Source organism: Protomyctophum parallelum (genome assembly GCF_964188405.1).
Source record: "Protomyctophum parallelum genome assembly, chromosome: 14".
NCBI classification, from domain to species: domain Eukaryota; kingdom Metazoa; phylum Chordata; class Actinopteri; order Myctophiformes; family Myctophidae; genus Protomyctophum; species Protomyctophum parallelum.
This window is the reverse complement of record NC_139709.1, coordinates 35,838,661-35,910,161: the sequence shown is the minus strand read 5'-3', so window position 1 is coordinate 35,910,161 and position 71,501 is coordinate 35,838,661. Positions and strand designations below refer to the sequence as shown.

The 71,501-nt window shown below is 42.3% G+C and overlaps 7 protein-coding genes across 9 annotated transcripts in view; 4 read left to right on the top strand and 3 right to left on the bottom strand.

Moving 5' to 3' along the window:
* Window positions 1-609, bottom strand: part of LOC310870526 (extracellular calcium-sensing receptor-like) — a gene marked incomplete at both ends in the record, with an annotated part of 12,770 nt that extends 12,161 nt beyond the window's left edge. Inside the window, one exon of the mRNA XM_083781762.1 lies at window positions 565-609. Coding sequence (XP_083637888.1) covers window positions 565-609 — 45 coding nt within the window. The remainder of the gene's footprint in view (window positions 1-564) is intronic.
* The window catches only part of LOC310871284 (tripartite motif-containing protein 16-like), a gene marked incomplete at both ends in the record, with an annotated part of 503,649 nt that extends 489,759 nt beyond the window's left edge, over window positions 1-13,890 (bottom strand). The window contains 3 exons of the mRNA XM_083782769.1: window positions 12,188-12,409; window positions 13,284-13,390; window positions 13,833-13,890. Coding sequence (XP_083638895.1) covers window positions 12,188-12,409; window positions 13,284-13,390; window positions 13,833-13,890 — 387 coding nt within the window. The remainder of the gene's footprint in view (window positions 1-12,187; window positions 12,410-13,283; window positions 13,391-13,832) is intronic.
* On the top strand, window positions 3,384-9,460 carry LOC310870949 (extracellular calcium-sensing receptor-like; the record flags this gene model as incomplete). Its single annotated transcript, XM_083782343.1, has 9 exons — window positions 3,384-3,526; window positions 3,674-3,968; window positions 4,858-4,944; window positions 5,227-5,496; window positions 5,843-6,049; window positions 6,126-6,401; window positions 6,768-6,995; window positions 7,088-7,211; window positions 8,547-9,460. Exons 1-9 carry the CDS (start codon window positions 3,417-3,419, stop codon window positions 9,458-9,460), a joined length of 2,511 nt encoding a protein of 836 aa, XP_083638469.1. The 5' UTR covers window positions 3,384-3,416.
* A 2,546-nt stretch (window positions 13,891-16,436) lies between the features above and the next one.
* LOC310870948 (tripartite motif-containing protein 16-like) lies at window positions 16,437-18,564 on the top strand. The gene has a single exon (XM_083782342.1). The coding sequence runs from the start codon at window positions 16,481-16,483 to the stop codon at window positions 18,341-18,343; it is 1,863 nt and encodes a 620-aa protein (XP_083638468.1). The 5' UTR covers window positions 16,437-16,480; the 3' UTR covers window positions 18,344-18,564.
* A 16,661-nt stretch (window positions 18,565-35,225) lies between these two features.
* Window positions 35,226-42,970, bottom strand: LOC310870951 (uncharacterized protein). 3 transcript variants are annotated; one of them, XM_083782345.1, is made up of 5 exons: window positions 42,467-42,970; window positions 41,082-41,191; window positions 37,640-37,757; window positions 36,832-37,223; window positions 35,226-36,525 (listed from the first exon to the last, which is right to left on the bottom strand). In XM_083782345.1, the coding sequence occupies exons 1-5, from the start codon at window positions 42,795-42,797 to the stop codon at window positions 36,064-36,066; spliced, it is 1,413 nt and encodes a 470-aa protein (XP_083638471.1). In that variant the 5' UTR covers window positions 42,798-42,970; the 3' UTR covers window positions 35,226-36,063. The 3 variants fall into 3 exon arrangements, with proteins under 3 accessions (XP_083638471.1, XP_083638472.1, XP_083638473.1); XM_083782346.1 differs by having other exon boundaries at window positions 36,832-37,217; XM_083782347.1 differs by having other exon boundaries at window positions 37,640-37,706.
* Window positions 42,971-44,159: 1,189 nt separating this feature from the next.
* LOC310870954 (uncharacterized protein) lies at window positions 44,160-55,186 on the top strand. The gene is made up of 6 exons (XM_083782351.1): window positions 44,160-44,604; window positions 46,380-46,646; window positions 47,660-47,723; window positions 51,460-51,687; window positions 54,261-54,401; window positions 54,805-55,186. Exons 1-6 carry the CDS (start codon window positions 44,506-44,508, stop codon window positions 55,137-55,139), a joined length of 1,134 nt encoding a protein of 377 aa, XP_083638477.1. The 5' UTR covers window positions 44,160-44,505; the 3' UTR covers window positions 55,140-55,186.
* A 3,984-nt stretch (window positions 55,187-59,170) lies between these two features.
* Window positions 59,171-69,261, top strand: LOC310870952 (uncharacterized protein). The gene is made up of 6 exons (XM_083782348.1): window positions 59,171-59,364; window positions 60,500-60,755; window positions 61,633-61,733; window positions 62,346-62,436; window positions 63,798-64,133; window positions 66,350-69,261. The coding sequence occupies exons 1-6, from the start codon at window positions 59,317-59,319 to the stop codon at window positions 66,901-66,903; spliced, it is 1,386 nt and encodes a 461-aa protein (XP_083638474.1). The 5' UTR covers window positions 59,171-59,316; the 3' UTR covers window positions 66,904-69,261.
* The last annotated feature ends 2,240 nt before the right edge of the window (window positions 69,262-71,501 follow it).

Here is a 71,501-nt window from a genome sequence, read left to right as displayed (position 1 = left end):
CCCCCTCTCCATCCATGTTTGATGTTTGGCTTGCTGTGTCACAATTAAAAGATTATTCATATAAAAGGACTATTGCTTGGCCTGGGCTGCGGCTGAGCGGTCCAGGCACCTAGGCCGGTAATCCAGCCTGACAGTGTGCCGCGAGTTCGAGTCCTGAGCCCGTCGGCCTTTGCTGCATGTCTTCCCCCCATCTCTCTCCCCCTTTCCTGTCACATTACTGTTCCCTATCAAATAAAGGCAAAAAAGCCATAACAAATATATTAAAAAGGACTAATCCATATGATCTGAAAGCCAGCAGTCAAATACTACTTTATTAAGATAATATTATTATCACTGTACAATAGAGCTACAGTAGTAAATGTGGCACTCTCGTGTCCTTGTTATTTGACAATAGCATGTTTTGAAACCATCTCCAGTAATTATTTTCCAATAGTGTACCTGTTGACTCATTATTTCATCATCCCTAGACCAGATGTCACCACTTAAGTCTTGGACACACACACACACACACACACACCTGCGGCCTGCCTTTGCTTTCCCAGCTCATGTTTATTTTGTGCTCACCTGGGTATAGACAAACCCATAGAGAGGTACCCTGGGTGCGGCCATTACTGAGGTGTACCAATAACTGATTAGCTACACCTGGCCTAAAGTGTGTGTGTGTGTGTGTGTGTGTGTGTGTGTGTGTGTGTGTGTGTGTGTGTGTGTGTGTGTGTGTGTGTGTGCGTGCGTGCGTGCGTGCGTGCGTGCGTGCGTGTGTGCGTGCGTGCGTGCGTGCGTGCGTGCGTGCGTGCGTGCGTGCGTGCGAGCCAGGGGGGCAGTCAGACAGATATTTTGTGAAGCCTGAAACTCCTGAAAGTTCATATAATGGCCTGTTGTGGCGCTGTCACTGGACCCAAAACAACCCATAGAAGTCCATGTATTTGGGCCCAACTTCACCTAGACTGTATTACCTTAATAAACATGGTCATGAATACTTTCTGCTTCCAGTCACTAGTTTAAAGTCTCATTTCTAATGTCATAATATTCTTTTTGGAAAATTATGGTCCCATTTATAAAATAAATGACCATAAAGTCACGTATGTTCTGAGGGGCGTGGCTACCGCTACAGTCTATGATCGGGAGTCCCCACCCACTCGAGTCAAAATAAAAACCAACGGAGAAGAAGGGGTGAAGTCCCGCCTCGTTGTCTGGGCAGCCAATGGCCAGCTGGGCCCAAACGGAGCCAGCCAATGGCCAGCTGGGCCCAAACGGATCTAGAAAGATGGCGACTTACAGTGCAGGAATAACAGGCTTCATTTTACGTCCATGTTAGACCCGGGGAACGCTTTGTCCATATTTTTTACAGTCTATGGTGCGAGCCCATTCCCATTCCATTCCAATTCCAAACTTTTTGCTCAGTTTTGTGTTTTAGTACAGCAGATAATAGGAACGATCTTTCACTTGGTGATACGATAAAAAAACTATCTATCTATCTATCTATCTATCTATCTATCTATCTATAATGGTGATTTTTTTCCTAAAATTTGTAAGAAATGTAGACATAGGCTAACATTTAGATGTGGCGGCCATCTTGAAATAGCACCGCCATATTGGATTCTTGGATGGCTCGGTTAAAAAAGTTAAAGAGGTGACCCAGAGGCATGTTCATGCCAGATTTCACGCTTCACCAAGCGAACAACCGTTCCAATGATCTGCTATATTGCACGAATTTTGTGTGCGTGTGTACATCTGTAATCCATGTAACCCGAGAACCGTTCGCCCCACCGACTTCAAATTCGACACACACGTTCCACACACCCACAGGAAGTGCATTGCCCGGTCTCGAGTCGGCATGGTTGTCCAGAACCGCCACAAAAGGCCTTTTTTATTTGGCGGCCATCTTGAAAAATGACCGCCATATTGGATTTTTCGCTGGCTCGGTTTAAAAAGTTAAAGAGGTGACCCAGAGGCATGTTCATGCCAAATTTCACGCTTGTATCACCAAGTGAAAGGTTCTCTCACAATATGGCTGTTAGCCGCTGTACTATGTGTGTATGAGCACGGAATGTGCTCAGCTGATTGGCTGAGATCGGAATGTGATGTATGATGATAAGAGCGCACCTCACTTCAAAGTGTGATTTGTTAATGAATAATTATGTGTCAAATGTCATTTTGTCTGTATGGTTAATGATTGAGTCCCTATGTCCAGCTTTTGGTGTATGTATATCTGTAACCCATTTTTGTCCTAACACAAACATTAAATCCCATTGACAATGAATGGACAATTTTACATCATAGTGTAAAAGTTTTGCGTAACACAAACATTGATAATTATGTTGTAGGCCTATAGGAGTCTTTCAACTCTCAACTGTCAGTAAGAAGTCAGCGATGATGAATTACGATCACACGGGTATGATTTATGTCAGGGTTCCCCAATAGGCGGCCCGCGGGCCATTTGCGGCCCACAGAGCGCCCCCTTGTGGCCCATGAAAGAATTTAAAAAGAAAAAAAAATGTTTGTTTTTTTATTATATTTTTTTAAGGGTCCAAGATATAAATGGCATTAAATGGGGGTCAGTAGCCTATGCATGTCAAACTGGGCATCCTTTTCAAATGAATTTTCAGGGCAAGACCTCGACCTCGCGCGTGCAGACTCGGCCCCCAGCCTGGTACGCTAGTCAAAATATGGCCCTTGAGGAAAATTTATTGGGGAACCCTGATTTATGTTAATACAATATAACAATCGGGGTGGTTTGTCTCCATGCTCTTATAGAGACAGACCTAGACATAGGATCTGACATAAATTTTGTAAAATTAAAATCCCACCAGGTCAGCTCTATTAGATCAATGGTCAAAGTTCCAGCACTTGCACAGGAAAGGTTCAAATCCGGGGTAGAAGAGAAGAGTTACATAGTTCTGCTTTAAGTATAAAGTACAGGTCATCAGCAGGTCTCCTGTATCCTCCCAAACAGAAAAGTCATATCTGATTGTATTAAACAGCGTCAAATTGCTCGTTGGATATCACTCATCGGCCCTGCGTACTACCACCTGTTTTAAATTTGCACATAATGCAGGACTCCTGCATGAGGCAGCAGGAGGTTGCTTTACTGAAAACAAGCGCTTCCAATCTCCAACACTCCAAAACAATCTGGAAACAGGGGATGGCATAGCACTCACGCACTGATGGGTGGTGTGAAAGATTACGTAATGCCCTGGGCCTGTACGGGTTGGGCAGGGGACACACATCACAGTGTATAAAATGTAACAACTGGACAAAGGCTTTAGAGAATCGTTAGACAAAGGAGGACAGTCATGAGGGCTTCTCTAGACATACACCTGCTTTCATATCTGTACTTGACCTTGTTATCTTCATTTCCTGCTTTGTCTTCCTCACCTTCCTCTTGTGAATTACAGGAACAGTTTCATCTCAACAGAATGTACAAAGCTGGGGACATTGTTCTGGGTGGCTTGTTTCATGTCCACCTCCGCTCTGTCTACCCTGAGCTGTCTTTCACCTCCAAGCAACAGCAGCCCACTTGCTATAGGTGAGTATCACAAATAGCTACATTATATCAAGCAAGACAATTAGCTAACTTGCTTTGATAGATAATAGCCTACCATAGGATTAGTTGATACTGTGTAGTTCTACCAAGATGAATATTCAAGGTTACGGTGGAATTTTGTTTTGTTAGATTTCACAATACTGGCTTCAGGTCAGCACAGACCATGGCTTTTGCCATAAATGAGATCAACAGAAACACCAGCCTACTACCCAATTTGACTCTGGGATATGTTCTCTATGATAACTGTCTCACACTTGGAGTTACATTCCGGGGAACATTTTCATTGGTCACTGGGAGAGAGGAGCACTTTCAATTGGATGAGAGCTGTGTTGGGTCTCCTCCAGTGCTCGGAATTGTGGGTGCTGTGACCTCAACAAGTTCTATTGCTGTGGCTAGAATACTAGGTTTATACAGAGTGCCCCAGGTACGTTGAACCCCCTTTTGCCATGGCCTATTTTATGCCGAATGTAGTTTAGTTGCTTATTTACAAATCTAAAATATGATAAATAATGCATCTTGCAGCTTGACAGCTTGACAGCTTGACATGGAACACATTGTTGCTGTCGGGCAGAAACCTCATAGCTCGATATGTAAACTTTATTTTTGGTAAATAAAAGCCTTACATACTAAATACTCGACCTACAAGCTCACAATGCTGCTATTTTTGATTTTCTTCTTTGAGGGGCGCTATATTCAGCAATTAGTGTAGATTTCCGTCTTACACATAAATTCCCATTGACAATAAATGGAGAATTTACGTCATATGTGTCTGAGCAAAACGGCTTAGTGTCTAGTATGAGGATGTATAATGAAAAGAGCGCCCCTCACTTCACACAGATATAAATTCCCATTGACAATGAATGGAGAATTTTACGTCATAGTGTCCGTGCAAATCAGCTTAGTGTCTATTTTTGTCCTACACAACAAGCGCATCCAAACTCAAAACACTTCGAAAAATAATCACCTACACTTGACAGAAAGTAGCTCATAACATGTCATGTGGATTTTTATGAAACAAACATGTTGCAGATAGAAAGAGAATAATTCAAGCTTTCCATAGGCTACAGCTGCAATGTTGGTAAGTTTAATGTTGTTTATTACGATCTGATATAGGACTTTTCTGTTTGGATGTAAGGGCTGTCATTGGTGGTATTGAAAATCTAGATTCAACATATTAAAATAAATCTAGTGTTCCAAGTTGTGGCTAGAGGGCACTGATTTACCACATGGTTGAATGTTATGTTAATTCTCTTTTTGCATGGGTCTTTTGTTATTATTGAGTATTGAGAACAGATGTTTTGTACCTTTTATAGGTCAGTTACTTTTCCTCCTGTGCCTGTCTGAGTGACCGCAAACAGTTCCCATCTTTCTTTAGAACAATCCCAAGTGACGCTTTCCAGGTAACCTACAGACTATATATCTGTTGGTATATACAGTAGGTTCTTTCTTTTTTTCATGTGAATGATCCCCAGTGAAACAGATTTTAATGCTTCTGTTCCAAACACTTGCATGACTCCCTTTAATGAGTGTTATAAGATATTATATCACCTATGAATGCTTGTTAATGTTACTGCTGCTACTGTAGGACTTTAAACCTCATCTATTGTCATATCTGTGTAAGATATTTACTGGTTCACTTTGTGAATAAATTAAGCACTTATCCTTCCATTATATCCACTCAGGTGCGAGCTATGCTTCAGATTATGAGGCGGTTCAGGTGGACCTGGGTAGGATTGCTGTTCATTGATAATGACTATGGACACAACGCTGCCAGATCCTTACAGTCTGAGATGGCTCAGTCTGGCTTGGCCTGTCTAGCCTATGTAGAGGTTGTGCCCATGGACTCTGACCCGGTCAAACTTCAGAGGATTGTCTCTGTGATGAGGAAATCCACAGCTCGTGTGGTCGTTGTACTTGTATCTCGGAGCCGTATGGCTAAACTCATGGAGGAGGTTTGATTTATGATGCATTCATAATTATAAGGAATACTAAATTAGCTATATTAAAATGAACAAAAGCTAAAATAGGTTCGATTTTTGTAAACCTTTTTTCCATGCAATGGAATAATAATAAATACTTGGACTTAAAGTCATTGTTTCATTTGATGGTCTTATACCCGGGCAGTTAACCATTTATGCTAAAATAATAATAATGACAAAACCAAAGGCTAAGTGACCTTGCCCCTAAAATGGGGCCTGATTGGAATGCAGGTGTTTTTGTCCATTTTCTGAACGGTTTTGGACATGCAAGGTTTCTATCCAACAGCAACACTGTGTATAATGTTGTTCAACACAATAGGTGGTAAAGCAGAATGTGACAGGTATGCAGTGGATGGCCAGTGAAGCCTGGGCAACATATACTAAACTCCAGACTCCTCACTTCATGCCGTACCTGAGAGGCACCCTGGGCGTTGCGGTCCGTCGAGGAGAGATACCAGGTCTCCAGGACTTCTTGTTAAAAATACATCCCGACAGTCACCCTGACAACAGCCATGAAAAGAGCATAGTGAGTCTTTTTCATTTAGTAATTAACTGTTTTCAATGTTTACAAGGTTTATCTATGTTTGTGTCTGTTTCTTCAGGTGAGGAAGTTTTGGGAGCACACATTTCAGTGTACATTTGCACCCCTTCCGACTGGCTGGGTGGATGCTGGTGGAAGGGTGTGTACTGGACAAGAGGAACTAGGAACAGCAGAAACTACAATGTTGGATGTGTCTGACCTCAGGGGAGAGTACAATGTGTACAAGGCTGTGTATGCTCTGGCCCATGCCCTCCATGACATGTTGCAATGTGTCCCAGGAAGAGGGCCTTTCATTGGGCACAGCTGTGCCAGTTTGCACACAGTACAGCCATGGCAGGTGGTATTACTGTACTTCACAGTTCAATATGTATTATCGTAATGAGGTATAATACTAATTGCCTGGCAGTGAATGTTCAGTGTTTTTTGAGGGGCGCAAGTGTTTGTGTGAACATTGGCTTGTGATTGGCTGATCACCCCATAGCGATGATTTGATTGGCTGAGCAAAGTACATATTGAAGAGTGAGGGCAGAAAAGTGAAAATTCCAAAAGTGATTGGCCGGAAATACCTTTGTGATAATTGATTTGTGAGCATGGAATGTGATGTACGATGATAAGAGCGCCCCTCACTTCACAAAAGTGGGATTTTTTTAAAGTTTAAGAAGTCTTGTTTTCAAACTTTTTCTCATCACCATTTATTTTCTAGCTTATCTATTACTTGGAAAAGGTCAACTTCACTACATCATTTGGTGATGATGTATCATTTGATGAGAATGGTGATCCTTTACCAATCTATGATGTCATGAACTGGGAGTGGCTCCCTGATGGAAGCACAATGGTTCACAATGTGGGTTTGATCAAGAAGTCAGCCTCCGGAGATGAAGAAATCAATCTGGATGAAGACCGAATCTTCTGGAGCTTTGAATCCACAAAGGTTGCTTTGGTCTAAAATAACTAATGTTGAGCTCATGATGTGAAAGTAATTTAGTGTAGACTGAAATTGATTATTGTTCCTTTCCTCTGTAGCCTCCTCGGTCAGTGTGCAGTGAGAGTTGTTCCCCTGGAACCCGTGTGGCCAGAAGGAAAGGAGAACCTGTCTGCTGCTTTGACTGCATTGTCTGTTCTGAGGGAGAAATCAGCAATCAGACAGGTTGATTGAATGCATTGATTGATTAACTGATTGAATAGAACAATTTAGCACAGAAAAGAGCACGTTAGAACGTCACAACATAAAGTCCTGTTACACCTTTTCACACGATAAATAGTGCAAACACTGCTATTTCTTCAACACAATAAAAAAATAAAAAAATGTACAAAATCATCTTGGCCTACAGTGACCTGGATACCAGGTGTAAAGTGGTTCAGATTAGTTTTAATCTAGTTCAACCAGGTGCAAATAATGTTACGTCTGTAGCAAAAGTGCAATTGGTGCCCATGTTCAGATGAATTGGTCAACTCACTCAATAGATAATGGATGAGAACAGACGGGCAGACATAAATAGACAGACACAGACTAAGGTGCTATTTACACGAGGATGGTGTTATAAAACGTCAAAATAAAGTATCGTTTGCTGCTGTCATTTAGACGAGAACCGTATTCTCAGGAGGTGAAAACGCAACGAAGTGAAACCACCTCCCAGAGTGGAAATCTTTGAGAACGCCGTTTCCTATGGTCTCCATATAAACAGGCAAAACGGTGAATCCGCAAAACTTATGACATCATGGCTCACGTTGGCTCACAGCGCATATGTTTATTACATTGATGCAGAGCCATATCATTATGATATAATGGAGTTCCTGAACAAGCCTCCCTCCTCGCCTACAAAGCGATGCTCATCAGCGATGGTGAATGTAAAACCATGATGTAAATAAAATGCCTTGTGATAGGCGGCAGCGTTTATGTAGCCTAATGTATTATAAAATATATAACCATCCCATGCCAGTCTGCCTGCATGCTCTGTGCTGCCTGTCAGCCTGTCTGTCACCTTGATGCGTTAGTATAGAAAGCAGGCAGCGAGCGACGGCCACAACCACGTTGTGTTCTGTAAGCGTCATTTAAAACCCTGATAGTGTTACGTGAAGGGGGAGCTACCTGGTTCTTCTTCTTGTACGTGGGTGACTGGTCTATTTGGCAGCCCGTTACCGCCACCTAGCGACATTATAGCGTTTTCATAAAGTGTGCGTTCTCATGTAAAGGGTCAATAAAAATGAGAACTCAACAGGACTTTGCCATTTTATCTGGAGACCGTCACCGTCTGAAAGAGGCGTAAAGGAAGGAAGGACAGAGGTTTCCACATTTATAGTAGATAGGATAGTAGGATAGGCATAGCATAGTACGATACTAATAATAATAATAACTCAAATTTATATAGCGCTTTTCTAAATACCGAAGGTCCTTTACATAAAACACTAGGAGTAGTAGGATAGCAATGTAGGTTATCTTTGGGATAATACTTCACTTGTCTGTCCCTTTAATCTTTGTTAGACTCTACAGAGTGCACCAGTTGTCCAGAGGACTTCTGGTCCAGTCCCCAGCGTGACCACTGTGTTCCTAAGAGCATGGAGTTCCTCTCCTACCATGAGCCTCTGGGTATCTCCTTGACAACCATCTCATTGCTAGGCACACTTATCTGTGCCATTGTCCTGGGAATCTTCTTTTATCATCGTGACACACCCATGGTACGCGCCAACAACTCAGAACTCAGCTTCCAAATTTTGATGTCACTCAAACTATGTTTCATGTGTTCACTTCTGTTCATTGGCCGTCCCAAGCTCTGGACTTGTCAGCTGAGGCATGCAGCATTCGGGATCAGCTTTGTGCTGTGTGTCTCGTGTATCCTGGTAAAGACTATGGTTGTGTTGGCTGTCTTCAAGGCCTCCACGCCTGGGGGTGCAGACATTATGAAGTGGTTTGGTGCTATGCAGCAGAGAGGAACAGTTCTGACTCTTACTTCTATCCAGGCAATAATCTGCATAGCCTGGCTTGTGTCTGCCTCACCGACTCCGTATAAAAACACACAATACCACAGTGATAAGATTGTCTATGAGTGTGATGTGGGATCAACAGTTGGTTTTGCAGTGTTACTAGGTTATATTGGTTTACTGGCACTCCTCAGCTTCCTCCTAGCATTCATGGCAAGGAATCTTCCAGACAACTTCAATGAAGCTAAGTTCATCACTTTCAGCATGTTGATCTTCTGTGCCGTGTGGATAGCCTTCATCCCAGCATATATCAGCTCTCCAGGCAAATATGCAGATGTAGTGGAGGTATTTGCTATTTTAGCATCTAGTTTTGGTCTTTTAATTGCACTGTTTGGCCCAAAGTGTTATATAATCATTTTGAAACCTGAGAGAAACACTAAGAAGTCCATCATGGGCAGAGGTGCGACCAAGACGTAGTAGCAGAACTTCAATGCTAACACATTTTCTCTGTTTTTTATAAATAATATATGGATACATTTGATTGCTGATAACCTTGATGGTAAGTGAATAAAGTGATTAAGTTTACTACCAAATTAATTAACCAAAAGCAGTAATCCGGTCTGAGATGCAAACATCTATTATAAATAAAAGTTGTCAAAATTGATTACCCTTAAACTTTGGTGATTATTCTTTTCATTAATGAACTACATTTTAAGCATGATAGATTCATCGTGAACAACCATCCTTGGCCTTCAACACTAGGAATCAGATTTCAACAGGGTGAATAGATGTGTCACACACACACACACACACACACACACACACACACACACACACACACACACACACACACACACACACACACACACACACACACACACACACACACACACACACACACCTGATCTGATCTCTGCATGAGCATTGAGGAAATGAAGCCACTGCTTGCATCTGAGGGCTGAAATTAAAAAAAAACAATGGAACGTGTGTACGTGATCCGTGGCCGACTCAGTCACAAAGAAACTATCAATATTAAAAAACACTCTTTAAGAACATAGAAACATATTATTTAAGGTGCACTGTTTTTTAAGGTGCACAGTTTTTAAAGGTGCATATTAACTGATACTCAAAAAAAATGTTTGTAGCCAACTACGCCACCCTTTGATAAATCAGTAGAGTAAAGGGAACTCTGACACTTTGGTCATTCAATTTCAACACAGGTTCAAGTCTAAAAGCAGGTAAAAAGAGCATAAATAGCTAAAACGAAACAGAAACAGGATGTTGGGGGGGTTACAAAAAGGATAAGAATCTTATTGGGGCTAATACAGAGGGCACTCTAAAATGACCATAGAAAAATACGCCCTACCCCTATAAAATCCTAAATAACTAACTAAACTCTAAAAATAAACACTTAACCAAAATAAACAAAACAACTTTAAAACAACTTCTCACAATGTGCAAATCTGCAATTTTGCCACAAGCAAATACAGGAGGTGCAGGCTGCAGGGACATAGTCACAAAGGTTCAGTTCGTCCGTTTCTTCTATACTTCTGGTCACTGAAACACATCAAAGGACTGGGCACAGTTCATCTGTTTCACAATGTCGTACTATACTGATGGACGTTCGTGAAGGTCGGTCCACACGTTGGCAATACTAAATGTCATGCGGGTACTTACAGGCGACCCAGGTATGAAACCTGTGCCCGTCTGTCATCTGCGTGTAGTATTGCGACCTCTGTTCTCCATGTCTCGTCTCGTCTCTGGGCAGCCCTCCCAAGGCAAGGACGCACTCTCTGGGGGTCGTGGCACTTATAGCGTCGAGGGACATGGCTACCACTGGCCCCCCCATGGGGGTCGTGGTGATTACAGCCCTTCTAGCGTCGACAACATGGCTACCACTGGCCCCCGGCTGCATCCTGGCCCCCAGCCATGGTAGCTGCCCCTTTTCAACCTTCTCCTTCCTTCTCCCAAACACTCTGCTCAGTCTTCTTTCTGCCAGCCCCAATATATAGGCCTCTTGATTACTGGCCCCACCCATGCCCAGGTGCAGGTCATTTGCCACTCTGTCCTTAATGCACTTAGTTGGTTAGTGAGTCAGTGGAAAGATAAAGGTTGTACAAAAATCATGCAATACAAATAAATAAACTAAATAATAAAGAACAATAATCTCACTCGCATTCAAAATAATAACAAATCACACGCGTGTGAACCGAGTGGTGCAACTACCCTCTCTCCCCACATGTGTGCATGTACAACTTCCTGGTCTCAACTGCGCATGGAAAAACCACCCACCCATGTCATGTGATCTCTGAGGAATCAGGAAGGGAAGCCTGTCTAGCCACACTGAAAGTCAACTCAGTCAGTGTCACAATCATTACTAAGCTGAAACATGGCACAGCTAGTTCTGTTGCACGAGGATAATTTGTTTTGTTCTATCTGTCTGGATCTACTGAAGGAGCGTGACTCTTCACTGTGGACACAACTACTGCACTAAGTGTATTGAGGGACACTGGGATAAGGATGGAAAAAGGAGAGTCCGATGTCCAAAGTGCAGACACATCTTTTATAGACCTGTACTGAAGAAAAACAACCTGTTGGCTGAGGTGGTGAATATAATTGAGAAGACAGAGCTTGAAGGTGCTCGTCTGATCACTGCTATGCTGTACCTGGAGATGTGGCCTGTGATACCTGCCGTAAGAGAAAACTGAAAGCCGTGGAGACTTGTCTTCAGTGTCTGGTCTCTTACTGTGACGAGCACGTCCAGCCTCACTATCAATCTCCTGCCTTTAAGAATCACAAGCTGGTCAAAGTCTCTGGCAAGCTTCACGGGGACATCTGCATCCTGCAGGTAATCCAGGAGACGGAGAAAGAAGTGAACGTGCTTCAACAGGAGGGGGAGACCATCAATTACTCTGCCGATAGATCAGCGAGGAACAGTGACACCCTCTTCGCTGAGCTCATCTCTACGGTTGACAGAAGACGATCTGAGGTGAGGGAGCAGATCAGAGACCAGCAGAGACGTGAAATGAAACGTGCTGAGTCTGCTGACGAACAGAGGAAGCGTGCAGAGACATTTTGATACAGTGATATATGTATTGTTTTTCTTAAATCATTAAAGGTTGCTCTCTCTAATGAGGAGAACGATCCTGCTTTGTTGATATCTACGTATGAGACCGCTATTTCAACGTTTCCACGCCACTCCACCTCCCAGTAACAGCGTCCGGTCAGACCCTCTCTACTCAAAACCTGCGGCCATTCAGTGAATCTCTCTCTGTGATGGGGATAAGATTGTTTTTTCGTCATTGTTACTTTTCTGTTCCCTTCAGATAGAATCAGGTGTTGGTGTGCTGTGTTTGGATCTAGTGTGATTGGACATGAATATTGTAAGAACTCAGTTCTGGTCTTGGGTTCGGGTGGTTCTGACCACTAGGACCCAAGCCAACCAGGATTTGTTTGCTGGTGTCCCTGAACAAGACACTGAACCCCCAACGGTTCACTGGGTGTCCACTGGGGCTGAACACTGCTTCTAATAGGATGTGTCAACATAATTACAAAAAAAAGTATCACTACAAATGACTTCTTAATTTTTTTTATTTTAGAAATATGTTTGATTGTTTCTAAGACCTCAGCTCTGGTCTCGGGTTCTGGTGATGCTGACAGTAAAACATCCACTCTATTCACTGAGACTGAGATATTTGTCCCTTCCTCTTTAAAAATGTCCTCTAGTTTATCCCTGACCTTTCACACAGCCACAGTCACATCTTCAAATGACCTCAGAGGACAAACATTGCTGCTGACTTGGTCTGCAGATTCACTGATCTTTGAGAGGGAGGTGTGAAGGCTCATACATAGTCTGGATTTTCGGTGGTGGGGTGACCACCGAACTACAACATGACGTCACGAGCTGCGGTGAAGAGCAAACCACCGCCACCGCTCCAGCCCCTTCTCTCTGTTTTTACTCACCACCGCTCAACGTTATTTCAGCTCCGGTGGTCAGCTCACCACCGGAGCGGTGGTCACCTCACCACCGAAAATCCAGACTATGAATAGGCCTTAACTGTTTAAGAAATGGATGGGATCCTCTGTGTGTGAGATCTGCTGCAGCTCAGCATGTCTCCTCCTTAGGTCAGCAACCTCCTGCTCCACACACTTCTTCTGTTCTTCAACACGACTCACGTCATGTTTCTGCTGGTCTTTGATCAGCTCCCTGGCCTCAGTTCGTCTTCTTTTAATGGCAGTGGTCAGGTTAGTAAAGACTGTCGTCCACTGCTTTATCAGCAGAGTGATTGATGGACCTCACCTCCTGGTAAAGCACCTTAACGTCTTTCTCTCTCTCCTGGATTCTCTGCTGGATGTTCTGCTGACTCGTGTCAAACGTTTTCTGTCTCTCTGTCCTTTCCGCTGCAGCTGTGACCTTTCACGGAGCACAGAGAACAGATACACTGCTGGTCAGTACGACAGAAAAGCTTCTTCACCTCGTCGTGATGAGCACAGATGTTCTCCGGAAGCTTACTGGAGGCGTTTACCAGCTTGTGATTGTTAAAGACAGTAGACTGATAGTGAGGCTGGAGGTGAGTGTCACAGTAAGAGACCCGACACTGAAGACTAGTCTTCACAGCTTTCAGTTTCCTCCGAGTGCAGAAATCACAGACCACATCTTCATGTCTATCATAGTGATCAGGAGGAACAGCTTGGAGTCCCGAATTCTTTACTATTACTATATCCATCATGTCTGCCAACATTGTGTTTTTCTTCAGAACAGGTCTTGAGATGAATGTCTGGCTGCACCCTGGACAGCTGAATCTCCCTTGTTCATCATCCTGACCCCAGTATTCCTCAATACACTTACTGCAGTAGGTGTGTCCACCGGGAACAATCACTGGATCCTTCAGTAGATCCAGACACATAACAGCAGAACTTTTCGTGGTCAAGTTGAACTTCTTGATGCGCCATTTTACAGCTAAAGGTCCCCACACACCGAGCGCATTTTTCGGATTTATAGCCCTCGTTTCTCCATCGGTTTTCCGAAAAACGCGCCCAGTGTGCAACCACCTTAACTGTCTGATAAACTCACGACACAGACACACTTGAGACGACAGCCGCGGACAGAAAAAGCTGTGTTTTACCTAATTTCCGAGTTTTTAAACAGCTGGTGGATGGAAAAGAAGCTCCACCCCCGCGGCTGACTGCCGCGGAGGAGAGCGTTTCCGGGAATCTGTCCGTTGTCCAAACCATTTTGGGATTTGCACAGGGGTGGATCAAATATATGCTTCAAAATATATCGCGTTTATGAACGCAGGATTTCAAAAGTATTACTCCTAAGATAACTTTGGAGCCAGGGGGGATACAGGGGGGGACCCCCCCCCCCAGCCAGGGGGGACACCCTAACTCATTTGGGGGGGACCAATGTGACGCTGGCAGGGGATTCGTCCCCTGCGTCCCCTAGGTTATTGCGCCCCTGGTGGTAGGATTGCTCATTTAAGACAAATGTCTGTGAAGTTTTACTGGAGAAGGGAGAATGCATGCGTTGTGTTCCAACTCGGTTTTCAGCAGCACCAATGCGCGGAGAGAGAGAGTTGCGCCAGCAATGCGATCTTAAATGTTAGGTTGTATTGGTGTAAATATAATTATTAATAAATCCGAATGGCTCGAATTGAAATCCGAAATCCGAAAGGGTCGAATTGCTCGAATCCACGTGGGTTTTTAAAACGAATATCCGAATGTAATTTTTTTTCCGGCAGCACTAGTGTGCACTGTGCAACCGTTGCCTCTGTGTGTGGGGGTGGGGTGGGGACCTGGGGGTGCATACTGCACGCAAGAGGAATGTGTTGAAGTGTTGAAATATGAGTCAGTAGTTCTCTCTCTCTCTCTCTCTCTCTCTCTCTCAATTCACTCCCTCTTTCCATGATCGTGTACTTTATTTGAAAAAGTTAATTTAGGACCTTCTAGCAGTTAATTTCGTTTTATTAAACACATTTCTTCCATGTAGCCCATGTTTTGTAATGGCATTATCATGCTATTTATGCCCGTGAATATACAGAGTTAACTTAACAATGATACATTTATATGATAATACCTTTTATATAATCACCAACATGAATTATGTTTGTTATTTACAGCTAGGTAGAGTAGTGGGGCGATATGGAAAAGGGGCGACCGTACCTGTTACCAGCCTGGGACCGAGGTTAGCACTTTATAGTAGATATATTTAGCTATATTTTATTAACTATTCCCCCAACTCTTCTGGCTCATATTTCAACAGGGTGAAATATAGTACCCTCTCGCGCCTCCCCCATTGGTGATGGCTCCTCCTACACACACGCACGCACACACACACACACACACACACACACACACACACACACACACACACACACACACACACACACACACACACACACACACACACACACGCACGCACGCACCACACACCACACACACACACTCTCTCTCTCTCTCTCTCTCTCTCACAGGGTTGCCAAGTCAGCTTATTTCCCGCATCTTTTGGCTTGTTTTTTTCCCTTTTTGGGGGGCTTGTTGAATTTAAAAAAATGTGTGCCTTAATTGTTTAGAAAATCAACAAGCCAATATATTCCTTTGGTGTACATACCGGTAGACCTATACTAGTATAAATATCCATGGTTTAGGGCAGTGTTCCCAAACTTAAATTTTCATGTCAAATTAAGGACCCCCAATTTGGCACTCGATTATTAGCCCACGGACCCCCATTTGAAAAGATATGCTGGAGACCACCCTAAGACAATATGGCAATATGGCTCTAGCAGTGATTCTCGACCTGTTTCAATTAAGGACCCCCAGTTTGACATGCATTAGTCTACGGACCCCCATTTAATGGCATTTCTATCTCTGAGACCCCAATTTATCTCTGAGACCCCAAATCAAGATGTTAATTTAACTCTGAGAATGGTGAATGTACCAATGGGGTCCATTTGGTTCCATTTGTAGCCTACACTCTCAGAGTTACAGACCGTAAATTTGGTTCCAAACTATCATTTAGCTGAGGACCCCCTGGAACTCCCTCAAGAACCCCTGGGGGTCCCCGGACTGCAGTCGGACCACTGGTTTTAGGTGTGAATCACATTGAGTGACAGAAGGGTCTGTGCCCTAGCGGCTATATCTATGTGTAATGTGTGTAAACTGTAACAATAAAATAAACGACCAAAACATAATTGTCATAGACTATAGTATTTATGGATGATGGATACATCAGTCTTTTTTATTATGATTATGGACATATTATTGGGCTAGGCTACTATATTGTTTTGGCTTGTTTTTCGAGGGGAGATTTGATATCCCTCGCAAGAGTTGGCTTGTTTTTTGGGAGGGTTTTGGCTTATTTCTTTCACAAGAGTTGGCAACTGGCAACACTGAGTCCGGAACTCCCACGATAGTGGGACTTCTTATCAAATGAGAAATGAGACGGAGTCAAGGAGACCACACTGAACTTTTTTACTTTTAGACATCCAGGCAGCTAAAATGGCGCAACAAGAGCAAGAGGGACAACTGGACCATGAAAAGTTCTCTTGTTCTATCTGTCTAGATTTACTGAAAGATCCAGTGAGTGTTCCCTGTGGACACAACTACTGCAGTAAATGTATTGAGAGACACTGGAATCAGCGTAATCAAAGGGGGAAATTCAGCTGTCCACAATGCAGAGAGACGTTCATCCAAAGACCTGATCTAAAGAAAAACATAATGATGGTTGAAATGATGGATATACTTAAGAAGACAGAAGTCCCAGTTGTTGTTCCTGAGCACTGCTATGCTGGACCTGGAGATGTGGCCTGTGATTTCTGCACTGGGAGAAAACTGAAAGCTGTGAAGACTTGTCTTCAGTGTCTGGTGTCTTACTGCGACACTCACCTCCAGCCTCACTATCAGTCTCCTGCCTTTAAGATTCACAAGCTGGTTAAAGCCTCCAGCAAGGTTGAGGAGAACATCTGCTCTCATCACAACGAGGTGAAGAAGATTTTCTGTCGTACTGATCAGCAGTGCATCTGTTATATGTGCTCCATGGAAGAACACAAAGGTCATGATAAAATCTCAGCTGCAGCAGAAAAGACTGAGATACAGAAAGAGCTTGATACGAGTCAGCAGAACATCCAGGAGAGAATCCAGGAGAGAGAGAAAGACGTGAAGGTCCTTCACCAGGAGATGGATTCCATCAATCACTGTGCTGATAAAGTAGTGGAGGACAGTGACACCATCTTCACTGAGCTCACCACTTACGTTAAGGGAAGACGATCTGAGGTGAGAAAGCTGATCAGAGACCAGCAGAAATGTGAAGTGAATCGTGCTGAAGAAGAGAGGAAGTGTGCGGAGCAGGAGGTCACTGAACTGAGGAGGGGACATGCTGAGCTGTGCCAGATCTCACACACAACGGATCACATCCATTTTCTACACAGTTCCACTTCTCTCTCAAGGATCAGTGAATCCACACACCCAGTCAGCAGCAATGTCCGTCCACTGAGATATTTTGAAGATGTGACTGTGGCTGTGTCAAAGATGGGGGACAAACTAGAGGACATTTTTAAAGAGGATGGGACTGATGTCTCAGTGATAGCGAATAGAGCCAATACATTACTGTCAACACCAGAATTAACCAAGACCAATATAAAACTAATAATGAGGTTACTTTTAGCGACCCTTGTCTTTGTAATTATGTTAACGCATCCCATTAACAGCAATGTTCAGCCCTTGTTTACACACAGGGAGCAGTTTGCGTTCAACTGTCTTCAGGGATACCTCAGAGCTGACTTCTTACAATATTCATGTCCAATCACACTGGATCCAAACACAGCACATGTAAACTTGTCTCTTTCTGAAGGGAACAGAAAAATAACACATACTCTACCACCACATCCTAACATCACTAATCCAGAGAGATTCACTTTTTGGCCTCAGGTTCTGAGTAGAGAGGGTCTTAGTGGACGCTGTTACTGGGAGGTAGAGTGGAGTGGATTCAGTGTTAGTATATCAGTCTCATATAAAGATATCGACAGGATTAATAGTAAGAGTAGTAGATTTGGATCCAATGATAAATCTTGGTCTTTACTGTGTAGTAAGATTGACTCATGTTATTTCCAAAACATGACTAAGGTAACGCGTTCGAATGCCAATCCATTAATGGTAACTAAGGTTCACACAGGTTATGTGTCCTCCAGAGTGGGAGTGTACCTGGATCACAGTAGAGGTGATCTGTCCTTCTACAGCCTCTCTAATGACACCATGACTCTGCTCCACAGAGCCCAGATCACATTCACCCAGAAGGTCAAAGTTGGATTATTGTCAAGACCTGGAGAAACTGCTGAGTTGTGTGACCTGAGTGACCTCAAGTAAAACACACTTTTGAATCTGTCTCTCATGACAATAATTTATTCATAATTCGATTTTTCCCCCTCTCTCAAGATCAACTTAAACTCAAATTTAAAAAAGACATTGTTCTCTTGATGGAGATAAAATAACCAAATGATTTGTTTGGCCTCAGATTTGTCACTCAAATCGTGTTTATTTTATTGGTATTATAGAAGATATGTTAATATGCTTGCTGTCTTACTTTCAGATAATTTGTTTAATAACTATCTGTTTCACTATTTTGTTCTCCTAGTATTCACATGTATTTTCTGTGCTTGGTATTCCATGTTAAACAAAACATACTCTCCCCCCATGCCTTCGGCGTGGTGGAGACAATAATCTTGATTGACTTTTTAATTCTCTGAATACTTTTCAACTGAATTCACAGACCTTTTTTAATTACATTATTACTATATATTTAATGCAATGTAATAATTCGTAAGCAATGTGATATATACTATTATTTAACTAAAGATTAAGACTCGTGAGACTCGTGACCCATATAAATTGGTCCGTGACCCATACAAATTGGTCTTTGACCCACAAATGGGTCCCGACTCCTGACCCACTGTTTAGGAAAAGCACACAATAGCTAGATTTCTGAATGAACTGACATGTGACACGTGTTCCTCTGACACTGTCAGATCAAATAGTAGTACACTGACACATAACGAGCATATTATTTTATCCCGCTTTGGTGTGGAGTGCAGGAGGGTGTTTCAGAGAGAGGATGCGTTTCAATGTAGGCCTACTGTATCTTGTCTTGCCCACTTTGGGTTGTCAAAAAGCATGCAACATTTAAAACGCATGTATCACCGACTATAAATTGTTGGAATGTAATGAAATAAATCTTAAAATGTATACAAAATATCCCGTCTTTCCTGGAAAACAACAAAATGTGACCTACCACTGTAAAGCTGTGATGTGACAAATATTTGATTTTGACATATTTTGCGTTGGTGGTGTTAGGAGGAAGGATTAGGAAGCACCTCCTATGGTGGGTGCAATTTGTGAATCCATGCCTCAGTTATTGATATCACACATGTGGTCATTCACTTTTTACCTGACTGGATGTAATTGTTGTCACACCTGGGAATTTTTTACCAAAGAACTGGAGAACCTGTTATTGAACAAAATAACAACAATCATAATAATAATAAAGAAATCAGCCACCGTATAACTATCATTTTAGTTATTGATTGATTGACTGAATATACTTTAACAGTTTGCAAAATAGTAGTGGTACAACTATACAATGATGATAAAACAAAACAAAACAAAAAATAATGTTTTCGATTCATCAAGCCACTTCCTGAAAATGATCACCCACTTCTTTACACCTGTGATGCGAAAGATTACTCTAATTCTGATACACTAGCAGTGTTTCTCATCTCAACCTGTGGCTATCTGTGGATCCAAGTCAAATATGATTGTTTTACATCACTATACCTAATCAACATGAGTTAGACTTTAATATATTAGCACCCCTCACTTTTTGCGAGGGTTGTGGCTTGCTATATAGCAATAATTACTACTGATCATCATGGTTATTTTACAGTAGACCAGGGGTTCCCAACTGTGGTGCGCGAGCGCCTTTTAGGGGGTGCGTGACATGAAAAGGGCAATGACGGTTTTATGCTGTTACAGCACAAACGGCAAAATCCGGCAAACCACTGTTGTAAGGAGATGTATAGAGTAGCTGCGGGAGTAAACAGCAGCTGCATGTCTCCCAGTGCTGTGACATTCTGTGATTATTTGCCATAATCATATATTTGGCACTGGGGGTGCCTCTTGCTAGTTCAGGAGGTAACGGGGTGCACGGCCAATAAAGTTTGGGGACCGCTGCAGTAGACTATACTAAAAAGCATTTAAAATATTTCTTTGATGCTCATATTAACCTTAGGAAGTAGCCTATTAAGTTGTTTTTCATTAGCATGCATTCTATACATTCCATAGGGCTAGACCATGGTCATATGACATAATCAACTTGCATCAGTAGCAGTTCCAATTGAGTGAAAGATTCTACACTAATTAGCTAAGATTGCCTTCCAAAGTTTTCAGGAGTAGCAGACTGTAAAAAATTCTGCACATCCAGAATTCTATCCTCAGAGATGCTATGAGTGATCTGGCTCTGCATTTACTCAACAAAATGAAGAAAATTGTTGCAAGAAACAAACAAATAAAAAAACATGTTTTTTATATTACATTTTGCCAAACATCACACACACTCCTATCCTCCTGGTGGAGACCTGTGCCCAGAAGGGCACATTTTGTAGTTTATATTATTTTTTACACATTCAGAAAATAATCTAGCGACCCCCCCCAAATAATCTGGCGACCCCCAGAGGGATCGTGGCCAACAGATTGAGAACCTCTGCCCTAATACTCCAGAAGGAGGACCACAGATCTACATAATGAGAACAACACAAAGAGGACCACAGATCTACATAATGAGAATACAACTCAGACGGCCTGGCTGTCTCCGCCCAGCTTAGAGCTTGTATGGCCATACCTCTCTCTTCCAAGCCCAGCGGGGTGACGGGGTCCCATGACAAACAATAGAGGACATGGGCGTGACATCATACCCAGAAGTTATGCGGGAATGCCTACTGAGTGCAGCAAATAACTACTTTCTGGCCTTGACAGGCCAAGGTGCCATTTCTTACACCTCAGCCACATGCCACCAGAGAGAACAGCATGGAACAAATAACAATAGGCTACAAGGAATAGGTCTATAGCCCTACTATACAGATTAACGACTTCACACCTCCCTCCACTAGTTTACACACCCAGCCCCTATGCTGGATTTGGGTTTTGGTTTGATGATGAATTGTGTCACCTCTCAAGTAGATAAATACTTTGGTGTTGTCATAATTGTTTGTCATGATCCAGAACAATATTCATTTTCTCTCAATCTCTCTCTGAAGGTCACCATTCTGATTTAGGCAAATATCTCCACTCTTCACTCCGAGTGGGGCCCTCTGGTCACCCCAAACATCATCACAAATTGACCACTGAAGCACAAATGTATGCGGCACACAACTGACATGTGCGTTGCGATCGGTGCAGGGTAATTAATCACACCACCCGCCAATTGTGTGCCCCATACGTTTGTGCTTCCCAAAGGAAGTGTTGAGGCCCAGGCCGTAGCGTAACGGTCTGGGCACCGGACTGGTGATCCAGTCGTGGTGTGCCGCGGGTTCGACTCCCGGACCCGACACGGCCTTTACCGCATGTCATCCCCCCCCATCTCTCTCCCGTTTCCTGTCAGCCTACTTTCTATCCCTTAAAAAATCAATAAAGGCGTAAGCCGCAAAAAATATCTAAAAAAAAAAAAAAAAAAGGAAGTGTTGATATGTTCAGTCCTGCGATCATTCAGGGCCCCTCACCCTAGCTGACAGAATGTCCTCCGTGTCACCGTGTGCATGGCTTGTGGAAAAGTGGAGATATTTGACTAAACACATTTCCGGCCAGAACTTTCAAATAGATATGAAAGAGGACAATATCTTTATTGAATTATTTATTAGGTGACACAGCACGAGCAGATTTATGCCGTGTAAGTCCTGCTGCTATAACCGCGAGTGGAGGGGACCGATCTATAGCATGTATGTAAAATCACAGACATTCTAAGGCTAGTTTCACGCTAGTTTCACCCCAGACCGTTTTTAAGTTGTATTTAGTATTTGCTATTCATTTAATCAGACACGCCCCCTTCCAATGCATTTTAATTTCAACTCCATTTTAGCCTAGTGCGTGAGGGGCTGTGTTTTTTCAGTAAAGCAACGTCCTGCTGCCTCGATCCTGCATTATGTCCATCCATCCATCCGCGGGAGCAACAGCTCCACCAGAGAGCTCCAGACTTCCCTCTTCAGAGCAACATTAGTGACTTCCTCCTCGGGGATCCCGAGACGTTCCAAGGCCAGTGAGACTGCATTATGTGCAAATTCAAAACAGGTCATAAATCACCTGCACGGAATTTCTTGACAGAAAGTAGCTCATAGAACAAAAAGAACATTGCATGTATGCACCTGGGACGTATCCTCAGTGATGTATCCCATGGTCATCAGGGTTTCGGGTCTCGCAACATCATACCCCTCACTCAGGTGACCCAGCCGGGGTGATCAAGTCCCGACTTACGTCCCAGTAGCTAGCTACCCACGATCAGTCCCATTAGGGAAAGACAGGGTCACACAGTCCGCCGCTCCCGAACTACTCTGCCGGGACTGGAAGGTCTGGCGCGTGGAAGGACTATACGCTCTGTGGGTTCTCCTACGTCTCACCAGGTCCACTCCTGCTCTCACCAGGTGCAGCGCAGGACCTGTGCGTTGCACCCAGCACCAGACACTTCATTCAGGACCTGTGCGTTGCACCCAGCACCAGACACTTCATTCAGGACCTGTGCGTTGCACCCAGCACCAGACACTTCATTCAGGACCTGTGCGTTGCACCCAGCACCAGACACTTCATTCAGGACCTGTGCGTTGCACCCAGCACCAGACACTTCATTCAGGAGTGGCAGATTATTGAGCCGCAATGGTTCCGCAGGCTCCACCGGCAGGGGAACGGTGGTGCTGCAGGCTCCGCTTGCAGCTTGAATAGACCTCCTAAAGGCCTTATGTGGGCTGTTGGGTCTCTTCCTCACGGAAGACACAGTCTGGGGCGCCAACCCATACTGCCTCCGGGTGCCGTCTACATTCTGTCTGCCAACCATCTCTCGGGTGGTCACCAGACTATACCTGCATGGATGTCAATAATAACTCATAACATGTCTACGGTGAATTTTATGAAACAAACACTTTGCAGATAGAAAGAGGATAATTCAAGCTTTTCATACAGCTGCAATGTTAGTAAACTTTCCGCGTTTCTGCCAATAATCATAATATTTGTTTGATCCAGAGTTTTTGTGGGGTCAAACAAAGAATCACATGATGTTGATCCCCTTCCCCTATTCGCTCAGAATTCTATCTATATAGGACATGATGTATGTGTAGCAGTGGTTGAAAGTAGCTAATTACATTTAGTTAAGTACTGTACTTAAGTACAATTTTGAGGTATTTACTACTTTATTGAGTATTTCCACTTTTACTCCACTACTTTTATTTAAAATTTTAGTTACTATAGTTACTTTGATTAATCGTACAAAACATACATTAAACACTTCAACTCTATATACATTTCAGCCATTTAAAAATAGCAGATCTAGAAGCTTACAATGCGTCACATCGCGAAGCATTGTAGCTTGTAGATCTAATATTTTCAAACTATTTGCATAAAATGAAATGAGAAATTCTGCATACAGAGTAATTTCTACATTTTGATGCCAATAGTTTGGTACTTTTACTCAAGTACATTTTGATTTTCGGACTTTAATTTACTTGTATTAACGTATAGCTACTACATTGCAGTATTGTTACTTTTGTTTTACTTAAGTAAAACAATTGAGTAGCCTACTATTTCCACCACTGATGTGATTGTGTAGTCAGAAAAGGCCAGTTAATGTAAGACTTGACCCAAAAAGAAATTGCGATAGTAATCGTAATCGTTTATGATCCTTATGGTAAGGAAAGGAAAGGAAAGGAAGGCCTACTATGTTTACCCAGGGTAACTGGACTAAGCTCAAGAGCTTGTTTACAGCCAGGCCCTGCTCATAGAACCTTTCATGGTAGAGGTTCAATGCCTTGTCCAAGGGCACTTCAGCGGTGGTAATTTTAACGTGCCGGTCCGGGGATACAAACTAGCGACCTTCCGATATCAAGACCGCTCCGCAAACCGTTCGGCCACCACTGGTCATTCAAATAACATATTAAAAATAGTGTATTATATAAATTATGGATCATGGTAAATTCAGGGGTTGAAAGTTGGGGTACCATTAGTCCATTACCTATAAGGCAACATTTTCAAATTTCAAAACACGAAAAACACTGTGACGATGGCTATGGTCGTTTTTAGGCGGAGAAACGGGAGCTCCGCCTCCGTCCTCACATCGGCAATCCCCTCCTCCTCACTGGGGGCGGGGCTAAGGCGCAAGTGGAGGTCTATAGGACAGAGTGAGCAGTAGCAGTCTAGCAGACACGTGTGACGTGTGTTAGTCTAGAGGAGCTTGTGTCACTGTCTGTTGTTGAGCTCCTCTCCTGAAGACTTGAACTTGTTGGATAGTTTTTTACACTTTTTACAAGGACCAAGAAAAGATTCTACCAAATTAAAACAACCATTCACCAGACAAAATCTGAGTTAATACTTTACCGAAAACACACAAAACCAAGGACTGCTTGAGTAACTAAACAGATACTCAAACCAACAAAGACCTGAGTGAGTACCACATGCAGGTCTGAGGGACCAAAAAGGGATTATACCAGTGATTGTAATTGTATTACCTTTCTTCAATCATCAGACAAAATTACTTCACCAAAAAAACACACAGAACCAAGGACTCCATACACAGACTAGCACAGTGACGTCTTTCCTAGCTGGGGGAAAGCTAAACTGCCTGGGACCAACCTTGGACCTGAAGGAGTGCTGCAGGTCTGAGGTACAAGACAGAACTGAAAAACTGGAGACTGCATTGAATGTGGAAACTGCAGAGACCGTAACAACATTACAACAGGGATTTAAATTTTGATTGATTTAGCTCAGTCAAACACTCCTAGATAATCCACTCAATTAGAACAATTACAACTGGGTCTGCTATTGTCTGCAAATGTAAATGCAACATACCCCCATATGACACCACTCCCGTTTTAAAGGAACCACAACAACTGTTTTTGAGACATTCAGCAAAAATGGTTCAACTTGACCAGGACAAGTTCTGCTGTTCTATCTGTCTGGATCTACTGAAGGATCCAGTGAGTGTTCCATGTGGACACAGCTATTGCAGTAGGTGTATTGACAGATACTGGAATCGGGCTAAAAGGGGGAGATTCAGCTGTCCACAGTGCCGACAGACGTTCAACCCAAGACCAGATCTAAAGAAAAACATAATGTTGGCTGATATGTTGGATTTACTGAAGAAGACAGAACTCCAAGCTGTTCCTCTGGGCCACTGCTATGCTGGACCTGGAGATGTGGCCTGTGATTTCTGCACTGGGAGAAAACTGAAAGCTGTGAAGACTTGTCTTCAGTGTCTGGTCTCTTACTGTGACACTCACATCCAGCCTCACTATCAATCTCCTGCCTTTAAGAAACACAAGCTGGTCAACGCATCCACCAGGCTTAAGGAGAGCATCTGCTCTCGCCACGACGAGGTGAAGAAGCTTTTCTGTTGTACCGATCAGCAGTGTATCTGTTATCTGTGCTCCGTGGAAGAACACAAAGGTCACAATATAATCTCAGCTGCAGCAAAAAGGATTGAGAGACAGAAAGAGCTTGATACAAGTCAGCAGAACATCCAGCAGACAATCCAGGAGAGAGAGAAAGACGTGAAGGTGATTCACCAGGAGTTAAAGTCCATCAATCACTCTGCTGATAGAGCAGTGGAGGACAGTGACACCATCTTTACTGAGCTCACCACTTCCATTAAGGGAAGACGATCTGAGGTGAGAAAGTTGATCAGAGACCAACAGAAACGTGAAGTGAGTCGTGCTGAAGAACAGAGGAAGTGTGTGGAGCAGGAGGTCACTGAACTGAGGAGGAGACATGCTGAGCTACAGCAGCTCTCACACACAAAGGATCACATCCATTTTCTAAACAGTTCTACCTCCCTCTCAATGATCAGTGAATCTACACACCAAGTCAGCAGCAATATCCGTCCTCTGAGATACTTTGAAGATGTGCCTGTGGCTGTGTCAAATATGAGGGACAAACTAGAGGACATTTTTAAAGAGGTTGGGACAAATATTTCAGAGTCAGTGAATAGAGTGGATGTTTTACTGTCAGCATCACCAGAGCCCAAAACAAGAGCCAAGTTCTTACAAATAGACAAAGAGGACTTTCTTAAAATAAAACAAATAAAGGGGTTACTTGTAGTGGCCCTTTTCTTTTCTTTTATAAGTAGCAGTTTTCAGCCCCAGTGGACACTCGGGGAGCAGTTTGGGGTTCAGTTTCCAGTGGTTCTAAATCCTCGTGAGTTGAATTGGCTTGAGTATGAGTACTGGTGGCCACCAAAACCCAAGGCCAGATCTGAGCTCTTAAGATATTCATGTCCTGCATCGACTGGACATGTACGGAAATCTGAACCCAAACGCTGTTACTGGGAGGTAGAGTGGAGTCGATCCGATGTTGGTATAGCAGTCTCAATTAAAGATATCCCCAGGTGGTTGAACGGGATAAATGACGATGATGTCCAATTTGGAAAAGATGACCCAAATTGGACTTTACGTTGTGAGAACAAAATGTGTTATTTTGATCATGTTGCCCCTACTACATGTTGCCCCCTACTAGGTAATGTATCGTCCACCAGGACAGGCATTTATCTGGATCACATTGCACGTACTATGACCATCTATAATGTGGATCCAGCCAAACCCTCTATGATGGACTTTGGTTTTGAGGATATCATGGGGACACTGGAGTTTTGTGTGACCTCATGTTGGTCACACTTTGAGGCGGTCCATGATCATGTCATGTCATCAATTGTTCTGTATTAAAACAATGTAAATAAAATGGTTTTGCCTCAGAAACCACTGACCAGTAATGTTCCTGATTTTAGTTGCCAATCTGCTGTCTTACTTTCAGGTAATTTCTTAATTAGCTGTTTTTACAATTTATATATCTTGGAATTAGGGCTTTCACTGTATTATGTAAAAACAAAACAAAATTAAATAAAAGGGTCATTCCTACTATTCTGTGCTATTGCATTCTAGTATCTTTTTCAAAGCAAAATGTTATTTTTACAGGATTCTTTTTTTCTTCTGAAAGAGGGCATGTTCAGCTGAAAACATGTGTCCATTATTCCATTTATTTCCATATCCATCGTTTACACTGTAACAGGGGGAACACATTTTATGCTAAATATAGATATTACTCCATGTAATGAAGAATATGGTAACACATTGTGAACACAGATAATTAATTTTAATATAATTTATTTATCAACCATATTTTCAGAATGATGAAGGTCTCACATGAGGGTCTCACATACAAATATATATGCTACTTTCTGAAGTCATGTGGCTAGAGAAATTGTCGGGGGACATTTACAGGTGCATCAGCATAACTGGGGTGACAGATATTTAGGGACAAACATTGATTTCAAGATTTTAAGCATTAAAAATACATTTAGCACAATTAATTAGAACTATACTATAACTCTGCCCCAACACGTTATTCTCAGTATACCAACAACCCAGTAGTTCTCTCTTCATTGAAAATTTTGAATTCGTTTAGACAACATTTGAAGTTAAAAATACCCATCAGTCCTTATGCCTGTATTTGCAATAACCATTTGTTTTTATCCTCTGCTTTGGATTCAACCTACAATAAGTGGAACGTGAAGGGCCAGCTTGTCTCTTTTATGGATCTATACAGTGACAGGCTATTTAGTTTTCTCTCACCACCAAACTGAATAATCAAAACATTAGTTTCTTCAGATTTTTTCAAATATGCAATTTTGCAAGCACCCATTTCAAACCCCCGAAACCCCCCCCCCCCCCCAAAATATACAAAATATCCTGTCTTTCCTGGAAAACAATATGTTGGAGCTTGTACAAAAACAAACTGAGACCACTGAGCTACCACTGCAAACCTATGATGTCGATATAAATACATCAAAGATTTGATTATAATCCATTTCTAATGGATGATCGAAGCCTTGGCCTGGAAGAGAGGTCATCAGATGGTTTCCAACCTCCTTGTGTTTCAACCAGGGGGGGCAGTCAGACAGATATTTTGTGAAGCCACAAGGAAATCGGGATTTCCTGAAAGTTCATATAATGGCCTGTTGTGGCGCTGTCATTGGGCCCAAAAAAACCCATAGCCCCATAGAAGTCCATGTATTTGGACCCAACTTCACCTAGACTGTATTACCTTAATAAACATGGTCATGAATACTTTCTGCTTCCAGTCACTAGTTTAAAGTCTCATTTCTAATGTCATAATATTCTTTTTGGAAAATGATGGTCCCATGTATTAAAAAAATGACCATAAAGTCACGTATGTTCTGAGGGGCGTGGCTACCGTTACAGTCTATGATCGGGATTCCCCACCCACTCGAGTCAAAATAAAAACCAACTAAGAAGAAGGGGGGAAGTTGTCTGGGCCAGCCAATGGGCCAGCTGGCGATGTACAATTCAAGGACTGACAGGCTTCATTTTACGTTCATGTTAGACCCGGGGAACGCTTTGTCCATATTTTTTACAGTCTATGGTTTCAACCCTCAACCACTACTCTCTCCAGTTGACGGGTCAGTGATTGGCCAAGTGAATCCACAGAGGTGCAACCAGCACCAGCTATATAGCATTGGCCACACATGGCCAACAGGGAAGTCTGCATCCTGCCGGCCAGGGGCGGATTGGGCCCGGGCCCAGGGGCCCCTGAGCTAGGGGGGAGCCCTTGAGCTTGAGCTCAGGGGCCCCCCAAAAAAGGGGTAACAGTGAAAAACAATGACGCATGCATGGTCCTTGTCACTGCTATTAACAATGGGCTTATTAATTTGTGTCAATAAAATAACCCCAAAAGTCCTAAACCATCATGATACGGTACATTACTGCAAGTGTTTAAACCCTCAGTTTGCATTTATTTGGCTTAGTTTTTGGCTGTTTATTATTTTTATGCAATCCCTTGCTGTAAATCTGAATATCGCAGGCCTATATGTCATAATTGTTATGCGTACACGTGTACAGACAGTATGCGCCACGTCAGGAAGAAGAAAAAAAAGTTAAAAAGAAAATATATGATAAAAGACCATTACGGCATCAAAAGTAATCGATGAACTAAAAACTGGTCAAACATTGGCCAATTGAAATTGGCTGATCTACTTCGGATGTTTTCACAATATTTATCTGTGGAAATCAAATGTGATTATTTTGGCGAGTCCCCCGTTCAAATTAGGCTTATTTTGGGGGTCCCCAGTTTAGAATATTCCACTCCCCAATTAGAATATTATTATTTATGGGGGATCACAGCCTGAAATAAATCTAAGGTGCTGTAAAGTATTCAGTGTAATTCAGGGGTGCTGTGGATGAAAACGTTATTTGAAGGCGTGCCCTGAGACAAATAAAGGTTCTAGGAATGATTACTAGTGAGTAGTGATCATGGTTATTTAACACTTAGAGCCAATAAATAATAGGCTAACATTTACTCCTGGACTATACAAATGTAACCAAATGGACCGGTAATGTTCCATCCATTTGCACACTCTTGGAGTCACAAATGGATAAATTAACATAAGAGAATTTTACTGTCTACGCCACTATTTAAGTGTGGATGTAATTAGCATGCGAGTTTCAGCCAGCTAGTGTTTGTTTCTTTGTGTGTGTCTATTGTGCATTCCGTCAATAGAATTTGTGCGAGGTTGTGCGATGTGTTATTGTCAATGGGTTTGTATGCATCTATTGTGTTCATGGAGAGTAGCATTTTCTGTGTGCATCTATTGTGCAGATTGCATAGTTTTGTGTTCCTCCTGTGCATTTCCTTATGCTTCTATAGGCCTAAGCCCTAAGGCATAGCAGTGGCGGCCATTTTTTGGTTTCATCGTTCCAGACACCATTCATTTTTCCCAAAGAGATTGCAACAAATATTTATGAGTCTAAAATCAAGCCATCCAGGATTCTGGTGAATCATGACCACAAAACATTTCATTCCGTGATTATTATTCCTTTGATATCACTAATATTACTATTGCCTTAACAGTAACAACAAAATGTAAAGGTGCATACCATGGATTACATGATAGGCCTATATGTATTGTTTGTTTGTTAAACTAAGTATGGTCTCTATCTTTCTCTCACTGCTATAGAGCGGCGCAGTCCCTCCCCCTTTCAGAACAACGAACGGCCCAGGAAATGAAAACGCAATGCATTTCCCCATAGGCAGTTTTTATTTAATTTATTTAAAGACCTTTTAAGAATCGTACGAAGCCAACTCTTGTCGTGACAAATCATGACAACACACACAATATTACGGGCCAAACAAATAATTAGAAAGTAGAAAAAAACAGCAGGTTACAACACTTTTTTTGTTGTTTTTCTTCTTTGTAATTATTTGTTTGGTCCAAAATATTGTGTGTGTTGTCATGATTTGTCACGACAAGAGTTGGCTTCGTACGACGCTTAAAAGGTCTTTAAATAAATTAAATAAAAACTGCCTATGGGGAAATGCATTGCGTTTTCATTTCCTGGGCCGCTCTATTAAGACATTACTTAAGACGTTACTTAACATTTGTTAAAATAGAACATTTATTTTCTGTTTTATTTATGGATTGTGGAGAGATAGGGAGACCCCTGTTACTGCACACAAACAATATAGCCAATATAGCTATCAAAATAACATGCAATAATATTCTCATGGCCCACCAGTGGGCCTGAGTCCGACCCACAAGTTGGGAATCACTGGACTGGAGAGGATTCGAAGACCAGTTTTGGGAGAAAAAGCAACAGTTAAAATACAGCTGTGCATGAGGGAGCTGAAGAACACCCCCTTCACTATTGTGAAAACAGACATGCTTGTGATTGTCATCCTAATATAGGAAGTTTACTGTGGTTATTTGATGATGTTGTACTCCAGCTGATGTCCATCATCTTGTTAAGCCTGGCAATTACCTTGTCCGGCTGTACCAAGGGGCCAGGGAAGAGAGAGGGTGTGGTTGGAGGTTGTTTTGTCAGTTTGTGTTTGTGTGAGGCATTTATTTAGTTTATTATACTTTTTTTATTGTACATTTGTTTTGACCTGTATTAACTAAGTAATAATTGGCATGGTGTGTACTGTTAGACGGTGCGTACATGTTAGTGGTGGTCACCTCCACACTGCAGGGACCTGCAGTGTGGAGGTGATGGTAGAGTCGGGGGTGCTATATTAAGTACCGGTTGAGGTGAAAGGGTGTGGTTTGTTTTTTGTCCCTGAGGTATTCTGTTGTAATGAGGTTTTGTAAATGATGGTGTTGGTTTACACTGCCCAACTTTGAAACCACCCAACTACTCGTTGTGAGCTTGTAGATCGGCTACAGTATTTTCATAGAATGTTGCCCTACTGTATAAAAACATGTCCAAAATAGGGACGCTATGTTGACATTGTTAATCATTTCTGTTCCATTCTAGGCTCATCCACAAATGAAACCCCATTCATCAAACTAAGACTCATAGGCCTACGCAGCACTGGTAAAGCAAAGACACGCAACTAAATGAAGAATCAATTAATTCAAATTTCACACTTTTAATGTTAGACACTGCCAACTATGAATACCAATAGACATTCACATGCTTCTCATATAGGTGTAGCCTATGTTCGTTCTGCTACAGAACTGTCTGTCAGTGTCTCCACGGAGCCCTTGCAGGCATGGAAAAAAACAAACACCCACAAGGCTTTCTGAGGTAAGGAGAAGGATCGCTCAGTTTGTCAGCTTCGCTTTCGTCTCAAAAGGAAAATCGATCCAGGATTTTCTACCAAGGCAGTTTAGAACGAGTTTAAAAAAAAGACAAAACAAAAACATAAAAACAACTGAGAGGTCTTGGTTTATATATATTTTCGCCCATGATTAAAACAAAATGCTTCTAAAAAAACAAAAGCTGAGATTGCCAGTACAGTTTAACAGTGACAGTAGTAGGTTTCCGGTCTATTGTAGCTTATAAAGTAAACTTAAATGAGCAGTTCAACCATTTCAACCATATTTTCACTAATTGGTCCTCACTAATGCTAAAGATGGTACATCTACTTAGTCTGTGTCTCATTGGGGGGCTGTGGGCAGTTCAGAAACCTGCCTACCAGTGACATCATTGATGGGGATTCCAATCTAATAGAAACTCTACACTACAGCCTTTCTCATCCTGGAAAGTTAGCATCTGAAATAGAAGCCATTATTCTTGCATCAAGAAAACGTTTAAGAAAAATAAAGTTTTAAATCCCTCTGAGACAGTGACCAGACAGAAATCTTATAAGAAGCATTAGTTAGGATCAATGAAGATCGGTTGAAAATGGGTCAGGTTCCAGGGGCGTGCACAGATGGACACCAAGTGGTGCCCTTTTGAAAGTTCATTTTTGTAGTTAGTTCATTAGATTTCTGTTTTGTACAGTATGTGGCCCATGACAACATCGATCAATTTTGGATTAAAAGAGTCTAATATATTATTTATGCCCAAAAATATATAAATCTCACACACTATTAAGGCAGCCGGCGGTTCTACTCACCGCACAAGGTGCCATTTGTTCACTTCAGCACCTGCCCCTCAAAATGTCTGTGCTCATTTAAGCATGTAGAATATACTAAGAGGAAGTCTTTCACATCCTGAGTTCAGCCAAGACAAAATATTGAGAAGGAACAGTCACCAAGTTGGCAGCGTTTGACACATGGGAGGCATTGGAGGCAAACTGGAAGTTGGATGGAATGCATTGCAGTCAATGAGCTTATGAACAAACACCATTACTGAATTACTGCAAAGTTGTCAGGAAAGGCTAGAAGAGCACCTGTGTAGATGCACTGCGGCATGACAGCGGGGCTAACAACACTGCAGAACTCAAGACCCTGATGCTAGACAGTGGGGTCTGGAGACCGCTTGTTTCAGCAATATAAAAGAAGGCATACAACAGGTTGTTTTCTAATCATGTGTTTTTCGATGTGAAGGCCACAGAATTTTGTTGAGGCATCTTAACAGCGACAGGTTTAGTTTTTGGTTCGGCAGTATTGCGAGAATTGATTGTCAGGCTGTCAGTGGTCTTGTAAAGTCTTGTAACAGCCCATACTTTTGATGTGTCCAGAAATGTACTTCATGCTCATTTGATACATTAATACAATTACTGAAAAGCAAAAAACAATGTGTGTATTTCCCAGTATTTTACTAAGCTTCCATTCATTCCTAAAATAGGGTTTATTCATAATCTGGTCCAGCCGGCTCTCATTGACTGCAATGCATTCCATCCAACTTCCGGCTGCCTTCCGGTGCGACGAATCTGCCAGCTGGAATTACTGGATAGAGAAATGTCTTTTAATATACCTTACAGTACAACTGGAGACGGTATCGTCCATTAACCATTCACAGTCTCTCCTACTTGTAACTGAAGCTTCTTTTTCTTTTTTAAATCAAACAATACATGTGTAGCTCTCATTAATGATCATCAATTCAGTTCCATTTTCCCTAAATGTTTAGGCCTGCCAGGTTAACTAACTGAAGCTAAGCAGGAAGCATACTTGTTGAAGAAACATTTGCCGAGTCCATGAGAAGAAAATAAGTGATTGCTGAGAAAACACATTCCCTTATTTAAAAAGATGAATACAAATATTCACATTGACTGATAGAAAAGGTCATTTTGGGGGTGAAAAGCATACTGCATGATTATGTTTTTGGTGCCTGTGTATGGTCTGTTAGAATTGTGATTCTCAGAATTCAGAAGTAGCACCCCAAAATAAATGTTGTTGGTTCATAGTATCGAGAGCATTTTGGAAAGAAACAACAGCATTGTCAGAAAACTGTATTAACTTAGTTTAAAACATTTTTTTTGCAAATAAATATTGTGTTACAATACAAAAAATTTGCGGAATAGTTATTGTGAAAAATATACCAGTGAAAGATTGCAGTATATCAGGCTGAAACGTCTTATACTACAGTGCCACACAAAATATCTGCTATTGAATTTGAGTGCTGAAAACTAAGTAACAGTTTTGGACATATGAGGTTTCCACCCGACAGTAACAATATAAAAAATAACATTTAAAATGAAAAAGTTACTCTTTTAAGTCTGATTTAGTTTGTCGCAAGGCAAAATAGCTGATCTACAAGTACTGCTTGTTGAATAAATAAAAACATTTTTAAACAATGTTGCTGATATTAACGTGCCCAACATAGGGAAGCCAGGTTTAAAATGTAAAAGAGCTGAAACTCTATACTTAGTTGAGCGTATTCCCAAAGGCCCTCTACACTAATATCTTTGCCAGAAACAGCGAACATACAAGCTCTGCAATGTGTTGTGAGCTTGTAGATCTGCTATTTTCACTGATAGTTAGGGATCTTTGAGTTCACGTGATATTTTAAGGAGACTTTTTCCCCCCATACCTGGGCCCTATTTTTAGGTCATTTTGAACATAAAGGATGTGTGTAAATATATTGCAATTGGTCCATTTGGTCCCATCCATACGTTTTGCGTCCTTTCAGAGGAGCAAGCTAGTAATTCAAATTATGCTGGGTTCTTTTTTTTTGCAGTTTCTTTATCCCCAGAGATCACTGGACTAATGTTTCCATACTCAGATAATATAGGCTATAAGCCTATATTAAATAATAATAATACAAAAAAGGCATCATTTGAATTAGCAGTTTGCCTCTCCGGACTGACACTAAACGTCCGGGGGCAATCAAATCTATTACTTTTACACTCACCCTTTGTTTGTAGCCCAAATGATTGAAAACAATAGCCTTTTTTTTTTTATATATATTTTATCCCACGATTTTGTAACCCATTTTTCACCCCTGTGTCAATCATCTAATGTGATCCTGGGCTCTACACACCCTCCACCAACCTAGTCCCCATATATGGGAGACAAGGGGAGAGCAACGGACTTGAACTCATGCTTCCTTCATGCCTGAGTGTCCAAGTTGCTCCTTTACACCTGACAGGGGGGAGTTTCCCTGGTTGGACGTAGCGCGTGGAAGGAACACGTTATTCCAACCAGTTCCTTTCCCCTCCATCAGGAGCCCCGGCTGGCCAGGGGGAGGCAGTTTAGTGACCAGGATTACTGCATGTTTTTTGTGAGGGTTTATACCCTAGGAGACACGGGGAGAACATGCAAACTCCACACAGAAAGGCCCTTTCGCCAAACAATAGTCTTAACCGTGATGCCTGAAGCCTGACAGAGTCCTGGGTTCGATTCCCGAGCTCTGCAGACCTTTGCTGCATGCAACTCCTCGACTCTTTCTCCCCTTTCCCGTCAGTCTCTCTCCACTGTACTATCGAAATAAAAGGCAAAAAAGCTCCCAAAAATATATGAGAAAGGTAAGGAAAAACAAATCCCCTTCATACGAGCGTTCTCTTATCAAAACGAGTCCGGAAATACTGCAGGCCTCCACGCTGGTGCCTCCTCATGTAGTGTGAGCAGCTCTGGTCCATAGTGTGTCCGCTATGGCACGGTACGTGTCATTTTACCATTGATTCGGTTTACTATGTCCACTATGATTGGGATTGGGATTTTTACGATTCCGGTTCCTCACTGGTTCCCTTTAACGATTGCTATATACTGTATATTCATTTTAAATATATATCATTTTGATCTTCATTAAAGTTTTTGATCAACACAACAAATTCAATCATACATACAGTATTGCATACATATTATTGTGGTGGTTCTCAAAGTGAGGTCCAGGGACCCTCTGGAACCAAATGGACCTCTTATGGGTCTATTTGGTTACATTTGTACACTCTAGGGTGGTCCTTGAAATTAAAAAAGTTTGAGAATCACCCGTATTGTAATTGTCTAGCAGACTTGAGGTCGACATCCAAGCTCTGACAGTGTGATGATAAATGGTTCCAAAATGTGATGGGACCAATTCCGGTTCCTCAACGTTGGATCCGACTCCTCCGGGTTCCGGATCCCAACCTCAGTCTGCACACTACTGTAAGACACTGGCATATCTTCACGTGGCCAGATGGTGTTTCTGCTGGTGGATCCTTAGGTTCTGTTTGCCGGCGAACCTCTTGCCGCACTGTTCGCAGGCGAATGGCCGCTCACCTGTGTGCACGCTCTGGTGCGTCTTCAGGTGGCCCGACTGTGTGAAGCGCTTGCCGCACTGAGCGCAGCTGTATGGCCGCTCGCCCGTGTGCACGCGCACGTGCGTCTCCAGGCTGCGCGACGACGTGAAACACTTGCCGCAGTAGTTGCAAGCGAAGCGTCGGTCCCGGCAGAAGCGGTTGAGGTCCAGGGCGGCGTCCAACTTGGACGAGGATGAGGCAGAGGAGGAGGAGAGGCCCAGGGCTAAGGAGAAGGCCGGCCCCGCCCCTGCCCCGCCCCCCAGTGAATCCAAGGTCTTGTGGTCGGGCTTGAGGTACGTCGGTCGGTGATTCGTCGAGGCAGTGGCGGACACCATGGCGGACAGGCCCTGGTTGTTAATGAAACGGTTAACAAATTATTCCTAATTGATTTTAATAAGAGGATCTGTTATTTGTATGACAAAGTATCGATTTAAGTGGGTTATCACACCAATTGATTTAGTAGATTATTAGTTCTAAAAAGGATTCTAAAAATACCTTCTAAATCCTGACCTAAGTTTTCTGAAACAAATATATAAATGTACAGTATGTTGCTACTGTATATACTGTAAAACAAATAATTGCCAAGAAAACAATCTATAATTCCGTCCCTAGATTAATGTTTGAAATATTACATAACCAATTAATAGATTAACCTGGTTGTTCCATGACGAGCACATCTCCAGCTCCATGTCGTACGGCAGAGAGCTGAGCAAAGACACGCCCCGTTTCAGGTCGAAGGTCGGCGGGAGGGAGTCGCCCCCGGGGCTGCCACCGGCAGAGGGTCCAAGGAGAAAGGGCTTCTGTGTCGACGTCGAGCCCGCGGGGGTGTCCGAGTCGGACTCAGAGGCCAGGTCGAACACACCGTCCGACGAGTTGTCGTTCAGCCCCTGCACCGACGGCCCGGGAGACCCCATCTTGCTGTGCTTGTCGTCGCACAGGTCCTCGCCGCCCCGTTCCCACGGCAACAGGCTGGCGGTGGCGCCCAGCAGAACTCCTGAAGGCCCCTCTTCACAGTCGTCACGTTCCACTTTCTGCATCTCTGTACCTTTCAAAAGGAACACAAACTAAGGTCAATAAACAAGTCACGCCCACAGAGTCATCGGCTGTCTGGACGACGTGTAGTACAGTAGTACACACACTGTTCCAACGCATTCCCGCCATTCTCGCTGCAACGTATCGTGATTTTTCGCAGTGAGTATTTTTTATGATGTGCAACGTTGAGGTTGAGTTACTTTGATATTGATGCTGTGTTCAGTTCATTAGACAATGGACCCAATGTCCTCAATCCCCACAATTATGATCTCTCTGGAGTAAAACACACGGTTCCGACGTGCTTATTCTAAACTCACGGATCATAAAAACATCCACTAAACAACTAAAATGGCACGTTAAGCTGCAATCCGGGACTTATTTAAAAACCTAGTGTAAAGATAAATCCCACCATGCCGACTCTTCACGTACCGTCATCATTGATGAGCAGCTCATCAGTGGGATGGTCATCGTTGAGATCTTCTACCGACGTCTCTTCCTTGATTAAAACCACGTCAGACTCATTTAGATCGTCTGCCACCACATTCACCTGATGAGAGAACACAACACACGCTGATAATTTCCCCAAAAATTTGTCTCAAACGTTGGCGTGATTCTTCTACTATGCGGCCACGAAAATGTGGAATGCTCTATACCAGAGGTCTTCAACAGGGGGGTCCGGGACCCTAGGGGGTCTGCAGAGTTACTACAGAGGGGCCGCCAAATCACCAAGTGGACACGCACACACACACACACACGCACGCACACTATATGTAATCAACACTACACTGCCACATTCACCTGAAGAGCAAACAGAACACACAACAGTGTCTTATAATGTCAACACTACTGCACCACATTCACCTTAAAGCTGTAATATAAATGTTATGGGCTAATTTTGAATAGCATGTTGTTACAGAGGTTTGATGCTTAACAGGTACCCTAGTTACTTTATAAAGCAAGACATTGTTTTCCTTTGGATGCATAGCAGACACTCTTATTCCAGGGTGACTCACTGTTTCAGTGAAATGGGTCCCGACAGTGGGTCGGAGACTCGGAGGTTCGGAACCCATTTGTGGTTTGCAAACTTGCGGACAGATTTTTATGGGTCCCTTTATTTGTGGTTTTCTACATTTTCCTTTTGCTTTTTCATTAATTAAAAATAAATTCACAATGATTTTTTTCAGTAATTTCACGAACAAATCTAAGAAATTCCATAAATTAGAAAACAAATGTTTAAGTAATAAATAGTAGAGATGTCCCAATACTGTATCGGTATCAGGAAAAGTATCGGATCGGCCCTTATTTGTCATATTGGGTCATTATCGGTATCGGTGAATATAGACGGTCGTCTACATAGTCATATACACATACTTTTAACATCTTACTAAGCTGGGATGACCAGATCTAATGCATGTCATTGCAGGCTGACCAGGCCATAACCTTCCTAGTTTGAAAGCCCTTTTGGGAAGAAGATATATATGAACTCAAATACTTGTAGTCATCAACTTGTTTCAGAGGAGTGTTGTTAAGTGTGCTGTATACATATATGTATGTATACATGTATATATTTCTACATTATATAGCAAGCATTATACGCTTGTAAACTTGTGAAATGGGCCCTTAAGCATTATAAATACTTTTACTTTTGGTATATACTTAAATTTTGATGCCAATATTGTTTTACTCAAGTAATCTTTGAATACCAATTCCGAACTTGTACTTAGTAAAAGATTCTTTCTACAATAGGGTATTGATACTTTTACTTAAGTAAATAATATCATTACTCCTTCCACCACTGTGTTTTGTTGCCTAGATTTTCCTGACCACACACTTTACAAATGTCATTTAGATAGCTTGCTGTTTAGACTGTCTAGGTTCATTGCTTGCCTGGTATGTTAATTTCTTTGTTCTCTCTGCACTCTACTCTACTAATGCAACTTAAGTTGCTGTGGCTGCAGTAAATGCCTAAATTGTACATTTTAATTGTAAATGCAAATGCTTACACACACACACACACACACACACACACACACACACACACACACACACACACACACACACGTGTGAGCGACAGAAGCCATCTTTAGGGCCCTGCCACACAATGCAGTGTCTGTTACCAAAGGCGTATCCTGTGAGGGAAATGCTTTCACATTGTATGGAGAAGACGCACATCACTAAAATTATGTGCACACATTGCCACACTGCATACACTATTCATAATGGTCTACACTCTACGGTGTTAGTAGTTAGACTGGGAATGGCCGCCACTAGTTACAGTAAAATGCCACTATGGTGGATTACTACTAGCAATACCAGACAAACAACCACAGTTAAAGCAGTGGTTTTAAAAGGTTTTGTGCCCAATGCGCACTGAAGGAACTGGATCCAGCATTGGGGAACCGGAATCGGTTCTCACACATTAGGAACTGTTTCCAGAACCGGTTTGATGGACTTTGCAATTACAATACCAGTGATTCTCAAGGTATTTTTTGCTTTCTTTTCATTATTTCAAGGACCACCATAACTCTGAGAGTGTACAAATTGAACCAAATGGACCCTTACTCGTCCATTTGGTTCCATATGTTCACTCTCAGATCCAAATTTAAGTTTGGCGCTCAAGACCGGTGTGCTGACTTCATCTCCTCTCACTCATCTCCTCTCACTCTCAGATCTACAAGCTCACAATGTGTCACACTGTGACATGTTTTGGCTATTTTAAAAACATTTTGCAATATAGTAATACAGTAATAACATGCCCAAAATAGTGATGCAATGATGGCAGTCGTTAAAATATATAGAATTTGACTCTGTTTGAGTGTGCACAATACTGATACAGTAAATTACAAACATAACAGTTTTGTATAGTTGTAGAATATATTTCACAATAATAAGTAATAATAAACTTTGATTGTAGTCAAAAGTCTTTTCATGCGTTTCATTTGCACTCTAAATGTTCTGCGTCTTGTTGTCTTAATGGTTAATGATTTATGTAAAGCACATTGATTTGCCTTGTTGTCCATGTGTGCTATACAAATAAAAATATGCCTTGCTTACTAAAGTGTGGCTGTTACAACATCCCCAAGGCACAACTGGATGTGAACCTCTTAAAATATACAGTATAATGTAGGCATTTAGCAGACACTCTTATACAGAGTGACAGATGTGAGAATTCAAAGTAAGCAGAGTAAACATGAACTCAATAAACAGGTAAATACAGTGTAGAGTACTACACTCTACACAGTACAATAGTGCATCAAATAAACTAGGATACCAGGTAAACAGTGAACGTAGCAGCATCTGTCGAGACATAACATTCTGTTTCTGTACATTCAAAACTATAGAAAAGATACCAGGTAAACAATGAATCTAGCATCTGTCTCATTCAGCACATTTGAGGTCAAGAAAGAACACATCTACAGTACAACAGCAATCAGGGCATGTATGTAACTATAACTTTTGGAGACCCAGCACGGATGTTGGAGAACCTAAAAGGGCAGAGTGAGCACAGAACAGAGACCACCACAGAGTATTGAGTATTTCATGGGGTACATACAGTACAGTACATACATTCAATATTTGAATGTATGTACTGTATAAGAATAACCTTTCAAATCATAGGTTTCTCTCTTTCTACCTACAGCGATAGACAGTAGTTGTATAAATCAAATCGAGGTCCTCGCTGCACGTCCCATTCGAAGGAGACACCCTAGCAGACCAAGGATCAGATGGGGGGATTATATCTCCACACTGGCCTGGGAACGCCTCAGGATCCCCCAGGAAGACACATGTTGCTTGGGACGAAACTGTTGCCCCCGCGACCCGATTCCGGATAAGCAGTTGAAGATGGATCGATGATTTAGAGATGCGTTACCTCTTTGGTTCCAGCTGGCGGTTTCTCTGGCGCAGCCTCTACGGGCAAAAATCTGCCACTTCTTGTGTTACTGACTTTAGGTTGCTTCGCTCCACTTGGCAAGGCACGTTCTGGGAAAACACAAGACAAATAAATGGTTGTTAAAACCAGGTAGAAGACAGTACAATAGGAAACTTCTTATGCTGAAAGGTGCCTTTGGGTTTTCTGTATATTAACTGAAGTAAGGACAATGAGGAATAGGAACTACTAATCACATGTAAAAATCTGCAAAACAAACACCTCAAACAAAACGACAAAAAAAACTAATATCCATGAATTCAAGGATTCATGGGGTGAGTCATTGATAGTTTTCCTTTAAAGGGTGGTATTTCACCTTAAACCAATTTTGGGGTCATTTTATTTAACACCTACTACTACTAGTACTACCTAACCATATTTTAGACTCATTGAAAACACACAACACTGCTAACATGTATACATTTAGCCGCAATTTGCAACTCTAGATTTTTTTATAATGGGATGAATCTAGAGTTGCAACAAGCTCCATCCACTTCCTATTCATCATTTTTGGTTTGTGATCTGCTTGTCTTAAACGACGTTAAACTCACCAACATTGCAGCTGTAGTCCAAGCTTGAATTATCCTCTTTCAATCTGCCGAGCTTGTTTTTCATAAAAATCCACCTTAGAGATGTTATGAGCTACTTTCTGTCAAGACATCCATCCAAGCTCGGCAGATTGAAAGAGGATAATTCAAGCTTGGACTACAGCTGCAATGTTGGTGAGTTTAACGTCGTTTAAGACAAGCAGATCACAAACCAAAAATGATGAATAGGAAGTGGATGGAGCTTGTTGCAACTCTAGATTCAACCCATTGTAAAAAAAATCTAGAGTTGCAAATTGCGGCTAGTATACATTATAAGCCCTCTTTAATCTACAAGCTCACAATCCTGTGCATATTGTGAGCTTGTAGATCAGCTATCTTTTGAAAGAGTTGTATAGACAATAGAGTATTGAGTAGGCTACTTTAACTTTGGTAATGCAATTTGATAGGAATGTTTTAGTACTTTTACTCATGTTACTTGTACAGCACGTGTATTGTGGTTGTGGTATTACTATTACTAATTTCTACTTCGGTAAAGCACTTATTCCACCACTTTCCCTCCAATTGTAAACACGTTTACATTTAAAGTAAGAATCAAAATAAAAAACAATTAAGAAATGTAGGCTATACTTTAGTAAATTCATAATATAAACAGATCGGCCACATTGCAACTTGGAAAAACTAGCTTGCACAAACTAGCACAAAAATACTACTTCTAACAGCAAATTAATTTGAAGTAGTTAACAAGGTATAGTATATTCATGATGTAAAGCTCTCTCTCACCCAGGGTGAAGTCCAGGTGGAGCAGGCCGGCCCCGGCCTCCTGTCCGGGGTAATCGTCTTGGATGTCCGCCGGCCCCCGGTGCTGCTGCTGGTGGTGGAGGTGGTGGTGTCTGCCGCCCCCCGGTACGACGTGTCCCCCCCGGGCTATGATGGTGTCGATGAGCTCCAGCTTGCTCCGCAGCGCGTCGTTCTCCTTGTGGCTGCGGGACAGCTCCAGCTGCAGCACGGCGTAGCTGTCGTCCACCAGCTCGCAGATCTCTGCCACCGCAGCCTTGGTCAACGCCTCCATGATGGAGGCGAGCTGCGAGTGGAACGCCGTGTAGGTCGCCATGGTGATCCCTCTCTCTCTCCAAGATGAGACGATAAAGCGATCACACAGCAGGCATCGAGATAGGCGTTTGTCGATCTGTTTAGATGTGTGAAAAGTGTGAGGGTGGACTCGGTGGTGGCTGTGTGACGGCACTTATGGATCGTTGTTGTTGGTTGTTTTTCATCCCCGGCCCGGCTGATGGATGGGTGGCCTGTTAGATGGAATTGATGGATTCTGTTTGTTGATGGTTAGATCTCCTCCTCTTCCTTGGGTCACGCAATGTCCGTTTCAGAAGCGCCTTTCAAAATAAACTTGTTCCTTCTTCTCCATTTGGTTGAGAAGTGATTTGGAATCCCACCAAAACTCCAGGAATCCAGGATGAAGGGATCAATTGGGAAGTGGGAACGTATCGGGGCTGTCTACTATACATGATTTGGTTCTCCAATTGTACACTGTCACTCTCTCTATTTTACAACTGCAGATTTCCGACCGAGATACTCATCTTTCTAATAACAAACACATAAGATGTAGTATGTTATAAAATGTATCAAACTAATTGATTTAATCTACCTATCTATCTATCTATCTATCTATCTATCTATCTATCTATCTATCTATCTATCTATCTAAAAATCATTTTTTTTTATATATATTTTTGTGGCTTTTTGCCTTTTATTGATTGATAGTAGTTTGACAGGAAATGGGGAGAGAAGACATGCAGCAAAGGTTGTCGGATCGGAACTCGAACTCACAACACACTGTCAGGATTACCAGCCGAGGTGCCTGGACCGCTCGGTGGGCCCAGGACCCCAGGTATAAAAATGTATTTTAATAAATAATACATTTTCAAATTAATAAAAATATCAGATCTACAATTTAAGTTTATAGCCTATAGGCAATACATTTCAGCGGGACGTCACCGTTGTATGACACACTTTTGTGTTCCCGCTTTTTGATCAATCAATCCAATCAATCAATCAATATTTGAAAGGAGCTGATCTGCTAGGGCAGCTAGGCAAAAAAAAGAAAAGATCTGGACATCTTTCAAATATTGTATTGTGGAGTACTGTGTATGCTGTGTAAGTGTGTAGTACTAGTGTGTAATGATGCATCATCAAAGTGCTAATCTTTTAGTGGCAGGGCACAATCACCACAATGTACAAAATATAAACAGAGATAATACATATATAGGCATCTATTGAGTTGTGATTCATGTGAAATGTACCCATTCTGCAAACTGTTAATAAATACTTAAATCAGTCACTTCTTCTCTCTTGGGCTGGCAAGATTGTAAACAAATCAGCCAAGCCCGCAAGGCTAGGATGCAGCTGCGCTCTTATTTTGAAAACAGCAGTGTGCGTAAAACAGTGCTCTTCCTGCTGATCCTTTGTTGTGGTGAAGACCACCATAGCCCTAGTCTATGGTGACAGGCAGGCATGTATGGCGATAACCAACGGGTTTAAACCGTATGGGTAATTTTGATTTTAAATATAGGGGGGGGAATAAATTAATGCTTTTGAATATCCGAACTGAAAAATATTTATACATCGAAACTGTGTGTTCAGGTCAACACACGGGAGTCAATCCGCATTAGAGCGAATTTCTTTTTCTTCCCCAATTTTCTTCCTCCTGCGCGTCATTACGTAAAATTCGCACCAGGTGGTGCGCTCTCTTTTCGCGTTGAGCTAATTCGCTTCGGTGTGAACAAGTCAGTCACACAAGTGAAAAGATGGCCGCCGTTCACGTCCTGAACCCCAAGGTGCTCCAGGAGCAGCTCAACATCATCATGGGAGCGCTGACCAAAGCGGCAGTGGTAGAGATATGCGAGGTGTGTGTCAATGGCTCGTGTGTGTGTGGGTGTCTGTGTGTGTGTGTGTGTGTGTGTGTGTGTTAATATACAGTTACTGCATGTATTCATATTTCATACTGTACATTCATTCATTGCTGTCCCTTTACATCAGTTGTGATCAAACGTTATGTTAGCCCTAGAATGTCTCTGTAACTGTTGGTATACAGTTGTTACAGTATTTCACATACCAGAGCCATAGAACACTTCCATAGACTTACGGTTGCAGTGGCAGAACGGCGGCATAAATGTGGTCTACATTCTGTGTGTACTCGCTCAATAAATAATTCCAAAGACTTGGGAGTCAGATATGGTTATCAACTTTCATATCCATGTGAAAGACTGACAGTTCTGTCATAAAATGTTTGTTTACTCGAATATCTCCACTTTTCACGAGCTGCACCCGGACAGCTTTCTCAAAGGGTAACGACTGACAGCTGGACTTAATTTATCAAAACTTCCTTTGATCATCACAAACGTCATCAGGGAAACACAAAAGTTTGGGGCACACAATTGGCAGGTGGTGTGATTAATTACCCAGCACCGCCACCTATCGCAACGCACCTGCCAACCTCCCAAACAATTGTGCTTCCCTGGTCAATTCGTGATGATGTTTGTGGTAAATTCAGTCGAGCTGTCATTCTGGACCCCTTTCCCGGAGTGAAAGGTGTCTGTGCGAATGCAGTGGAAAAGTGGAGATTTGTGACTAAATACATGTTTTGTGCCAGAACTTTCACATGGATATGAAAGTAGAGGACAATATCTCACACCACGTCTTTGGAATTATTTAATGGGTGAGTACAAACGGAGCTTTTATCACATTTAATGCAGTGCATGTTGCGCCACAACCAGAAGTGAACCAGGGTGTTCTATGGCTCTGGTATGTGAAATACTGTAACATCTATATGTAACAACAGAGACATTCTAGGGCTAACGTTATGTCAGCCATAGGGTTAAAGTTACGGTAAACTGATTTTGCCGAAACCTCCTCAACGACCATTGACTGGGAGGGACCCCTGGACCTCACTTGGATAACCATTGCTTTACATGATTATTGGACTGTGTGTCCTACTTATTGAGTCATCTCAAAGTTCAAATCAGCCTACAAAATATCTCTCTCAATGGCCACTCCCGGGCCCGTAAAAAACTAATCTTAAAAAAAGAAAACCTATTCACAATTTCACATCACTGTGTGAGTGAAATTTTTGAGAAAAAAACTTTGAGACCACTCAATATAGGACACAGCAGTCCAATAATCATGTAAAGCAGGGGTTCTCAAAGTGAGGACCGCCTATATTCCAATGTCGATTTGGTTGCGCAAAAACCCGCCCAGCAGTTTTACAAACACAGGATATGATGTTATTTATATCCAAAGTGCCTTGGACTCTGCATGGCCGCATACCTGAATGCCTGACTGTTTAATGCAATTTATTTGTGCGTGTTATAAGTATTTTTTGTTGAATTACTGATGACAAAGTTGTTGGGGCTTTAGGATGCAGGATGCATTGTTCGACTCAAATAAGTAGCCATAGCCTACCGGTATTTAATGTTGTACATTAAACACGTTTTAAAATAGTGACACTAGCTGAGCTACAAGCTGACAAATCTCTCTTTGCAAGGTGCTTGCCTGCACTATTTCCGCTATTTTTGTATATACCTGTATATTTTTTACTTTCAACAGATTAATTCATACAGATGAATGGAAACGTTTGTGACAATTATGCAAACATAATATCTATCTGTATGTCTATCCATAGGTGGTGGATGAGGGCTATGCGGTCTTGCACTTGGAGATCACTCGTAGTCGGCAGGAGAACGAGGACCTCCGTAAGAAGCTGCACCTCATCGAGTCCATCATTAATGTACGTGGGGGTGGGGGAAACGGCAGCGGGCTCAAGGCGCTGATATGTGCCAGCGATCCGGCGGCCATTGGTGGTGGTGGTGACACTGTGGACGTACCGCCACGAGTCGGTGATGAGGGGAGCACTGCTGGAGAGGACAGCAACGCTGCAAGACAAGAAGAGGTAATAATAACGATGCTTGCAAGGGGCAAGCAGCCCCTTTCGGAACCCTAGGTTACCTTTTCTGAAATTTAGTTATTCCACTCTCCATAGGACACAGCTTTACCTACTGTCTGTTCACGGAGACCCGCGGGGTCGCTTGAGTGTTGAGATGAGATGTTTCAAAGATGCATACAACAGCAATAGGAGACAGCGGGAACGTGTGCGAAGCGGCGCTAATCTGCGTTGCCGTTAATAAAAACCTGGCACAAAACATTCAGATGGCGGTCCGTGTGCACAAATACATGGGGGTCTTTGGCTTTATGACAATGTTTGCGCAGAATCACAGGTTTAAACAATATTAGGGAACAAGCCTAAATAAGCATACACTTTAGAAACAAGCCCCAAAAAACGCGACCTAACCTGTCAATATTTTCAAGCAACTTTACTGAAAAACAAGACCAAAGTCCCTTATAACAAGAGGACATGGCAACATCGGAGAAATCCGAGACATTTCTAACTCATGTCATCATGTCAACGTCAATGTCATGTCAATGTCATGTCAATGTCATGTCAGCGGCCCAAACTGAACGCGGAAGTGTTGGCCGTGGCTGACAGACAGATCGGTGAGATCCAATCACGTTAGCTCAGGCTAAGCTAAAGTTAATTAATGCCTCAACTCCTAAAATTCCAAGCTTATCAGGGTGGGGGTCCCCAGTTTGGGGGGTCGTGGCCTGTAAAGGTTGAGAACCACTGTTCTAGGCGATTTATCTATTGATGAATCAAGACCTATCTATTGGTTATTGTTTTTTTTCTTTCTTTTTTTTCCTGACATAATCTACCCAGACAAAGTTTTGGTTGTGGTGATGTGTGATGATGATTCGGTCTGTATATAGAATTTGATTCTATTCCTTTATGTTTGCTTTTTAAACACGTTCCTAATATAAACATAATGTGGACGTGGTTTATTAACTTAACGTATGTGGCATCGTTTGTACAATTGGTATTGTTTGGCAAACTTTCTTTGTTTCATTCAGTTTCCAGATGTGGTGTTGATCAAAGATGAGGATTCAGACTCCAATGATGATAGCTGTGGGGAAGGTGAGTACAGCAATAGACTATATCAAGTACCGTCAATTATTCCTTCAAAGTGAGTGTTCTATAGGGTTTGGGTCCGGAACCGGATCCAACATTGATACCATACATTTTGGAAACCATTTCCCAGAACCGGTTTTGTCCCATTGTCTGATGTACAATTTCAATAACGGTGGTTCTCAAACTTTTTTTTTAAAGGATCCCTGGCTAATAAGACATATGTCTTAAAACATTATACTTGCCCTCTATAACTAGAATTACAAAATAACACCATCAATATTTTATTTCTTTCATAAATGGAGAATCTTTCACTCAATAGGGACTGCTCCCGTCGCATGTTGATGATGTCATATGCGGTCTAGTCCTATGGAATGCATATGCTAATAAAAAATCACACCAGTGTGAACCAAGTGGTGCAACTCCCGTCTATTGGTTCTCTGTATCGTTCCAATTTGTATCGTTCCAATTTCTTCTCTGTATCGTTCCAATTTCTTTTCTGTATCGTTTGCGTCCAGGATTGTAAGTTAACTAGTTAATAATTAACTAGTTAACTTACAATCCTCTTAACGGCACTATTTTTTTTGACTAACGCACTGTGACGTTTGACAGAATGATTGAGAGATGCATGTGAAATTGTGAATCAGGCAGTCAGTGAGCCCCGCCTCTCCCCCCTCTCTCTCTCTCTCTCTCTCTATTTCTCTCCCGTCAGCTAGGCTGAATGCCTCAGCAATTTCACTTGAGAAATGTACCATGATCTGATGTTATTTATATTATTAACTTCTTCCCTCCATTAACATAAGACACACACTGTACTACAAAAGAAAACAGTCAGACAAAGGTGGGGGTATTTAGAGACGTACAAATAGACACTTCTAGTTAAAGAACAGAACAGGACTTCATCGTAAAGGAAGCAAAAAGGGGAAAGAAACATACTGCAAGTCACAAACATATTGCAAGTCACACACAGTCACACACACACACACACTGTGACACACACACACACACACACACACACACACAATCAAAACAACAAGCATATAAACAGCTGCACCCACATATCCAATCCAATCCACTTTATTTATATAGCACGTTTTAAAACTCAGAGTTTACAAAGTGCTGTACAGGAGAATAAAATAAAATAAAAACAAGTGCACTAAAGCTACCACACAGAAAAACAACAGCGAGAAAACAAAGTACAAACAGTGACAACAACTGAGACACATTACAGAAAACAACAGAAAAACAACAGCATCACAGTGAGACGAAACATATACAAGGACCAAAGGAACTCAGGCGGGGTTAAAAGCCAAGGTAAAGAGGTGGGTCTTCAGGCGGGATTTAAAGGTCTCGATGGAGGGGGCCAATTTGACGTGGGAGGGGAGTGCGTTCCATAGTTTAGGGTCTACAACAGAAAAGGCTCGGTCGCCTCTGGACTTTAAGCGGGTCTTCTTTGTGACCCTGAGGTTTAGCTGGCCCTCAGACCGCAGTGATCTAGCAGGAGTATAAACCTCAATAAGGTCAGACAGATAAAGAGGAGCCAGACCATTTATAGATTTAAAGACAAATAAAATAATTTTAAAATCCACTCTGAAGCGGACAGGGAGCCAATGAAGGGAGGCCAAGACAGGTGTGATATGCTCACGTCTGCGAGTACCTGTGAGTAGACGAGCGGCTGAGTTTTGGACTAGCTGGAGTCGAGCAAGGGAGGCTTGGTTTAAACCAGCGTACAAGGCATTACAGTAGTCCAACCGCGTAGATATGAAGGCATGTATAACTCGCTCAAAATCACTAAAAGATAGCACATACAGCACAACCACACTGACAAACTGACTGTATAAGTCAAAAGGTTTATATGACCAGTGAATGATGTTGTTGATAGTGATACCAATACTTTTGTATTTTTACTAGTACATTTTTAATGGGACTTTTACTTGTAGAGTACTTCCACCACTGAGAAGAACCACCAGTGTTTACTGTTTATAAACTTACTTGTTGTTGCTGGAGCATCATCATTGTCACTACTCTCAGTAGAATGCATGCTGGGGACTGAGGGGACTCATTTCTGTCAATTTGCGACATTTTGCCCCCTCCTCCTCACGGGCTCTTTGTTTTTTTTACCCTCTCCCTTTCAGCTCCACCTGGCCTCCTTTTCTTTCCCTTTGGATCCATATTAAAACGTAACGTTAAAATTTAAATTTGTCGACGTGACGTTGAATAATAACCAGCGGCTGTTCTTTCTTTCTCTGCACTCTCTCTCTCTTCCTCCTTAACTCCGCCTCTCCTTTCTCACAGTCGGGCCATGCTGCATGGTGTAGAGGGCGGGCCAAAAAGCCAAACTAACCAATCACGTATCGATTCTTCTAAAAAAACGTTCAGTAACGTCATTTTGACCAATCCCTACCCCTCTGATCACAGAGCAGTGTGTGAGAGCACGTTGCCTTTCTGTTTACGATGGGGGAGAGAGGGGCAGTGCGCTGCATTGAATTGAAATTGACTGTGGCTGGCCTGCCTCAGTTTAGGAGAGATTTTTTTTGCTGCGCATTTAAGCGCTGCGCTGCGCTGGTTCTGGCTGGCTGGCCTGACCTGATGCAAAATAAATTAAATAATAATATATATATATATTTTTTTTTTTTTGGACAGCCAGGCAGGCCACTAGGACGGCAGGCCACCGGGAATAGTCCCGGTGCTCCCGATGGCCAAACCGGGCCTGTGTGTGTTTATGATTTTGTTTCCCTCTTCCATGGCATTCTCTGTATCGTTTGCGTCCAGCAGGTGCCAGCCATGTCACATACTTCTCTCGTTCCAATTTCACGCATGCGCACACCACTCGTGCTCAAGACGGATACATGATACATGATACATACGGACATTGCTGGATGTAGAAGTGGTTGCACCACTTAAAAACAACTTAATACTTCCTAAAGTTAATATGAGCAACAAAGCAATATTTCAAATATTTTTGAGTGGTGCAACCACCCCCTTATGGACTTATGTGTGTGGGTGGGTGCCTGCCTGGCTGGCTATTGGGTAGGTATGAGCATGAAAACAGAATGGTTGTTTTTCACCACCTGTGCGCAACCAAACACACACGCACATATTAACTGTATATATGATGATTTCGGTTGTGCCAGTACAGTACAGTAGAGGGTACACCGGTACAGTAGAGGGACCGGCACACAGTAACTGTCATTTCTCAACCGTTTCGGACACGGGGCAGCACGTCGGAACCGGCCCGGCCCCCTGGGCGCGTTCCTGGGGGTCTGGAACCCCCCACCCCCGGGGACCCCCACATGGTAACTCTGTCATTTCTCTACCGTTTTGGACGCGGGGCGGCTCGCCGGAACTGGGCCGGCACCCTGGGTGCGTTCCCCCCCGGGAACCCCCACACAGAGTTGCACCACTCACTTCACACGGGTGTGATTTGTTTTATTAGCACGTGCATTCCATAATTCCATAGAGCTGGACCACACATGAACATATGACATCATCAACTTGCGACAGGAGCAGTCCCTATTGAGTGAAAGATTCTCTATTTATGAAATAAATAAATATTTAAGGTGTTTTTTTGTGTGTTTTTTAGTAATAGAGGGCAATTATAATGTTTTAAGATGTTGTCATATTAGCCATGGATCCTTTTAAAGGACCAAAAGTTTCAAACCTATAAAGGTTCTTTCAAACGGGCAGAGATTAATGCAAACGTTGTCGCCATCAACGACCTCTCTGACCTCTGTCTCATTCTCAGGTGCTAAGATTTGTTCAGAGGGAGGGGGCGTGGGCGGAGTGCTCGGGGACAGGGACACAGCCAGGAGCAAGAAGAGGGTCTGGCCAAGCAGAGACGAGAGCACCTGTCCACCTGAGAGCAAGATGGACACCTTCAAAACACTGAGCATGGGGAAACGGAAGAAGGGCTTTCCACAGTACACGCTGGACTCTCCTTCGCACAACCCTGGCTGCTCCAGCCAGCTAGTAGGTAAGCGCAATAGGGTAGAGGTTCCCAAACTTCTCAGGTCGAGACCCAAAGTTGCCCAGAGTTTGCTGCTCGGGACCCAAACTTGAACATGGCAGATCTCAGGGCTTATAGTTTTCCTTCCCCAGGACGGATTTCTGTCCTCAGGATTTCATAAATTCATATGAACCATTTATGAGATCAGTGTAGATCCGCAAAAAAACTATTAAGGGGGGTGGAGGGGATGTGTACAGTGTAGTGATGGCCGTGGTGTGAATGACATGACCGAAGCAGTTGTGTGTGCATGTCCGCTACAGGGATCAAGCAGCCCGGCTTCCCCGCCTCAGTCAGCCTGCCCTGGGGCCTGTTTCACGAAACTTGGATTAACTAATCCAGGATTTAGGCCAAAGCCAGGCTTTTTAAATCCTGATCTTTACAGCCTGGTTTATTCCATTCCACTAAAGCCAAGCGAGGCTCAGAATTGGTGGATTTGGCGAGCCGGGATTAGCAAGCCTGGCTTAATAGACAGTCTGGCTTTTTGTCTCTAGACCCCTTATGTGGATCACAGATTTACTGATCCTTCTTCTTAATGGGGTATTAAGGCAGTTTGCATCCTTAATAGTTGCATTACAGCCCCCTTCTGTATATCTCATTATCTTTACTAATCTATTCAAGACTTACTGATACAAGGACTTAAGCTTCTAAAATAAATATTGCTGCTGTAATTAAAGAGAGAACATAATAGTGGATAGACTGAATGATTAACTACCCCAAAAATATAGTTTACATTTTACCACTACTATTAACTTAAAACAGAATTCTTAATATTGTAAGCATAATGATATTGTCGCATTGTGATATTTTGCCATAACTCCCTCCTCTGAGGGAGCTACCTTTGGGGAAGGGGGTTGTTGCCCAGACAGGGCCGGGTCATGGGTTCATGTAGCATGCCAAAGTTTGTGCTATTGCCATTGAGAATGCATTGGGCGTTTAAGTTAAATAACTCAGAAACTACAAAACATTTCAAAGTAAAAAGTTCCAGCATGTGTCTCCACAGTAAGCTGAATTTTACAAAGTGTGAATGGAGTTTTTCGTGAAAGTGATTTTTTGAAGTGCCACTATCTGCCTATAAATGTCTCAAATTTGAAAGCACTATTTCTAAAACTATGAAACATTTCAAAGATTCCTTTTCAGGCACACATGTCCACCGTAGGATGAACCTAAATAGGTTTGAATGGGGTTTCTAGGTGTAAGTATGTAGGACTAGTAGTGGGTGAAACGTTACAATGGTAATATGTTGTAAAACAATGAGTAATGGTAATATTTAGTGGTTTTCACTTTTACAAAAATAATAAAAAATAATATAATATAATATAATAATTCTTCTTAACCGTGCACTTGCACGACAGCAAACCTATTCATGGGGAACATTCACCAAAAGCAGCTGATCTACAAGCTCACAAGCTGTCATGATGTTGTGCAGCCTATATATTTTGGTTATTTGATTTTATATAGTGCTTAAATTAGTCCTTTAATGCAGACCGATACAAATAAGGCAACATAAACCCATAATAATTGAATAAATCTGGAAAACATCATTGGTTTGTGATCAGTTTGACTGCTTAATGAACAGTAAAGACATCAGGATTAGGTTAAACCTGGCTGTTAGCCTGGTCCGGAGCAGGCTAAGTCCAAAGCATTAGTTTCCATGGTAACTTATGTAGCATCACTTTCATGAAACCGAATCAAGCCTCAACATATCCAGGTTAACTGGTAAAGTTAATCTGGCAAGATCAACCAGCTTTCATGAAACCGGTTAAGCACTGATCCAGGATATATTAAGCCAGGATATGTGTTAAAGCCCGGCTTAATCTCTAATCCAAGTTTCGTGAAATAGGCCCCTGGTCTAGCAGTAAGAAGTGTTATTAGGACCAACGACCAATATTAGGACAAATCAAATTCATCAAACGGCGACCGTAGCCGATCTGCATAAGGAAACGAGGAAACTTTTGTGGAGATCTTGTACAGCCTCTGTTGCGTTGAGTGGTAATGTTTGATGGGACCGGGCAGCATAGAGCAGCATAGAGCTACACATCTTTGTGATTAGCAGTAGCAATAGCACTTGTGTTTTCAAGTGAACTAATGAACGATTGTGGCTGGATGTTTTGCATTTACATTTGACGTTTTAATGTTAAATGCTGTGTATGTGGCTAGCTCTCATCTGAACATTATAGTGCTTTGAAAACACAGCTGTATGTCTCTGCGTTCTGGTGCTGTTTCTTGCTTCACAACACAGCAGGGAACGCAGCTGACCCACAGCACATTGCATCCGCGAAGCGTTGTGGACTTATAGATCAGTGGAGGCGGAGCTACAGAAAATGCATGTTGAGTGGAGCTCCTTTGCAGTTTACAAATAAATAGATCGGTCCTATCTGCGCACGGTTACGTGTGTGTGTGTGTGTGTGTGTGTGTGTGTGTCTCACACTACTTGGCCATTTTTCTTATGCAAAGGTAGTGTGATAGTGGTACAGATGTACAGTGGTTTGTTGTCTCCTACTAGTCAATATAAGAGCTACTACTACTGTGTCTGTTACTAGGAGGCCTGGGCAAGGAAGCAGGGGACGAGGTTTGCTCCTACGATGCACAGATGGACTCAGATGTTCACCTGGTGCTCCAAGAACGGACCCTGGTTCCCACCATGTCGAGTAGCAGCAGACACGTCACAACGTATTTTGGAGGTACAGTTTGTAATTTTGTTAATTTACATCGATCTATAAATGCACCAAATCTCTCTGTGTGCCGTTGTGATTTGCTGGTGAGAGGAGCTGTGGTTTTTAACACAATCCATGCCATTCTCCAGATATCTTGAGGAAAGCTATTAAACCCACCTACGTCATTCACAAGAACATGAGATTTTATTAAAAAATAGCATTAATCTAGAATTCATAATATTTTTACCTTATTGGGATAAAGTACGATGTTGGGAGCTTATTAAAACATTAATTTTAGGTCCCGGTTACCATATCAATGCTTCTATCTTTTTGGTCCTCCTCTCCTCTCCTCTCCTCTCCTCTCCTCTCCTCTCCTCTCCTCTCCTCTCCTCTCCTCTCCTCTCCTCTCCTCTCCTCTCCTCTCCTGCAGGTCACAGTAACAAGGCATTGATGGAGTCGTGTCAGACCGCGGTGAACAAAGCAGAACTAGACTTGAGTTTGTCTTGGACCAAGCCGTCCAAATCTCAGATGGCATTCCCTCCTCCCGCGTTCCACCCGAACGAGACATCAGACAGTGAGCCGTTCGGCCTGAAGATCCTCAGCATGACGGGCTCCACCTCTACCGACTGTCAACTCTCCGAGAACAGCAACTCCGTCTTTGAGTACGATGACTCGGACGCGATGAACTTTGGCCTTTACCGCGACCCGTCGGGCCTGCATGGCGAGCAATCGGCTTCTAAAGGCATGTTGTTTCCTCACACGTAGGCTTGTGACCCACTTTCGGGGCGCAGACCTGTTTTTCACAACTAAATATCCTGCCTGCGGAAATATCTTTGGTTTGTTTGTTTGGTTGGTTGAGAAATGTCAAAAAGAAAACATATTTCTATATGCAAGCTCATAATGGATCTGTTCAATCTATTTTCACTGTTTCTGAAATTGAGCTTAGATGATTCATTCACAAGTATTTTTGTAAGGTGAGACAGGAGACAGACTGGATCTTTTGTGGTTAACAAGCACTCTTGCAGCACAATGAGTTGGAATGATTACTCTGTGGTCACTCTTTATATCTCTCTCCACAGGCAAGCGTTTTGTGTGCGGCATCTGCAGTAAATACTATGCCACATCTCAGAACCTGGACGTCCACATGCGCATCCACACAGGAGAGAGACCCTTCTGCTGCTCACAGTGTGGGAAGAAGTTCACCCAGTCGGCCCACCTCAAGTCCCACCTGAGCGTGCACTCGGGAGAGCGCCCGTTCACGTGCGCGCTCTGCTCCAAGAGCTTCATAGTGAAATACAGCCTCAAGCTGCACATGAAGAAATGCCATGGCGCCAGCATGTCCTGCGACGACATGAGCCCTGTCATCGCAGGGCCCTTGGTTGACAGCCCTTGGTTGACAGTCACAGTGAAGACGGACAGGAAAGAGCGAGAGGAAGTCGGGGAGGGACATGTAAGCCGAGCCCAGGAATCACACTGGTGAAGCTCTGTCAGGCTTCAGAGCAGGGTCCATCAATGTCTGTGGCAAAGAAGCAGTCTTGTCAGTGGCACATATTTTATTGTTTTTTACACACCATCATAATGTTCTTATTTTGATCATGAGACCCATTTACTGAATGTCAAGTCTCCAGGTTTTCTTTAGAATATGAATGACGCAGTCTGTAGTGCTGTCGCCTCACAGCTAGAAGGTCCTGGGTTCAATTCCCGCTGGGAACGCTGTGGGCACTGGGGGCATGAACCCACTGCCAGAAATATAATTATAAAGAGAAGCTACTGCTTTGTAGTAAAAGGGTCTCAAAATAGAAATGTTTTGTGGGGTTAAATGCAATACTGTGTGTGTGTGTGTGTGTGTGTGTGTGTGTGCGCGTGCACATTTAGAATGAAACGTGTTAAATGACTTCTAAATCCAGTTTCCAAAGCAGATATTGTCTAATGTGAGGAACGTTGATAGATGGTGCAAGAACACACTAGATTTAGTCTAAATATGCTTCGACATTTAATGTTTTAAACTTTAAAAACGAGGACTAGTTAATGATTGTATTTAAATAGGCCTACAGACATTTCTTTGGGGCCATCATAAATCACTGATTAGTTATGATTCATATGACCTGAAGACTACGTTGACCAATATCCACATAGCGACCATTTGTTTAGATTTACCCTAAACAAATGTACCACCCATAGTGGTGGACAAAGTACGCAGTACTTGAGTACAGTATTCGAGTCAAAGTATACAGTATTGTCTCTGTCTGTTGAAAACCTCATATGTCCAAAACAGTTGCTTTTCAGGATTCTAATTCAAGAATCTGGGTGACTGGACCCACAAATACTTCATCATCACCTTCTTCATCTTCTCTGGAACTAGCAGGTGAAACGTCAAAATGCAACTTCTCCTCAGCCAATGTGTAGAAGTCTTCGGCGTTAGAGAAGGGATCCTTCCTCAGGCAGTGCAAGGTAAAGAGACAGAATACCTTCCCAAACGGCAAAAAGAACCTTAGTCATTGAATTTGTCTACACCCTCCTCTCCGCTCTCTCTCATCCTCAGTGGGTTGGGTGCCTGCCCATCTCTTCCTAAGCTCTGATTTAAGATCTAAGTAGAACCAGACTACAGCTTCCAGCCCTAGGATAATGCAGCATTTTTCCTGTGCTTTGCTTCTGTAAGAGTCCAGCTTTCTAGAAATGTGGCTGTCCGGTCTCCACAGAATTCCACAAACCACTGGACCCTTTCTTCCCCCACATGGGCATGTACAAAATTGATGGTAAAATAATGGATCAATGGCTAAATAATTCTCAATTGCCTAAAAACACACGTTTTGGTCTTTAACCCATTCTGGGCGGGAACCCCTTTTGGTGTTTTACCCCCTCAGGCCGGGAACCCATTTTTCGGTTCTGTACAGTATGTACAGTATTCAAAAATTACAAAAAATTGATGCTACTATATACATATTTGAAGTTTTTCAGAAAAAAACTTAGGTCAGGCTTTAAAAGGCGTTTTTAGAATCGGCCTTAGGCCTAAATGGGTGATGCTACTGACTGTTTGGCCAAAAAACTGTTGTCGGTCCATCTCATTCAAATGGCTTACTCTGACATGAATTTTATTTATATTATTATATTATATTCTTTAATAAAAACAACTCTCAGGCTACCCCCCAAGAACATTAGTTCCAGCTTAAAGGGATAATTCACTTTTGGTCATTATCGTTATTTTACTAAGACGTATGTGAACATCCCGGATTTTTGTACTACCATCTGTTTTTGAAAAAGATTGAAAAAGATGACATTTTCTCTTCATTTTCAAATGGATTTGGCAGTACTTGACATGACATTTTTTATGGAATCCACTGCCTTCGAATTTAGATTCTCCTGGTGCCTCAGTTTGGAGTGAAGCTTTGCCAGTGTGTAAATCGGTATTATTATTTTTTGTGATGTATTTTACAACAAATTATATAGTGCTTAAATGGTAAACAAAATGCACCCTCCCCATTGTTTGTTTTACAAATGGAAGCAGATGTACCCTTGATACCTCTGTCCTATAGAAGGCCCTGTCTGACAGTGATACTTTTCAGTGAATATGTTATGAAGTTTATCATTTGTTGACATGCTCTTTTGTTCTATTTTAATAAAATAATTACGTTGATTTGCTTCCATTTTTGGAAATATTACTAGTAGTAGCCTATAACATTAAATATTTTGTATTGCCACTTGGTTGTTTTTGGAGCAGCAGTCAGTTTGTCTGCCTGTCTGACTGTTTATAAGATGCAATTATGGTGCATAATGGTATCACCCAAAAAGAACATTGAATTAAGTTAGCTGTTTTCATTGCTTTAGTATTATGTAATGATTAAATCATGCTATAGGGTATAGGCTATGAATGATTTGGAGGTCCCCAAATTATTTTGGTGGGTCCCCAGAATAGATGATTAATATCTTAATGTGCAACATTGTTTTCTCACTCAACAGTAAACAAACCATAAGCGTATACGGAGTTTGCACATTTCTAAAGTTACAATTTATAAAGGACTACCATTTACCAATACTTGTTAAATATGACCGTAATCAATAATAATTAGCCTACTGTATATTACTGTAATCTTTTTCTTTTTTTTGCATTTCATCTTATAAGAAGGCTATTCTGACCTATCTAGGCCTATCATTTATTTCAAGCAGTCAAAACCTTTCAATAGTGACTGCAGACGCAAACCAAAGGCATTGAACCCCTACCATGAAATGTTCTATGAGCAGGGCCTGGCTGTAAACAAGTTATTGAGCTTAGTCCAGTTACCCTGGGCCTGGGTAAACATAGTACCTTTCCTTTCCTTACCTTTGGGTTGGCCATATGGTTGGCCAGAATGAATTCATTTTGCAGTTTGCAGATCCGGTCTAGAACGGACACGGAAACTGCATTATATGTGCGCGTGGGAAAGACCGGACCTCCCCCCGACCGGAGACAGTAGGATGGGCTGTAGACCAGATGTGAGTTACTGAGCAGCAAATAGAAACTAGTCTCGCGTTACCAGGCTGTTAGCCTCGGACATCCAGGCTTGTACCAGACTGTTGCCTCGCAATTTCCAAACATTCGGATCATTATTTACACACCATTCTTAGCATTATTTATTTTAGTACACTTTCAACCTGGCCATATTTGCAATTAAGTGCAAAAATAAATAAAACCATATATAAATATTTGTATCTCATTTGAGTGAAGCTAGGGCTAGGATGCCTGACGTCGTGACGTTTCACGTAACACTTCCGGGTTGTTCGCCAGTGTTTACAAAACGGTACCGGGGGAAAGATGTTACCCCACAACACCAAGGATAAAACTGACGTTTAATATCTTCTGAAACCGTTTATAGCTCAAATAGCTCTTCTTCTGAGTGGAAGCGTCTGCTTGTGTGTCTACATACACGCACGACACGCGCGCACGCTAACGCCAACAAACACAACAATGTCCGGAGCCGTCGCGTTCCACACGCAGCTCGCCTCCATCATGGAGGTAAGGCCTGTTATGCTTATGGTTATTAGTATTACATTATTATTATCATTATAAATGTCGTGATAACTATTATCACCTGGTCGTAATTATGCATAGAGCTAATCACTGTGGGAATTGGTGGGCTCCTCATGTTAAATGGCTACCCCCCCCCTCTCCCCCATGTAAATAAATAAAGAAGGAATAAAGACTTTGGGAAAATTAAATTGTCTGAAATAATGTCATGTATTGATGTATTCTATTCTATTCTAATTTGAACATGACCATACAATCATCTTATCAGCCATAAATTTACCCTTCAACAACTTAGTTTATGCCCATAAGCCATAATGTCTGGCTAGCCTATGTTTTTTTTTTGTTTTGTAGCATTTGTAGAATTGCTGGGCCTTATAAAAGTAAATTGTTCAAATCATGTACGTTTTACATTACTTCAGACCATTTTCAAAATTGTTTTAAGGTTGTGTCCACGATGTGTATAGGTGCCCACAATGTTTACTGTACGTGCCCATGCAGTGCCCACCCTTCTGCAGTTACCGTCTTTCTTTCAATACACAAAGGGCAAACAGATTATTTTATGACAGATAATCGTCAAATAAAATGCCATAATTGTGACAGTTCTCAGTCACTACAACTGATTTCAGTCATGTTTATAATATAAACATGGTTAATATATTTAGAGTAATAGGTGAAACTAGTAATATAATATATGTTAGTATACATTCATCTTGTTCAGAAGGATCTTCCATAAACCCCATATCCAACGGTCTTGGATATTTCATAAAAGCAAGGTTTAAAAACCTCAATCTGTGCGTTGAGGAATCCTTTCACATTGTTTCACAGATCGGGACAGCCTGTTTTCAGTCACTCTCCACTGTACTTTTAGCCTTAATGTCTGACTCTGCCACTTGCTGTTTACATTTTGGATTGATAAAGTATTCAATACTGAATGAAGGCAGAAAAGCCCCAAAAATATGTTGGAAAAAATCTTAATAGTCCTCGGACATGTCATATAAAAGCAAAGGTTAAAACCTCTCAATCTGTGATTTCCTGACATTAGGAATTAGTCGTGCAAACGGTTTGAGTCGTGAGTCATGCCATTTAGTTTTTGCTTTAATCCATGAATGTGGCTACGCTGCAGGTGCTGGCCAACGCGGCGGTGGCAGAGATCTGCGAGCTGGTGGACAGCGGCTACGCTGTGCTGCATGTGGAGATCTCTCGCAGCCAGAAGGAGAACGAGGCATTGCGCCGCAAGCTGCGTCTGATGGAGCTGAAGGCGGCGCGCACGTCCGCCCTGCGCGCTGCCCACCACCACGGGAGCGGAGTGTTCGCCAGCAGCCGCGCCGCCGCCCGAGCCGCCTCCCACGTGTCCGCTGGTGAGCCGAGGAGGACACACGGTACGGCATGGCAGTGGTTCCCAAACTGAGGGGTTATTTTCCGGTGGGCCCCAGATGTCAGCTTATTGTGTTTAATTGAATGTGTTTTCTCACTCGACCAGTCGACCGTAAACAAACCAACATACAGTATACTGTAAGTGTAAAGTGTATCTGCACATTTGGGGGGTCCCCAGTTTAAATATAATTATTTTGGGGCATCGCGGCTTGAAAAGTTTGGCAACCCTTGCGGGCGGGCGTAGGGCAACACCAGGATGTCATATCTACATTTGTGACCTGAAAAGTAAGCCAGTATTTCCAGAGCCATGTGCCCATAGCGAAGGAGCACAAGTACAAATACACCCTCTGGAGTCTGGACTCCCTAGTATGTCGCAGGGACTTACCCCCAATCAAACCCTTGATGCAGAGTGTCGAGCAGGGAGGCATTGGGTCCCATTTTTATAGTCTGTGGTATGACCCGGTCAGGGATTTAATACCCTGCCTCGCAGGCATAGGGGGGACACACGAACCACAAGGTCACTGAGCTTTAACCTGACCTGTTCCACTTGGACATTGTCAAACCAGTATCGATATCTACTGTAAAGCCTTCAAATCAAGGCTGACTTGAAGGCAGATTGGACACAGCCTGAGATTAGGGATATGATGGTGGTAATGAAAGGGAGAAGATCAGGGGCAATGATCTGGATCAAAGACGGAAAGGCGTCTAGACAGAGCACTGGTTCCAAATTTCTTTAGCTCGAGACCCAAAAGTGAAATGTTATGTCTCTCTGGGACCCAAAGTAGTGAAAATAGCAGATCTACAAGCTCACAACGTGTCACTGCATTGCGATCTTATTGTGTATTAATAACTGCTTTTAATTGTGTTATGTGTTATTTGCAGGTGAGGTGCCATTGCCCAGGGTGACTGCCCATGTGCCCACGGCCAGGTGTGAAGCTGTCGAGTCCACCGTTGTGGTGATAGAAGATGCTACTCCGAGAAAGGTATGTGCTAATATCATAAGTTGTCCCCAACCTTCTTATCTCTCACAGAACCCCCCTTTTTCACCTGTAATGACATTCCCAAAATAGGGACACCAGGTTGAAAGTTGTTAAATACCTTTTTTAGAATTGGTAATGGTCATAAAAAAAGTTGGGAAGAGCTCGTTTTCAATAACGCATTGTCTTGCTGCCTTCTCCATTTAGAAACAGGTGGTTTGTACGACCGTTGAGTGATTTCCAACTCAAGCACTTTTTAAATCAATCAAACCTGCACGGACGGGTGCACTGAAAGTAGCTCATAACATGTCTACGGTGGATTTTTATGAAACACACTTTGCATATTAGATTGCTTGTAGATCTGCTATTTTCACTGTCTTAACGTTTCTTCTTTTTTTTTTTACTTAAAAGAAGTGTACCTTTTGCATGTTGTTGCACAGCCAATCCGTGTTCAAATCGGACCTGAGGCTCTTTGCTGCATGCCCTTCCTCATCTCTCTGTTGAAAATACCCACCGACCCACCAACAAAATAAATAAACAAATTATTATGATAGCCTAATAATAATAATTACAGGTTTTCCTCATAAGACTTTATTGTATTGTCTGTCTGTGTGTCAGTCTACATCAGGTGAGCTGGTGAAGGTTAAGACTCCGGTCATTAAGATGGAGAAGTCTGATGAACAGGCCTGGACCGACACTAAGCAAGACAGTAAGTCCTTTACGCACGCATGCACAGCACCAGACACGCATATATTTGTGTTACTATACTTGTGATTGTGAAGACAGCAACATTTTAGCATGGCAATGTTATGAATGATCTAAAAGCTGACAATGTTTTGCACTGCGACATATTGTGAGCAAAACCATTTCTCTTATGAGGAGTCGGACCATGGAAATCTTACCCACAATGTCCATTTCTCAAATTCTACTATATACTTGTGGTTACAGTAACTCTCTGTCTGTCCGTCTCTCTCTCTCATAACATACTCAACGTACTTGAGTCAGTGTAGACACTCCTTGTGAAATATTGATTAGGATTACATTTTATGAATAATTGAACCCATGACAAGTAGCTTGTGACTTACTAATAACTACATTGGATCCATTGGAATTTGAACAAAAGTATATTTTTCCATTTCTTCAACAGTTAAATAATTCTGCTTCAGTGATTTTAATGTAGATTTCAGACATCAGTGCAACATTGTTACGAGGGTTGTCCCGATCCGATCACATGATCAAATCGGTGCCGATCCCATCCTTTTCTAATGATCAGAATCGGATTGGGAGCAAGAAAACATGAACGGAACATCCCTAGTATCAATATTATATCCATATCACGTGATCCACATGAAAAAATGTATCGCAAAATAATAAATTGCGGGAAAACAATAATCCACAGACATGATCATTTTGCATGGCCGCATCTGACCTCGTCCTACATTTTAAACAATACAATCCACGTAGGAATCGTTGTAGAACCACTAAGGTAGGGCTGATCTCCTGTTTGTGAGGCAGCTTGATGTACAAGTACACCCCCTGGAAATGACGCTAGTATGTCGCAGGGACATATCCCCCCAATCCAACCCTTGATGCTGAGTTCCAAGCAGGGAGGCACTGAGTCCCATTTTTTTAGAGTCTTTGGTATGACGCATGGGGATTGAACCCCACCCTCCCAGTCCCAGGACGGGGGCGCCGCCATCTTGCTCAGAGACGAGCGCTGCAAGGTGAGCGGAGCGCAGCCTCGAGACCAGAGCTGTTTAGAGAGAGAGAGCCCAGACAACATAGCAGTCAGTAGGTGTGTTTCCATAAAGCCGTTTTTTTGCGCATTAAGGCTCTTGCGCAAAATCTCCTGGATGGAAACACCTCAAAATGCGAATAAGTCTAAATTTTTCTCATCTAAAAGACCATCCCTGCATCCCGGGACTTACTACATTGAAAACCTATTTATCACTGGGATCAGGAAAAATCGGCACTGGCAGATGCACAAGATCAAATGATCGGATCGGGAGCAAAACAACGTGATCGGGACATGACTGACTTTTACACACGCCGTTTGTTTTTTATCCTCAGATGGTTTCCATCATATCGCAGACGGTTGTCTGGGGGAGCCCGGAATGGACCCTGAAGCCCCGCCCCCAGTGACCAAACAGGAAGTGACAGAGCGGGACGGCAGCAGGGTGTGTTCCTGGGTGAGCGCCGGGGGCATCAGCCCCCCGCAGCCACTGGCCAAAAACCTCAACTCCATCAAAAGCGGGGCCGCGCTGCCGGAGAGCGCTGGCTTCGACTGCATGATGTACGAACCTCCCATACAGCAACACACAGCCCGGAATACCCAGAACCCCTCAGCCGAGGATCCCAGCTGCTCGTACTCCATCAACACGGGTGTTCCGGCTGCCTCCGACCAAGGTTATTGCCGTTTTTAATGTTTATTTTCTTTTTGTTTGTTTGGTTTGACTTTATCTTTTCAAATTTAGTTTACGGTAGTTGATTAGTAAGCTTAGTTTTAGTTTAGATTGTATTCATTTTAGTGTTTCAGTTTTCCATTGTATTATGAGTTGGTCAGTGGCGAGATTCCACATGCGCTGAAGAACTGTGAAAATAGCAGATCTACAAGCTTAAGGCTCATACATAGTCTGGATCTTCGGTGGTGGGGTGACCACCGAACTACAACATGACGTCACGAGCCGCGGTGAAGAGCAAACCACCGCCACCGCTCCAGCCCTTCTCTCTGTTTTTACTTACCACCGCTCAACGTTATTTCAGCTCCGGTGGTCAGCTCACCACCGGAGCGGTGGTCACCTCACCACCGAAAATCCAGACTATGAATAGGCCTTGACAACGCATGCACACTGCACAGCGACCTGTTGTGAGCTTGTAGATCTTTTATGTTCACTATTTTGGAAGAAAATATTGGATATTCACTAATAGTCTAGGATCTGGCTAAGATATGTATGCACTTAATTTAGGAGAGAATATCTCAACTGTTCTTGGCTAATATGACCGCCGCGAACAACTTGGGAACTATGGCTAATTCTCTATCCGGGACGAAATACCTGAAAATGACCACACCCTATTTAAAATGACCGCTAGTTGAAACATGGCTCTAACCGTTGGAGCTACAGATTTTCTGAGATGCTCAAAATGTTCAGAATACTTGTCATGGGCCCAATAGACCATATGCTCTTTCTATCTGCAAAGTGTTTGTTTCATAAAAATCCAACATAGACATGTTGCCACTCTATGTATAGAAATTCCTTGCAGGTAGTGTCAGAGTTTGGAAGCGCTCCCTTTCACTAACGCAGCATCCTCCTGCATTATGTGCAAATTAAAAACAGGTGGTACGCAGGGCCGTTGGGTGATTATTCAATGAGTGCTTCCAAACTCCAATACAAAAATCACACCCGTGTGAACTGAGTAGTGAAACTCCCCCCCTTCTCCTCTCTCTCTCTCATTAGCAGGCAACAGTGCAGCACCATCACTCTCTCTGTTTCTGGCACAACAGCGCCCCTACTGGTACTAATAGTCATACTGGTGCTCATTAACCAACACATAGGCACATAGGTGAACACAGACATTGCTGTTCCTTGGAGTGGTTGCACCACAGACACCTGCAAGGAATTTCTTGACATAAAGTAGCTCATAACATCTCTAACGTGGATTTTTATGAAACAAACACTTTGCAGATAGAAGATAATTAAAGCTTTTTGTATAGCTGCAATGTTGGTGAGTTTGACATAATTTAATACAATTAGATTGGACTATGTCGGTTTGGATGTATGGGCGGTCATTGGCAAATTGTGGCTAGTTTCCACCCTGCCATTAACTTGTGGAAAGATGACCACCGTGTGCATATGGTCTATTGAGTATTCAAACATGAGTATTCTGAACATTTTTGTCAACATCCCCATCCGGTCTCTCAGGTCTGCCTCCTCCCTCACCCTGAAAGTCCTCCCAGCCCGTCTCTCCACCATGGGCTCAAGAGCCTTCAGCCGCTCTGCCCCTCACCTCTGGAAATCCCTCCCCCCTGACATCAGAAACATGGACTCTATCACCATATTTCAAACTCACCTCAAAACCCACCTCTTTAGGCCTATGACTCTGTGTGACCTCTGTGTCTTCTGCTGCAAGCTGTGCCCTAGTTAAATTTCTTCCTGCTTTTAACTGTGTTCTTGTACTGCTTTTAATCTGTACAGCGACCTTGAGTGCCCTGAAAGGCGCCTTATAAATAAAATGTATTATTATTATTATTATTATTTTGAGCATCTCAGAAAATCTGTAGCTCCAACAGTTTAGAAGTTAGAGCCATGTTTCAACTAGCATTTTAAATAGGGTGTGGTCATTTGCAGGTATTTCGTCCCAGATAGAGAATTAGCCATGGTTCCCAAGTTGTTCGTGGCGGTCATATTAGCCAAGAACAGTTGAGATCTCCTAAATGAAGTGCATACATATCTTAGCCTGGTCCCGACTCCTCTACTATAAAACGAAGGACCTTTTCTCCATGATTTTAGTTAGTTTTTAAACCACACAATACGGTTTCAGTTATCATTTTCTTGTAAAGCCAGTTCAGTCTTAGTTATTTTGTTAGTTTAATTTAACTATAATAACCCTGCCTTCTGACACAGGGACCAGCTTTCCTTTCGTCATCAGTGAGGGAACCAGTGCCGTGGCCGAGCACCCCCAGGGGACGCAGTCGTCGGAACGTCAGATGAGCTCGAGGAAAGACCTGCCGACCGTGTCCAATCCCTTCGTCCTGCAGGGGGAGGACTGGGTCTCGCCGCCCCAGGACGATTTCGGCAACAGTCTCCCTTACAACAGGGACTCGGACTCGGGGGGCAACAAGACGTACATCTGCAGCTTCTGCGGGAAGACCCTGGCGTGTCTGAAGAACCTCAAGACCCACATGAGGGTGCACACCGGGGAGAAACCGTTCAGCTGCCCGCTGTGCGGCAAGCGCTTCTCCGACTCCAGCAACCTGAAGCGGCACCAGAGCGTCCACACGGGCGAGAAGCGCTACGGCTGCCTGCACTGCGGCAAGCGCTTCGCCCAGTCGGGCTCGCTTAAAGTGCACATGAGCGTGCACACGGGCTGCAAGCAGTTTAAGTGTCCACACTGCGGGAAGACGTTCATCTCCGCCAACCACCTGCGGAGGCACGTCAGCTCGCACGAGGGTGTCTGATGTTGTGTGGCTCCAATGCGACCAGCATGCTTTGACTACGGTTGGGATCCGGAGGAACCGGGTCCCAAATTGAGGAACCCGAATGGGTTCCATCACATTTGGGAACCGTTTCCGGAACCATTTTTATCAGAGCTGGTATGTGGACTTCACGTCTAATTACAATACCGCTGGTTCTCAACATTTTTAATTTCCAGAACCATCATAACTGTGAGAGTGTACAAATGGAGCAAAGTGGACTCGCATTTGGTTCCATTTGTACGTTCCCAGAGTTACAGACCTACAGTCCATTTAGAACCCCCTATAGAAATCATGAAAGGAAACCGTTAAGGAACCGGAATCGTTAAAGGGGATAGTTAATTAACCGGAATTGTTCAAATCCTACCTAACCATAGCTTTGACGAGATTGAGGGATGGGAATTGATATAAATGAAAGGTGCTGTAAAAATATGTATTGGTTAAAACAAAAAGTGTTATGTTAAAGTTTAAGCTCTATATTACTGTTACTGAACAAACACTATAATCAATATTGCTGAACAAACATTCTATAATCATTACTATCAGAATACACTTTTGAACATTTATTTTAACAAAAGGAAAATCACTTACAGCACCTTTTAGAATGTATTGATATTAGGGATGTAATTCACTCAACTTGATAGGATTCACGATACTGGGTTAAATATACACTTTTCTCACAAATATGTATTTTTTACAAATTGAGATTCCAGACAAATTATGATTATTTCTCAGACAAAAACTACAAAGCTCTGTATTTATTATTTATTATTTTTGTCTCCTATCAGAGTACAGAATGGTTAAGGTCATGATTGATGTATACTCAACATCATACCAAAATTGATTTTGAGATGTATAAAAAAGGCTGCATATAATATATATTTTTCCTTTTTGTATTTTTATTTAGAGTAGACAATTATGTGTACCACTTTTTAAAACTAAGTTGTATGATAGTAATTATTGCATTAAAAACAAATGGTCGTTGTACCAAATGTATCCAATCATACAGGATACAGAAAAAAGTGAAACTGCAAGTGATGAAACAAAAAAAAGGAATTGCATTGAATATGAATCAGAAAACGATATAAAGGAGTCACTGGTGCGACAACAAAAATATCCCTCTCCCGGCTTCGCTCCCCTGAACACAGCCAGTTTGTACTATAGACCAGTGGTTCTCAACCTTTTTCACCTCAAGGACCCCCAGCTCAACATGACTAGGAGGACCCCCACGAGTCCACGACCCCATATTGAGAGCCTCTGGTATAACGCCGGCCGCAAGGCCAAACAGATGCACTGCAGTGGATTCAAACCCCTAGACTCCACGGTGGTTTGTGGGTACTATACCCCCTGCGCCACCCACAAGTATTGTGGTATATATGCTTTTGAACCTGTTCAAACCAGTAAGACGCCCTGAGGGCAAGAAGCAACCTCAGCCTAATTCAATTCCCAGCCCTCAATGGGTAGAGTACAGGCACCAACGTTACTTTGCATTCATTGAACTTTGCATTTGTATTGTACCCACCAAATGGAAGATGTAAATAACAAAATAGGAGTAAGTGATATCTTTTGCTATAATAAGAAATGTTAAATGGCTATATTATAGCGTGTATGTATATAGAGGGTTTGCGCATGCATAAAGTGGCAAAGTGAGTGGTAATGTGATGTTTAATGCAATCAGATAGGACTTTTCTGTTGGGATGTATGGGCTGTCAAGGCCAGAAAGTATTTTTTGCCACTCAGTAGGCATAACCTCCTGTATGATGTCACACGCATAGTCGCATACCCTCTATTCTAGAGTGTTTGTTCAGTTAAATGCCTGGGTATATCCCCGTCTCTCTCGCTCTACAGCAATCTGAGAACACATCGGTAAAATAGGGATAAAACAGCGCCCTCTGCTGTTTGTGTCCTTTTCATTATATGCAGCTTGGAATCTGTTCTTAATACATTTTCAGGTTGGGAAAACAATTTCATCCAATCAGAGAGAACCCATTCATAAACTTCAAATGTATAGTGTACCAGCTATTTTTCTTGTTTCATCACTCCCCATTGCACTTGTTTATCCTGTATGTGGTAGGAGTTATCACTCCTGATTGGATACAATTGGTATCCCCCCCCCAAAAAAAGAAGAAATCCATTCCCTGAACAGAGCTGGAGAGACCAGGGCAGCCCCTCTTATTGAATAATAAAGGAAATACTCTATGATTTCTATCAGAATATAGAGCTTTAACATTTTAACAAAAGAAAACTTGTTTTAACCAAAACGTATCACTTACAACACCTTTTTACATTTCATTTCATATAGATAGGCTACAGCCTTGTAGCACTAGCCTGGGTTCCAGGCCAGCCTGATTCGCTGCATTAAGTGACATTTCAGATCCGCAGAATGCAGTGAGTCAGGCTGGCCTGGAACCCAGGCTATTGTAGCACTGGAGATAAATAAGTCTTGTGAGTTTGTAAGTGTATCGTTTCCCCTGTTATCTCTGGTGGGAGTTATGTGTACTATTAAACTTTATTATGAGGGACTGTGCAGAATACGATGTGTGATTTTCAATTTCTGACATCATTCGCATCATTGAAACATTTCATTTTTAATTCTTGCCGTATTCAGTGTTGGACAGTAGTGAAATACATGTACTACTGTACTGTGTACATTTATGAATTTCACTTCACTATTCCAAAGAAAGAATTGTGAAAATAGCCCATTTACTATAGAGCACAGCATGTTCTTACTTCTGAAAAATTAAATGAATTGTTTTGCAAGAATTCCTATATTTTACTTCAGCAGCTTTGATGTTAAAAGAAGTTAGGGGTTAAGTGTTTTGCACATCACTGGGGCCAGGAAGCGATAGCCTGGGTTCCAGCCTGAATCGCTGTGTTCTGTGAATCTGTAGCGAGAGTGACAAAACAGATTCAGGCTGGAACCCAGCAGGCTAGGGAATCGAACCTGGGACATTCTGTATCCATTCAGCTGTGTCCATCCCATAATGGGGTAGTAATTAATTAGTTACATTTTCTCAGTTACCTTTACTGAAGTAACTATTTGAATAAATAGTACTCAAATTATTTGGATGATTACTCTTTATTTGTACCCATTATTGTCTTTTTTTCTTTTAATTAAATGCACATTCTTTTTGGTTAAGTTGCTCCGAGAGAACAATTTTGTCTATTTCTATTGAAGCAACTAAAATTATATTTATATTATTAGACATTTCAATTGCGTTGTACTTGAGTAGTCTTCTTATCACTAAACAGAATTGAGTGAATGCCCTGATGAAAATAAAAAGTTAAATAACTCAGTTAAGAAACTCCATTCACACTTTTTATTATTCAGCTTACTGTGGAGACACATGCTGGAACTTTTTACATTGAAATGTTTTGTAGTTTCTGAGTTATTTAACTTAAACGCCCAATGCATTCTCTATGCTATGGCAATAGCACAAACTTTGGCATGCTACTAGTCCTACATACTTACACCTAGCAACCCCATTCTAGCCTACTTAGGTTCATCTTACGGTGGACATGGAAAATTCAAAAAAACAATGGGCTATAACCCATCGTTTTTTTCATTTTTTCATTTTTTTTCAAATCCTCAAAAATGTAGAAAAACGGCGTGCTACAGTATAGTATGCCGTACGATATGGGCTATAGCCCATATCCTCGCGGTGTATAGCGGTGTATGAGAATGGGTGTTGCGGAGGATGAGAGCATTCCTCTCATCCTCCGCAACACAATGCATTCTCTATGGCAATAGCACAAACTTTGGCATGCTACTAGTCCTACATACTTACACCTAGCAACCCCATTCTAGCCTACTTAGGTTCATCTTACGGTGGACGTGTTTGCCTGAAAAGGAATCTTTGAAATGTTTCATAGTTTTAGAAATATATAGTGCTTTCAAATTTGAGACATTTTTGAGGATTTGAAAAAAATGAAAGAAAAAAAACATGGGTTATAGCCCATCGTTTTTTTAAATTTTGATTTATTTTTTTTAACCTCGTTTTTCATCATTTTTGAACATGGGCTATAGCCCATACCGTACGGCATACTATAGCACGCCGTTTTTCATCATTTTTGAGGTTTTGAAAAAAAAACTAAAACAATTAAAACATGGGTTATAGCCCATCGTTTTTTGAATTTTAGATTTTTTTTTTATCCTCGTTTTTCATCATTCTTGACCATGGGCTATAGCCCATACCGTACGGCATACTATAGCATGCCGTTTTTCATAATTTTTGAGGATTTGAAAAAAAAAAAAAAAAAAAACATGGGTTATAGCCCATTGTTTTTTGAAATTTAGATTTCTTTTTTTAACCTCGTTTTTCATCATTTTTGAACATGGGCTATAGCCCATACCGTACGGTATACTACAGCATGCCGTTTTTCATCATTTTTGAGGTTTTGAAAAAAGAAAAAGAAAAGAAAAAAAAAACATGGGTTATAGCCCATCGTTTTTTGAATTTTTGAATTTTTTTAATCCTCGTTTTTCATCATTCTTGACCATGGGCTATAGCCCATACCGTACGGCATACTATAGCACGCCGTTTTTCATCATTTTTGAGGTTTTGAAAAAAATTAAAACACCT

Bases quoted from the DNA above. Each gene is read 5' to 3' on its own strand.
- LOC310870952 (XM_083782348.1), top strand. From the start codon at position 59,317: ATGTCCGGAGCCGTCGCGTTCCACACGCAGCTCGCCTCCATCATGGAG. The intron at 60,756-61,632 runs GTACGGCATGGC...TGTTATTTGCAG, and splicing joins TGAGCCGAGGAGGACACACG to GTGAGGTGCCATTGCCCAGG. The intron at 64,134-66,349 runs GTTATTGCCGTT...CTTCTGACACAG, and splicing joins TCCGGCTGCCTCCGACCAAG to GGACCAGCTTTCCTTTCGTC.
- LOC310870951 (XM_083782345.1), bottom strand. From the start codon at position 42,797: ATGGCGACCTACACGGCGTTCCACTCGCAGCTCGCCTCCATCATGGAG. The intron at 41,192-42,466 runs GTGAGAGAGAGC...GTGTTTTCCCAG, and splicing joins CCACCTGGACTTCACCCTGG to AACGTGCCTTGCCAAGTGGA. The intron at 36,526-36,831 runs GTTAATCTATTA...ATTAACAACCAG, and splicing joins GCTCGTCATGGAACAACCAG to GGCCTGTCCGCCATGGTGTC.
- LOC310870954 (XM_083782351.1), top strand. From the start codon at position 44,506: ATGGCCGCCGTTCACGTCCTGAACCCCAAGGTGCTCCAGGAGCAGCTC. The intron at 46,647-47,659 runs GTAATAATAACG...TGTTTCATTCAG, and splicing joins ACGCTGCAAGACAAGAAGAG to TTTCCAGATGTGGTGTTGAT. The intron at 54,402-54,804 runs GTACAGTTTGTA...CCTCTCCTGCAG, and splicing joins CGTCACAACGTATTTTGGAG to GTCACAGTAACAAGGCATTG.
- LOC310870948 (XM_083782342.1), top strand. From the start codon at position 16,481: ATGGCGCAACAAGAGCAAGAGGGACAACTGGACCATGAAAAGTTCTCT.